We start from the raw sequence: 72089 nt of genomic DNA, 5'->3' as shown, positions 1-72089 counted from the left end.
AGTCATCTGCATGATATCAATCCACCTAAAGACTCGTGAGAATATTCCTTTAAAAGCACATCATTTCACATTAGAATAGTCATTTATGGCTCAAGTTATAAAAAACGTGTCCTAACACCATAATAAAAAAGTAAAAAATAGCAACAACATTATCTCATTAAACAATCAAATAAAAGCCATAATGGAACAAATTAATTTTCTAAGAGTTAGTGCAATGAAGTTCTTGCTCTGTTTAGTTGCATAATATACATAAAAAGTAATCTAAACACAAATTATTTATATATACAGATTAGGATACCTTAGATTCAAAGGTCTTCAACAAAGTAATGAAGATACACAATTTAGTTTAATAAAAGATATTCTCAACAAAATAATATATACAGATTTGGCAACAATTCACAAATTACCAACACAGTCCAATTTCTAGTACAAAAATAATATTCACAATCCAAGCATTTAGTTGCCCAAGAAAATAAAAACGTACCAAATATGGGGATAATCGCAAATCAATTTGTCAAGAAACTAAGAAAAGCTAAACACAAAAAATCTAAGCAAATCACAGAGAAAAAATGGGAATGTTTCCTAATAACACACTATGCATGACCACAGAGAAATACCCAAATCACAAACCAAAATACCAAAATCACAAATTAGTTATACGGAAATACCCAAATCGCGATTTTCAAGTTCAGTTTGTGGAGGAAATGTGCAACTTTTTGGACGACGATTCACTGGCAAGGCAACCTTGTGATAGACTAGTCCTTGCAAATCCTAACAAAAGTTCAATCACTTGATGAAGAGGAAATGGGAGAAAATAGAAAGAGAAGAGGGAGAGGAAATCTAAGCAGAGATGAGGGAGAGAGGAGCGAGGAAGAGAAATTACCTTTTGGGCTGGAAGACGACGGCTACGTGGACTCATGCAGAGAGAAGGCGTCTTGCGGTTGAAGAAAACGCAGGTCTCTTCAATGCTTGCGGTTGAAGAAGATGAAGGACTCAAGACGGAGATATGGGGTTTGTTTGCACGTTTCGGGATGAAGAAAGGAAAAATGAGAGAAATGTGATGAAGAAACAGAAAAGAACGAGGGAAAGTAGGTGAAATAATAAAATATAGGTTTCAATGGTGAACAATAACTCACTATGTTTGGAGAGGAGTCCAGATTTACTGTAACTCAAGTCTTAAGCTTTGAACTTTTAACTAGTCCAATGTAGATGTTTTCTTTTACATATAGCCAAATTATGGACTTGCATTGGTATTTGGCTAGGCCATTGCCAATGCTCTAAGGACTCAACAGATTTTTTTTATACCTTCCATACGTGCATTACATCGCCATACCCAAAGAAACCAACTTAAAATCACCAGAATTACCCCCAATAAGTTGACCAGCTTGAGATGTATTAGAGGCTCTTCTCATATATAATTCCATTATTTCTCTCCACGATCGACTTGAGGCAAAAGGAATTCCAAGGTACATAAAGGCACAATACCATACTTCATTTGCTAAAGGTCCATGTGCACACACATGATCCTGATCTTCTATACTGCCATCTACACAACATTCACACTTTAGGCTTATATTGACGAAAGGGGCCATGGACTACATCATAGCTTGTTTTGTAAATTCCATTTTATAGTTTGTTTTACTGGTTTTTTGGACTTTTAATTGTACTCCGTAAAGGGCTTGAGCATAAGAGTAGTCTTTATGTGAGTATCTCATTATGATGTTATTAGTACGGGACCATATATGGATAGCTTTGGGAATACTTTATACTATATGTACTTGAGCCAAGAGCTTAGGAGGATTATTCTGGAATGATATAGAAATCTCTTTTGTCTCTTTTTCTCTTTCTCTCATTTTTCCTCTCAATTTGTTGGAGGAGCTCCCCTCGAAGAGAGCAAAATCAATGTTATCTTCTGTTAATCCTTGGGGTGTGTTACAATTGGTATCAAAATCTATGAAATAAATTTTTTTCATCGTTACTCAAAATCAAGGAGTTGGTAGAACAAAATCAGCAAGGCTACAAAATCCTTTAGCAACATATGAATGATTTTCGGAACGATTATAATGAAATGCACCAAATATTTTGACAGCGGGTAGACGAAATTGCGAGCAACTTTGAAGAAACTCTTGATGAATTGGAGGATCAAATCAATGAAATACGGAAGGGGCATATAGCTACAATGGAAGAAACAAATAAAATTCCAGAAAATTCAAGTTCCCATAAGGAAGAATGAGCTCAGAACACTCAATTCGTTGCCTCACACCTCCGGCAACACCTCCTTTTCCACCATGAGAAGCACAACACTTACTTTCAACAACCGAGATGGGAGTTTGACCCCGGCGTTGGTGTTGACTCTCTGTCCTCACCACAAACTCAGCTAAACAATATTCCCACCTGTAGATCTCTCTCATTTCCAAAATACAAGCGATGGCTCTAAGTCTAGCTTGAGCATTGTACTTCACTCCACTCCATCACCCTATGGTTATTTCCAAGCCTTTCCACCCCCACCATTACAACCGACTGAAACCCCACAATAGCTCTCAACCCCTCACACTCCAGTCCCAATAGCTCACAGTTGACGACAACCACAACTAGTGGGAGCCCTACGTATTCGATCTCCATAGGGCAAACCTCTCGCCAGAAGCCTCATAGTAAATATCGACATCTTAAGTCAAGCTCGTGAGGAAGAAATTAGGGCGTTGCTCAGCACCAACGGGTGGGAAAAATCCACGTTGTTAGATAAGTTGGCCAATAGGATTGCGAAAGGAATTCTTGAAATTAAAGTAGATCTGAATGGGGCTTATGTGAGAATTGGGATGGTTGCTATGGAGGTCCTGCTGAGAGAAATTGGTTGTGAGAGAGTCTTGTACCTGGGAGCTTCAGTCAGGCCCTTCTTGAGCAGCATGGAGATCCAAATCAGGATCGAGGGGAAGGTCATAGTAACCACAAAACACAACAACGAGAAGTCGGCAGTGAAGCGGCGCACGAGTTCGGCGCAGGATGTGCTGTTCAGAGTTGTGATGCCATTGAGGTAGATCGGGAAGGTCATCGGCAAGGAAGGCTGTTGAATCCAAAAGATTCGAAAAGATACCCAGGCTGCTATAAAAATCGTAGATTCCATCGCTCAACATGAAGAATGTGTAATTATTATAAGTTCTACAGACGGTGACAATACAGTGTCTGACACAAAGAATGCACTCCAGCAAATCGCAAGTCTAATACTAAAGGAAGATGATAGTAGTACGGAGACGATAGTAGCTACATGGCATGTGACTGCCAATACAATTAGGCTTTTGATTGATGGATCCCAAGCAGGTTCTTTGATTGGGATGTCTGGTCAAAACATTGAGCAATTGAGCAATTCCTTGGAGCCACAATTACAATTCTTGCTCCAAATCAGTTGCTTTTGTATGCTTCTACTCACAATTTTATCTTAAGTGAAAGCAACAACAAATCGAGAGGTCCATTGATTATTCTAGAAGGCTTGGATCATAGTGGGAAGACATCATAGTCTAGTAGCCTACACAAATACTTGGAAGGATTGGGACATTCAACTGAATTATGAAAGTTTCCTGACAGAAGTACAGATGTTGGGCAAACGATGTCATCATATCATTTGTTGTACCTTGACATGCAACTAGAGAAAGCTGCAAAGAGAGCGGGATATGTAATAAGTATGGATTGTGTCATGATATGTCCAGAAACAACTCATTTGAGAGGTAAGAAGTTTTTCACTCCCTTTATGTTTGATGAATTGCCGCTGAAGTTTTTTCCTTCCAAGGGAGTTAATGTTAACTCACAATGCGATGTTGGTACTCCTCTTATTTGGACTACTGGTCAAGGAAGAAAAGTGGCAACCGGGTCATTGGCAAACTTAGAGTTGTCAATACAGGAAGGTGCTAAAATGGGTTTTGGCATTGGTGGAGCAAACCCTTTGCAAATTGTTGTCAATAATGGGTCTTGCCTCCTTGAGAAGATCTTTTGGGATTGAAATCAGAGAACTTAGCTCTTTCAAGTATCAATTTATTGGCCTTTTGATAGAGAAAAAGGACTTGAGAGAAATCATTTGGGGAACAAAATTTGGGATAATATTTTTCATCTCTTTGGCTTTGATTTTTATCTTAAAAGGGTTCTTCATGAGAATGAAGATGAGACCATTTATCTCCCAAATCCAATGACTGAAATTGGTGCACCTGTTGAACCATGCCAAACAATTTGTGGAATACGCTCAGAGGCTGCTATTGGGCATTACTTGTTGAACTCTAGAAATGCCCTGTGTTTACTTGAATTTGCTGGAAGAACAGCCATCCCTGTTGTTGAGGGATCTCATGTCACCATTACTAAAGGTACTAAACTTCGAGTCTCAAGTTTTGTCCATGGTCTTGATGGACTGGGCTCCCAAAAATTTTCTCCACCAAACCTTTATTCTAGAAAAGTGACAATGGTGGCACCAGGCCCACTTACAAATATTACATTAGTGCTCCAATAAGATCCTGCACTTTCTAAGAACATTGGGCAAATTGATATTCGTGGCGGTGCTTTTGGGGTAACCGGGCTTATGAATTCAGCAACAGAAACCAATGTTCTTCTTGGTGATCCCTACTACAACAGGTCCTACGAGGTATTATCTAAGAACCTCAAGTTCGATATCCATCAGGATTCTCAAAACAAAACAAGGCTTGCTAAGCTGCTCCACTACCACTCCACCAAGAGTGGTGATGAGAAGACCAAATTGAAAGATTATATGACCAGGATGAAGGAAGGCCAGAGCGACATTTATTACATTATTGGAGAAAGTAAAAAGACCATGGTGAACTCCTCATTCTTGAAAGCTTATGAGGTTCTCTCTATGGTAGGTGTCATTGATGAGGATGATGTTGGTCAGCTCAGGGAAATTGAACGTAAGAACCTAGTGTCTGCTACAAAGGGAGGACTGAAGCATTACTGCACCTTGTGGGCAAGGTGCTTTGAAAGGGGAAGGTTTGTCACACTTCGGGCTTATATTGATGGAAGGGCCCTGGACCACATCATAGCTTGTTTCGTGAATTCCATTTTATAGTTTGTTTTACTATTTTTGTTGGACTTCTAATTGTAATCTATAATGGGCTTGAGCATAAAAGTAGTCTTTATGTGAGTTTCTCATTATTATGTTTTTTTTTTTTTTTTGAAGGCAAGATAGTTATATAATATTAAACTAAACAAAGAGGATTCTTGGTAGACAAAGCTACCTTAGTTACAGACATATAACAGGTGGATCTTTTCCACTATGAAAATCCAAAAGACATAGGGGTATACTAATAATAGGTATGCTTCCAAATAGACATTTTGAAGCGGCCCATTGCGCTATATTATGTGCACATTGATTATGATCTCGATGAAGTTTTTTAATACACCAACTCTCAAAAGATCGCAGGAGTATTCTTGTGTCTCTAACTATAGGTTCGATGATCCAATCAGTAGCTTTCTCAGGATTTTCAATCAAGTTAATAACAACTTCTGAATCACCACCGATATCTAATTTCTTTATCCGGTGTGCTCTAGCTTCTTCAATTCCTATGAACAGAGCTGTTGCTTCTCCTTGGTTGGCATTCTTGGAATTGATAAATCTGGTTTTAACAAAAACCACCGAATCATCTGGTGTTTTGCACACTACAGCTGTAGTACTGCCAGATTCCCGAACTGCTACATCAAATGTTAAAAAATAAAATCCTGCAGGTATAGCCTTTTCATATACAGGGTTACAAAGATGTTCATTGCCCTATGCATTACAATGATCCCTGAAATTCTTGATGGTTCCTGTCACAAAAGTCTCAATTTTAGGAGTACAGGTTTCATGAACAACTTTGTTTTTAAGAAACCAGATATTATCCATTAAAATGATGGCAAACAATTGGAAGCTATGTTTATCCAGATTTGGAATACCAATGTTTTGGGGGGAATTTACAAAGCAATCAATCCAGTTAACAATGCCTCTGCTTGCAAAGAAGGAAATATCAAGGGGCCAAGGTGCTTGTCTCCATAATATTCTAGAAAATGGGCATCTCAGAAATAAGTGGTCAAGTGTTTCTTCCTTTGATTCACATATAGGACAGCAAGATTAATCATCTGTTAAGGGAATGAATTTTTTTAGCAAGGCTCTTGTTGGAAGGATATTGTTCAAGATTTTCCAGGTGAACATCTTAAGTCTATCATGGATCTTGATTTTCCACACGTTCTTCCAGGTTTTTGAATTGATATGAGACTGATTGCTTTCTGTGGGTATGTTAAGGGCAGCATGAGCAGATTTCACAGAGAAATTTCCTGAGGTGTGATTGATCCAGATTAATCTATCCTCCTTAGAGTGGAAATCAAACTGAGCTAAAGGGATCTTGATGATCTCATTAACAATGTTTTGATTGAAAAAGGTATGAATAAGCAATTCATTCCACCTTCTAGGTTCCTCTAGTGTGAGTTCAAAGACTTTAAGAGTATGATCTTTGAAGATAGTCTCATTTTGAGGGGTGGGAGTGAAGGAGTTAAGATTGGGGATCCACAGGTCAATCCACACTTTAGTGTTGGTACCATTATTAATCTGATGGCAAACCCTTCTCCTAAGAAAATCTCTTTGTTTTAAAATCCCTTTCCACAACCAAGAATCTGTCACTTTTAGGGAGATGTCAAGGAAAGAATTGTTTCTGAGATACCTATTCACAAGAAGAGTTTTCCAATTTGAAGTGCTACTATTAATCATTTGCCAGCTTAACTTGTAAATGAGAGCTTTGTTGAAGTTGGTTGTTAATCTAAGGCCCAGACCTCCCATAGACTTGGGTTGACAAATAGTCTTCCAAGATTTTGGTGTGAGATTATGAGTTTTATTTGACTTGAAGCCCTACCAGAAATTTTTGAAAGACCTATCAATGCTTTTTGAGATGTTTTGAGGAATCCACATGGTAGACATTAAATATGATGGAATGGTACTAGTAACAGCTTTAATCAAGGTAGTTCTACCTGCTTGTGACAACAATTTTGCCTTCCACCCAACAAGTTTTTGACTAATTTTTTCTTGGACCTCTTGAAAAAATAGTTTTTTGGATCTAGGAATGGTTAAAGGAATACCAAGGTATTTAATCCTGGAATTTGCAGTTTTGAAACCCAACAAATCTTTTATATCTCTTCTGTCATGTAGAGTAGTGTTTTGGCTAAATTGAATAAAAGACTTTCCTGTATACACCCTTTGTCCAGACCAGGTTGAGTATTTCTCAATACAATTTTGGAAGGTTTGGGCATTTTGGACAATGGCATTATTATGTTATTAGTACGGGCGCATATATGGGATAGCTTTGAGAGTACTTCATATTATATATACTTGAGCCAAGAACCTAGGAGGATTATTTTGGAATGATATAGAAATCTCTCTTTTACTTTCTTTCATTTTCCCTCTCATTTTCTTGGAGGAGCTCCCCTCAAAGGGAGCAAAATTAGTGTTATCTTCTGTTAATCCTTCGGGTGTGTTACAATCAGTCTCTCTCTCTCTCTCTCTCCCCTTCATTCCTTCATCTCTGTCTTCTCTCTCTCCGTCCGTGTCTCTCTCTCTATAACTCTCACTTGGTCCTAGTCTCTCTCTCCCTCCGTTATTAGGCTTCCCCAACGTGGTTCTACCGCATCCCATGGTATTTACTATCCTACCACCTCCTCCGCCCAGTCTCCATTTCAGTAAGCTCTCTCCTTTCTTTGGCCATCGATTTTGAGGTGTTTCTATAATAACTTAATAAATTTCATTTCGAGATTTGCTCGTTGAGAATTTTGACTACTAGGGTTACACGTTTCTTTTACCTTTTGTTTTGGTTTTTTTAGGAATTTGTAACTTTCTCAGTGCGTTTGATTGTGCTTGGTAGGACTTTAGTTTTTTTTCCCCGAATATTTCAGAATTTTAGGTTTAATTAAAATGGTCTTTAGGCTTATGATTTTGAGGTTTTGTGTTGTGAGGATTTTGTGAAATATTCAGGTAGTAGTTAACTGGGTGTGGTTAGATGGGTTTTAGTTTTCTTGGGTTCCTCAAAATACTGAAAGATTCTGCGGTTCAGGAAGAGAATGTATAGGATCCTGAGGAGAGCTTGCAAGCTAGATTTTGCACACTAGGCTTGTGATTTTGTGGTTTTATGTTGTGTATGCTTGTTGAAAATTTAAGGGTAGTAGCAACTTTGGTTTAAAACAATTTAAAACTTGCTATAAAGATGCTGATTAGTTTGATTTGATCAGTTGAACTTTATTTTTATTTTTTTTCCACTTCCGACTGATGCCAATCGTGTAACAATAGGTTGCTTGGGTTTTTATTTCTAGAAATTGAATTATGTGCACTCTTCCGGTGCTGTGAGAACAAAGGAAAAAGGATATTGAATCTCAGCTTCGTATCTGATGCTTATCTGTTTGGTTTTGACAATGAAAAACTCATCTTTGCAAAGATGTCTTATAGATTTGTATTTAATTCATAAATGTTTGGGGTTAATTAATCCAAGAGACCCCAACTTCACTTTTCAAAGGAACATAGCAGTTGCCAATATCTTTTTAGAAACTTTTATAGTTGGATTGTTTTCTTTGACTTTTGATATTTTCTTTTTGCTTGTGCTGAGCAAACTGTACAGAAGTGCCATAATACCACAGTTCTAGGGATTTTGTATCTTCAAAATCTTATGAAGGAACAAAAGTGACTTCTTTCCGTAGTTAGGTTAGATCTTATATACATTTTATTTGCTTTTTTTTTTTTATAAGTAATAAGAAATTTTATTCCCAGAATAGGCATAAGCCCAAGTACCCAGAACGTATACGAAGGAGATACCTACTACTTTCTAAAAACAAAAGGAAATCTAAAACAAATTCTGGAAATTATCATCCATTACAAAAGTTTTAGCCAACAAACTTAAAGTACTAAAGAAAAAATCTCTAAGGTCTCCCAATGAACGTTCTTTATCTTCGAAGCATCTCTCATTCCTTTCAAGCCATAGACACCACATGAGACAAGAAAGAATCATCTTCCAAATATCAATAGCATTCTTGCTACCCTTCAATCTCTTCTATGCTACCAATAAACCCACCACTTCCTTTGGCATTACCCAAAGCAGACCAATCCGATTCAAAACCTCATTCTACAAGAATCTAGCCACTTCAAAATGAAGAAAGAGATGATTAACAGATTCTCCATCCTTTTTGCACGTGACACACCAATCAGCAATGTACATACATCTCCTTCTAAGATTTTCAGTTGTCAACACTTTGCCCAGGGATACCACCCAACAGAAAAAAGCAACCTTGGAAGGGACTTTCACTTTCCATATGTTTTTCCAGAGGAATTCACAGCTCCTGTGACTGGTTAATATGCTGTAAAAAGAGGTAACTGAGAACTTAGAATTTCTTGCAGGACCATAGCATGTTGTCCTCCCTACCTAGCATCAACTTTGAATGGTAAGGTCTTTCCAGAAAAACCTTAACATCATCCACTTCCCAGTCATACACATCCCTTAAAAAATTAACATTCCATTGAATATTATTGTCAATGCAAAATAAAGAATATCCCACTGCTACATTTTGATACCTTGCAATTCTAAAAAGAGAGGGAAAATCCAACTTAAGTGTAAAATCTCCAAACCACAAGTCATGCCTGAAAAGTATCATCTTCCCATCTCCCACCTTTAATCTAATATGATTAGAAAATTCCCTCCATCCTTTTCTAATAACTTCCACAAACACACCCCATATGCACCTATGGTATCTTTTGAGCACCAACCTCCTCACAAACTACCATATTTTACATCAATAACATTTTTCCATAAGGCATTTCTTTCCAAGTGGTATCTCCAAAGTCATTCCCCAATCTCAAGTTTTTTATCCCCTACCCACTACAATCAATCGGTTGACAAACCTTCTTCCAACTAACCACATGGAACTTTTTTTCTTCTCCTTTACCACCCCATAAAAAATTTTGAAATAAACTCTCAATTCTTCTTTCTACCCTTGCTGGCAACGGAAAAATAAATAAGAAATAAGTGAAAAGATTAGACAAAGTACTTTTTATTAGAGTTAATCTTCCCCCTTTAGACATGTAGATCATTTTCCAACCAGCTAACCTCCTTTCAATTTTCTCAATCACCCAATCTCAATCACCCTTTTGATAGATTATTTGCTTTTGTAATTCATTCAAAAGAAAGATGATTTCTTTTGAGCATGATACATTGATACCTTTCCATTAAGTGTCGCTCATAAAAAAAAAAAAAAAAATCATCCAGTAGTGTATTGCTCACGTCACTTTTCAAAACAGTTTACACAATAATGTTTTAAAATAAGAAGTATTTTTGTAAAATACCTTATAAAAGTAACATCATTTTACAAAAATGCTCCTATTTTACAACATGTGTTGTGAAATGTATTGTGTGGGTATCATTACTCATTAGTAGTTTGCGAAGAAGCAGGCACCAAATTATAATATTTTTTAAAAGGTAGTAGCCAGGATGAAACCTCCACAACTCTGACTGAAGAATCAAAGAGAACAGTACTCGGAGAAGAGCTCCGGTGGCGACAGGCTTATCATGAAGTGGCAATAACAGCCATAGGCAAGTCGAGGAGGGCTAAGGAGCTGGGCTGTAGTAGTAGTAGTAGTAGTAGTAGTAGTAGTATTCCAATTTTCAAAGAAATTGAGAGACGAAAGTACTACTGGAGCTTCAGACTAGAAGACCCAATTACAACTCTGATGTTCATGGGATCTTGGAGTCGCACTTGAAATTTTTTAGTTGTGTGTGTGTGTGTGTGTGTGTGTAGAACTATACATGATGTACTATTAATAATCAGCAAAAAAAAAGATGTTGGTCTTGAATGTCTTGAATTGGTAAATTGAAGGAAATAGATTAGTGTGTTTGCATGTGTATGTGAGTGTCTGGCTACGGATGTTTGAGGAATTAATTCTATATGCATGCAGTAATTTGTCCATTTTAGAAGGTTTTAATTTCTATTTTAACATGTATTCATGTTTTCAGTGGCATGCATTGAAACTTAATTGATAGCTTAGTCGTTGATATGCCAAAAATGATAGCAGAAGGCCAAGGGAGAGCATTTATTTTTCAGTTTGAAATTTTCAGTCCCAATATTAATTGGACATGGAATCTACCAAGTAAATAATTGTTCTTGAAATTTACTTACAAAAAAAATAAAAAATGTTCTTGAAATACATGAATATGTACATTTTTAAATTCTTTTTTGTGATTCTTGAAAAGAAATCTCTAGTTGATTGGGTGTATTTGATATATTTTCGTCTCGAACCAATTAGACCCTAGTAATAAATTTGTTGATAATTATGAAAATCAGGTTTTTTTAATATACTTAATAATCAAATCAATTTTTTTATTTGATCTATATATGATAAGAGAGACACAACTAAGCATAATAAAATACAAAACTGCTACAGGTACCCAGGGTTGGGTACCTTTGGGGAATTGGCTGACGTGGTCAGCCGATATATTAAAAAAAATAAAAAAAAAAATCAATCAGACGGATCCCAGCCAAATCTACAACCAAGAAGAAAAGCATTTAGGGTCTCTGATCAAGAAACCCAGCCGAAGAAAATTCTTTCCTGAGAGAGAGAGTGCTGTCGCTCATGGGTTATATTAGTTGGATTCAACTTGTTTCTAGGATTTTCTGGGATTTGATCTAGGAGTCTCCAAATCAGTGAAAACCTCTCATATTATATTAGATTAATTCAATTAGTATGAATCTGCAATGGTATTTTACCAATAAAATACCATTCTTTGAGCTTAATTAGTTTTTTTTTCCCACTAAATGAGTAAATGTTCTTTCACTCTTCATAGGGGAGCAAATTGTGAGTACTAAACAAGTGATAGAATCTATAGTAGATCAGTTTACAGCTTGTAGATTAACCATCCCTTTGTACTAAGAAAGATTTTTAGAAAGGAAAATGTAGTCAAAGAAGCTATTAATAATTTTTAAGATAAATTTTACAGACAAGAGCTTGACTTCAAATTTATGCGAACTAGACTTCCATTTCTTTCTTGATATATGTTTACATATTAATCTACTACTTATTGGATGTTAAGAGATGTGTCTTAGTGGTCAGTGTGTACTTTTCAGACAATGAGAAGACAATATTAGAAAGCAGAAGACCAACGTCTGACTTCACCATAGAACGAGGAAGGAGGAAGTGGCTATGGCTTTGTGGCTTTGTTGGGTTCGTGGATAAGACAAAGGGGTTAGGAGCTTGCTCACATGGTAGAAGAAGATGCGAAGACAACGTTGCAAAGACGAAGGACTCTGTTTGGAAATGCGAAAAATATGAGAAGAACCTGAGAAGAAGTTGCAAACCCTAAGTTACAAAGACAAAGGACTCTGTTTGGGAGGGAGGCTTCGAAGGACTTTGTATTACTCTGTGGGTAGACAAAGGGAAGGGAGGGAGAAAGCAAAAATGCACTCATTTGGTGTATATGAAACACACCGTTTCATTTGTACACGTGGAGGAATGAGTACGCGGGGGTTTCCTTGTCGTGTATGAGTAGAGTTTTTGAATAAAATATCATTATTTTTAACATTTCGTACACTATTAGCATTACTTTACATCTACAAATTTAAATTAAATAAAATTAATATTTTATTATGAAGTTGTAAAATAGCTCCAAGTTCTCTTTCATTTGGACAATGCTAGTATGGTTCTTAAATATGTCTACCAAATATTGTCCCTCCCTAGTGTAATTGTATTTTTTTATTTTAAATATTTCTTAAACATCTTTAAATATTTTAAAAAATGAAAAATATATAAATTTACTAATAGTAAGTTTTTTAACTACTAAAAAAATAAAATAGAAGAGGGTCATATTTAGTGTGCACATTGGGAATTCATTTAAGCATTTTCCTTTTATTATTATTATTATTATTATTTCATCATCATCTTCTAATTAATGTGCTATTAAATTACTAAAAAATTAATAATTACCGTTAATTCGTTTAATATATGAATAGAAGAAGAATAAATATTCTCATAAATCATTATTCACTACCTCACGCTCTATATCTTATGTGGCTAATCGGGTTTACTAATAAGTGAACTAATTCTTGCTCCAATCTCTCTATCTCAATCATGCTTGAAGGAAGCATGATGAGAGAGAGATTGAGGTGAAATAGGTAAAAGAGAGAGGTCGACGAAAGTTTGAGGAGAGAGAGCTTGGTGAGATCGAAGAGAGAGAGAGCTTGAGGAGAGAGAGATAGGTTTAAGGCGATGGATCTGACATTAAAAAAAAATGGCAGGTGTGGCGGTTAATATTAGCTTGTGTATTGCAAAATTCATAAAGAATAATGAGGAAGAGAGTTTTAAATAAAACTTTTCTTTGGTTTGGTCATTTTAGTAAAAGTTGACTCGGCTTATTTTAATTACTTTTATATTAAAAAACTATTAAAAAAATTGTTCAGCTGGCAGAGTTGTAGGAGTCGGCAGAGTAAAAGACACTGCACCAAATCCTTCTCCCACACCCACCTCTCTCACTCCCACCCACCTAATCTCTTCCACAAAATGGCATGTCCATCGGATCACAAGGCCACCATAATTGACGGTAAAGCCGTCGCCCAAACCATCCGCAATGAGATCGCCGCCGAAGTCCACCATCTCTCTCAGAAATACGGCAAGGTACGAGCCAAACCCATTATTTTTGTTGATTAAATTTGGTCAGTAAGGGCTTGCTTGCTTGCTTGTCCGCCATTTAGAATTGGAAAATTTTGATTATATTCTTTAATCTTCAAACGGATGTGTGAAATGCTTTTTTTCCTACTGCAAGTTATGAGGCGTAAGGTATTTCTTCTATGCTTTGGACAGTTTTGAGGACAACGGTATAAATTTGTCTTGGGGAGAGCTGAGAGAGTGTACTCCTAATGTTTGTACTAGGACGAGGTTCTGTTCTGTTCTGTTGTTGTGGTGTAATGATTCTGCGTTTTATCGGAGATTGTAAACTGGGATTTATAATACTTTTTCTTACTTGGTCCGCGCAGGTCCCGGGGCTGGCTGTAGTGATTGTGGGCAGCAGGAAGGATTCTCAAAGCTATGTGAGTATGAAGAGAAAGGCATGTGCCGAAGTTGGGATCAAGTCCTTTGACATAGACCTTCCTGAAGAAGTATCTGAAGCTGAGGTCGTCTGCAAGGTTCATGAATTAAATGCAAATCCTGATGTACATGGTTGGTCAGTTTTATTTTATTTATAGAAACATATCCAAATTTGATGCTACATCATCTTTTACATTTTGAACTTGTATTAATTGGTACTGAGTTGGTTCAAGTTATATATACTTTCCATAAATCAGAGTAGAACGCATTTGGCTGGAAGATGTAGACTTATTGAATCTTAGGTATTGATAACATATACGGATCCACAGCCCAAGTAGATTTACCAGAACTTGTTAAGTTTCAAATCATTCTTGTATGAATATGTTGGATGTGGATGCACACAAGTCTTGCATGCTATTCTTAAGCCCTGGCTTTGTACATTGACAGGTATATTGGTTCAGCTCCCATTGCCGAAGCATATAAACGAAGAGAGAGTTCTGACTGAAATCAGCATTGAGAAGGATGTAGATGGATTTCATCCACTTAACATTGGCAAGCTCGCAATGAAAGGCAGAGAACCCTTGTTCCTTCCTTGCACTCCCAAGGCAATACATTTAATTTGAAAAGTTAAATATATGTTTACAACTAACAATATTTTTCTATATGCTCTAAGAAGAAAGCAACTCTTGTCTTTCAGTTATTATACGCATAAATGTGTGCTCAGAAGACCCTCTATTTTGCACATACAAACTCCCCAAGGTTCTAAGTGGCAGTTTTATGTTTCGAACAGGGGTGCATTGAACTTCTATCTCGGAGTGGTGTAGCTATAAAGGGTAAGAAAGCAGTCGTGGTAGGCCGAAGTAACATTGTTGGACTGCCAGTTTCCCTGCTGCTGCTGAAAGCAGATGCAACAGTTACCATTGTCCATTCACATTCTCATGATCCTGAAAGTACCATCCGTGAAGCAGACATCATTATTGCAGCAGCAGGACAGGCAATGATGGTAACTGGATATAGTTTATATATTTTATTTCTTTGTTTACAATAGCTCCATCCTGTTTATGTGCTTACTTCAGGTTGGTTCTTGCTAAAATATATCTTAGAGCAAGGAAGTTGGCCGTAAGACTCATAAATCTCATAGATTCATATACACACTCAAGCTTGTTCTTGTATTCTTAACAATCATAAAATAATAAAATTCTAGACATCAATGGAAACAAGATGGAATGTGAACTACAATCTACAGATCAGAGGATGACAAAATGAATTACTCGTGATTACCTTTAAAACCCCTTTTTTGGTGAGTAAGATAAATATGTTATTAATGTTGAAAAAGTGTTTTACCACAGTACACAAGAAATATACAGGAGTTCCATCTAACGGTCAAGAGGAGACTTTAGGACATCTTTTTGATATGTAAAATGTGACAAATAGAATTAAGAATTCCTCCATGGAGACTAATTGCATTTTCTAAGATCTCATATAATTACTTCGTTGTCTTAATATCAGTTTGCCCATGGAAAAAAAAGTAGAGTTTTTATGTAACCGTTACTTGTTTGGAAGACTAATGCTTTGTTACTTGTATATGAATTCAATGAAGTAAAGTTATGAATTTAATTACCTTATATTCAGATCAAGGGCAGTTGGATCAAGCCCGGTGCGGCAGTTATTGATGTTGGCACAAACGCTGTTGACGACAAAAGTAAGAAGTCCGGTTATAGGCTGGTTGGAGATGTCGATTTCCATGAAGCATGCAAGGTAGCTGGATGTATAACTCCTGTTCCTGGCGGTGTGGGCCCAATGACTGTTGCCATGCTACTCAAGAATACTTTGGATGGTGCTAAGCGTACGCTTGAATCTTAGAGCCAGCCAATGACTTTGATTCCCTTCACTGTGGGATTTTGGGTATGAGATGCAGTTGCTAAAGACATTTTATGCATTATCCAATGGATATATGGTCTCCTCGTTACAACCATAATGTTATATTTAGCTTTTGTTTTTATGAAGTTCAACAACAATGGCAATGTGATGGTTTGGTTTTGACTGATTATAATGAAGGCATCACATTCTTTATAGCTATCGTAACCCAAAATGTAATCTATTACTTGGTGTATTCGACGTGCATTTCCTCTAGATCCCCCAGAGGAACAGATATGCAAGACCACCCTGCCCATTGTATCTTTCACTCTCCTCGCTAAACAACCAATTCCTCTGGAAAAGCAATTTGATTTGCCCTTATCCTTTTTTCCTCTTTTCATAAGCATTCGGATGAGGCTGCAATGGATACATCTTACTTAAGCAAAGCGCAATATATCTCAAACCAGAGCATTTTCTTTGAAATGCGATCTTGAACCTTTTTGAAAGTCTGATAGAAACTATAGTTGTGAGCATGATGAGTTGGAGAGTGGATTAGAATGATTGAGAAAAGTGAGCTTTTTATTCTTGAATGATCCCAATTGGGTTTCTTCCCCTCAGCAATATGCAATTATATTTGATGTTGAGATCCTCAACATTATACTGTTTCTAGAAGGTCGGGTTCGGAGAAAGGGAAAGTAGGAACTTGTGGATATGTATTTTTACTTGTTCTTCATTTGAAATGAACAGTAGGGAAACTTTGTGATGACCAGAAACTTCAAAGACTCTAGTGATGCAACATTTTTTTTTTTTTTTTTTTAATATGTGGGGGAACCTCTCCAAGGTAGAGCCCTTCATACTCATCCCTGTAGAGTAAATTTCGGTCCAGTGCACCGCACCCTCATAAGTTTCTCTACACGGAACTAATTAAATAGCTGATTTTTCACCAGGAGGTATAGTCTAAAGGATTGTTTGCACCTATAAGGTGTTAAACCTTAGACTTTACCGGGAGTGATATTTCAAGATCAAGACCTTTACCACTTGGGCCAAGCGTTAAACATCACATATAATTTGATTCAATTCTAAACCCATATAACGTGCCCACATCACACGAATCAGATAATGGAAAGAGGGCCGAGCATTAGTAAGTGATAGAACAGCCAAAAATAAGTTACGAAGACGGTAAGGAATTGACAATATACAGTTCATGACATTTTATTTTATAATATTTTTTGATTATTTAATGTTGATTGATAAATTTACTCGGACAAACTATAAATGTTGTTTAATCGGTCCTTTTAAAGGGTCTCCAATGCCAATATTGCATTATAAATTTCAAACAGAAAACTCTAGAAAAGTAGGAATAGATGTTGGTTTTGTGTTGACAGCGTGGTCCAACCCAACAGTCATGTTCATATTCCCCATATTCATTCAACAGACCACAACACTCTTCATTGTCCACATGTTCGGATTCTCGAGAAATCTGCCTATGGGAGTGAGCTTATTTTTCCCACAGTATATTGAATAAAAAATATGATCCACAAGTGTTGGTTACGGAGAACAGCTCGCTGCTTGAACCTTGTAGGAATATTCTCATCGAACAGCACTCATTAGCTAGTAGCCGCCACATATTTTGGATCGTGGCTTCTAATTATTTGGGTTACATTCTATTCCATCCCTAATGTTGATGTCAATTTCGGTATATCTACCATCTCCGCGTTACCTGCAAACAAAATGAACTTCGGTGGCCCAAGAGGCGCATTCGATGCCTAAATCAATTGATATCTTTTTTATAGATGCATGTGTTTCTTCGAAAGAAATGATGACTCTTTAGGCTTTCCTCTCCCTTACTATATATTGCCCAAGTTGTTGGCGGAGCCTTCTCTTCTTTGGGTAGTCTGACACCATCATGCCCTTTGAGGAGGCACATCACTACATTAAATGCGACAACCTCTCTTGGGCCTCTGACCATCACAGCCTAACATGTGCATGTCCTTTGAGAGGGTACTTCGATGCATTTAATGCTATAAACCTTCTTGAGTATGGGGTAGCCATTTCGATCTGACTTAATGATTAACCAAGTCAACAACGATGCATTGACCCATCTCGACAATGTTGGTTCCAATGGACCGCACCCTATTGGGCCATTAGCAGCTAGCCACATCGACACATAGGGTTCTCTTTGATGGATTGTTCTTAGAATAAATATAGATAGAAGTTACTATTGGGAGCATCTATTTTGCACACATGATGTGACATCATTTAGACCACACATCTCTCCAAGTGAGTGTTGGGAACAATCAACTAGAAGCAGCCATGCAGTGAGTGCAAAGTGTGCACTGCTACAATGGCTTCTCTCTAGCATTACTCTTGTTCTTAACCATAGGAGAAAAGGGCCTCCCAGCCAGCTAGCTATTGCCTACTTGTGCGTAGTTTCCCTAACAGTTATCGAGTAGTTAAGGCACCAGACCACATTGCACCAATCATGGGATGGTGGGACACTCGACTAGAAATTGTTGACATGACCAGCGTTGAACCAAAATGACATGGAGGAACAGGAGGTTAAGGCACTTTGCGGTGAAACACAAGCCCCTACCCAGACAACCGACCAGGGAGCTACTTAAAAAGGTGCCGAGAAGTGGCATGAACAAAAACTTGAGTAGGAAAAAGGCACATAGAAGAGGATGCTCTCCCCACCATAGTCCTAACAAGTTGAATCTGCCACTCAGCGAAATCATGACCATAATAGGGGGGATTCACCAGAGGTGGCACAACAAAGCCAACCAGAAAGGCTTACGCCAAGAGGGTACAATATGAAGAGGTGTTAATTGTCCATCTCCTCCCCCGCCTGGTCAAGAATGTCAGCTAAACGTCCTAAGTATGCTAACGAGACAAACTATTGGGTACGATGCAGGAGGATAGAGTGAGAACGCAAGTGCACGGAACACCCCGTCGGGCTGGAAGGGTCACAATGAACCCACGCTCTGCCTTAGATCAAAGAGGAGCCTCAAGGAACAACACTCCCCACGAGCGGCCTCTTCCCCTTTGGGCCCGGCACAACAGTGGCAGGCCTTTTTCATCCTCAGATGGAACACGAGCCCTTCGACGATCACCAAGAATCAGTCGATGTTCTCCCTGGTGAGGATCGTCTCAGAATCCAAGACCATATGATTACCACAAACCCATTTGTAGACTAGATCCACATGCTTTTGCTCCCTGGTGGTAAGGGACACTATGAAGGCTCAACCTTCGGGAACAAGACTCCAAGAAGCTTTTACGGGAAACTCCTGACAATCAACCTCTTAGGAAAGAAACTCCCACCCAGTCCTGGAGAAGAACTTTCGATCCCAATTTTTCACATGGGAGAAGCACGGCTCCAGCTAGGCAACCCTAATGTCCATCCGCTAGCGAAAGCTGCACTGGCTTCCATTGTGCCTCCTAACGTCGTGTATAAAAAAGAACTAGTAGGGGGCAAGATATGGATCCTCATCCCTAGCGGCTTCCAGGACCTGCCTCAAAACGATGGAGCAGGGCAACATGATTCTCTAGGAGTTGGGCAACAATTGAGCTAAAACGCAATCAGGAACATGCCAACGTATAGTCCAACCCACTCGATGGCCCCTTGGAGTTAACAACCCAATTATACGAGTTGGGTAGTAACAACTCCATGGATTCAAGGGTACCGTAGTGATCCCTCACAAAATCCAACTTCACCAAAGTGGTAGGGGTGTCATATCATGTTAACGGGTCATGTTTGTGTTGTGTCAAGGCATGTACATTATACTTAATGGGTCAACATGAACACGACATGTTAAGGATTTCGTGTCAAAATTCAAAACCCTAACATGACACGATAAGATAACGGGTTGACACGACACGACCCATTATTGAATACAAAATAAATTGACATGATACGACACGACATGACCCGTTTGACCTGATTGATTTTATATAAATATTTAAATATAAATAATATCTATAAAAAAATAAAAAATTGACTACAACTCTAAAATTACAATCCAAACAAATAAGATCCACACACATTGTAATAATATATTAAAATTACATCCCAAATATAATAAACAAAACACACATTGTAAATATATTAATGTTACAATCCCAAATAAAATAAAAACACAGATCTAAAACAATTTAGAACCTGAAGAAGGAAGTGGAGCGTCCTCCTTGCCCTTGTTGTTCTCCAACTCCATTAGATTTTCTGTTAACTCGTCCAATTTAACTTCTTCTTGTGTTTCTATTAAAAAAACATCAATAAAGTTTTATATCAAATAATATTATTGTATTGAAAAATTATAGTCATTTATTCAATAAAATAAAAATAATATTACCTTGCTCCTTGCCATATAACCAATCTCTAGTGTAGACTAATACTTCAACAATATCTGCTTTTAGTGCACTCTCAAATTGATCAATGATACACCCACCTACACTAAAAGTATATTCAGATGCAACTGTAGAAGCTGGAACACTCAAAATGTCACGAGTCATACAAGCAAGATCAGGATAACGAAATTCATTCCTTTCCAAAAGGAAAGAATGTCAATCTTTGCATTTCTATATGTCTTAGGTTAATCCAAGTAAAGATCCAATTTATTTTTTTGTATATGGGCAGAAAGATCATCATGTCTAAATGAATCAGATTCCTATACACAAAAAATAAATAAAAATATTTCAAATCAATATGTGATATGAAACAACAATATAATATAAATCATTAAACAAAAAATATTATTTGATATTTTGAAATAAATTATTATTATATGAAGACTGACTTTTCGCTATCATAAGTCTTGGTAGAACATGTTATTGTGGGAGCACTAGAAGAACTATATTCCATGAAAAAGAGATGTCATTTTACTCTAAACATTCATATACTCTATGGAACAATTTCTATAAAACTTTGTATAAGAAAAATTAACAAAATGAAGCTTATATCGAGGATCCAATATAATTGCAACAACACATTAAACTCGGACCAATATTTCTCAAACTTAGCAAACATTGTACAAGACATTTTCTTCATGTAGTCATCTTCACCCTCAGAGTGCCGCTTTAATGTAAAATAAATAAAAAAAACATTGCTGGAAAGTACAAATTGGCTGTAGGGTATTTGGTTCCAGAAAAATCACAAGTGGCTATATAAAAAAACTCCCAATAAACTGTTAATCTTTTGTACTTTTTTCCACTCAAATGTTGATAGACAATGCTTAAAACTGGAATCAGTCAACTCCAAATGACAAAAGGCACGACGATAGAAAAGAACACTCTCAAGCATAAGAAAAGTAGAATTCCATCCAGTGGGGATATCCTGTCTCAACCTTTTCTTGCTATACAAAGACATTTGATTTGTTGAATCTAAAAATTTTACTCTTTCCTTGTTTGTGATCTTTTGACATACTTGATACTTTCACGAACTTCTTGGATAGCAAAATCAATCTCTTTTAACCCATCTCGTACTATCAAATTCAGAATATAAGTACAACAACAAAGATGAAAGAACTCACCATCACAAACAAGAGCTTTCTTAATGTTCAATCGAGTTCTTAACAACTCTACTAAAACATCATTGGAAGAAGTATTGTCTAAAGTCAATGCAAAAATCTTGTGTTGAATTCCCCACTCACATAGTAAATTATAAATTTTTGCAGACAAAGATATGTCATCATGTGGTGGTGGCATAAAAGAAAAGTTCAAAACCCTTTTCAGCAGAACCCATTTCTTATCCAGAAAATGTGTTGTAATGCACATATAACCATCAATGGTTATAGAAATCTACAAGTCACATGTTAGACTAATTCTACCAAGAGAATCATTTAACATGCATTTAATCCTTTTTTTTTCCTCGATGATACATCTTAATCAAATCAGCCTTGGCAGTATTCTTAGAAATAATTGGAACATCTGGACGCAAATATTGTAATAAAGATCTAACCCCCTAAATATTCAACAAACCGAAAAGGCAGTTCATACTTCACAATAGCAGCTACCAAAATTTCTCTATATTTTTCAGTATCAAATTTAGGTGCGCTTATCGAAATATTCACTATTTTATGACAACATCATCTGACCAATATCTCTTGAACTTCTTCTAGGGCATGTGTTAATGTGACGTTTTGTATTTCCAATTCCATATTTGCTCACTGCCATGTAAGTAATTCCACATATCTTACACTTGGCTCTAGGCTTGCCATCATTGTTCTCAGAATCAGGAACCATTTCAAAAAAAGTCCACACATTTGACCATTTCCTTTGTTTTGCTTTAGATTCTTAATTTTGAAAACTTTCTGAGTCAAACGAGTCCAAATCAATCAAATCGTCATTTTCAAAAGACAAGAAGAAGAAGCTCCCTTAAAGGTATGGATTAATTAGGGAGTTAATGGGACAGTTAACAGAAGAACTACAGTCAATCCCTTGTTAGAAAAGTAATAAAGTGCACCTACTCACTGTGGAATTGAGAGTAGCATTCATGAGGTTTCTTCCGTCACTTATATCTTAATGATCAAGTACTAGTCTATTCTTAATATCATGATCACAGGTCAAAGAAAAACAAATTATATCTTGTAAATTAATTCATCTCTCCCATTAGAAAGCATCTACTAATTACAAGAACACCATCACAAATGATCAGCATATTTATCTTACCATATAGCCCAAGTAGTAATCAGTCGCAAACCTAACTCTGATTGGGAGGTTTCTTCTCCCATTTTGTTCCCATCCCCGCCCAGAGTACACGTCTCCACCTACCATTTGATTTCATGAGATCCTCATCAGCACATTCTAATTGAGTTCAGGCATCATGAAATCAAAAGGATCAAGCTAATCTCGGCTGTTCCAGCTTTATTAATGGAGTTTCTGTTTTGTTCCAGCTTTATGTTATGGTAAAGGTAGAGTAGAAATCTCGGCTGGATTGACTTACAATGGGCGATGTGGCGTGGGCAACGGGGCACTGGCGGCTGGTGGTGTGAGTCTGTGGCTTTGAGTCTACGTGGACGACGGGGCACTGGTGGCAGGCAGTGTGAATCAGTGGCTCTAATTCTGCATGGGTGACTCGGCATCACCATGAAGAGAACTGGAGGGGGCGACGTGGGTTTGCGACTCAGACTTAGGAGGAAAGAAAGTGAAATTTCTGAAAAGTGAAACTAGAGGGGGGCAGCGTGGACTAGAAGTGTTAGAGTTAGGGTTTTTTGAGTTTTAGGTCTTAAGAGTATAAAGGTAAATTTTATTCAGTTAACGGGTCATAACTGGTTGACCCGTTAGTGACCCGTAAAGCAATCGTGTCTTAACAGGTCAACCCGTTTTGACTCAAACTCGTTGACACTAAACCCTAATCCACTTTTATCATGTCGTGTTCGTATCGGATTAACGAATGGTGTTAGAGGAGTGACTGCAGCTTTCGAAAACCTTCGGCCGCAAAGAACTGCCATCAAATCCTCAGAGGATGGACTACTCACTTGAGAAGGACTAAGAGAGTTTTTGGGAGCCATTCGAGTGGAAACGTAAGTTTGTGAGTAGAAAGAACTAGGACAGGGTTGGAGCAAAAGCATTGAGGGAACAAGAGAAAGAAGAAACTCGCACAAGCAGATAGAACCAGATCTCCTAGTAATTACTAATATTATAATATTATTATACTACTTTAATAATATAGTATAATTATTAATACTATAATATCATATAATGATATGATATTAGTATAACTACTAATACCATAGTGATTTATATAGTTATTTATGTACAGTGGATTACTAATAGTGTTACTATTTTGTGTGTGTGTGTGTGTGTGTGTAATAGTATCATTTAGTGATATTTGATTATGTATGTTAGTGATAATATGATTGGTTACATATATGTTATTGATAATATTATGGTTATATTAATTTTATGTTACAAAATTAAAATTTTTAATGATAATGCTATATCAAATGTTATCTATTAATTATTAAGATTTATAAGATTAATTTTATGTTATATCAAATTTTATATTAATTAGAAATTTAGAATATATTATATATAATTATATATAAAAATTATGGGTGGTGCTAGCGAGCTGCCCAACACTTACCGCTAAGCGTACCACAAATGTGTAATTTTTTTTACCATTTTTGTGAATATTTTTTTAACATCTTTAACCATTAAAAGAAATTTAAAAAAATATAATTTCACGAATAATCACTTCATTAATCACTAAGTAAAATAAAAAATTAAAATATTCGAACGATAACATTGAGGGGGCTAAGTAGCATTTTTCAAAAATTATATAAATTATCTATAAAAATCATAGATAATATAAAAAATATTTTATATAATATAAAAAATAAAAATATATATCTATATATGAACTGGTCCGGTCCAGTATTAGAAAAAGGAAAATTGAAATTGGAAAAATTTCTACTGGTTTTGAGAAAAGTGAAACCGATACCAGACCAAACTGGTTTTGAACCATACCGAACCCATCCGTTCAGTCCGGATCACCGGTTGTTTTTCACCCTTAGCAAGTCCTGCTTCCCACGCTAACACGAAACAACGTGTGGGCAGATTCAGTGCAATGCAATTAACCATTGTCAAAAGAAAGGACGTACCAATTGCCAACGTCATAAGGAGAAGCCCAAGAATAAAAGGGGAAGCCAAGGCGACAAGGAGGAAAACAGAATAAATTCCTGTCGACTCACTTGTGACAAAAATTTGCGGGGTAACTATTATGGAAAATACCCACAAAGAGGCAATAGCTGGCAGGCCCAGAGGCCTTTTCCTCTCGTGGTTAAGAGTAGCGTATCAAAGAGAACCCTACGAGCTGACATGGCTAGCCGGCCATGCCCCAGCAAGGTACGGTCCATGGGAACCAACACCGTCGAGATGGGCCAATGCATCCCTGATGACTTGGTTAATTATTAAGTCATATTGAAACGGCCACCCCATATCCAGGAAGGTTACCACATTAAATGCACCAAAGTGCCCTCTCAAGGGACATGCCCAGTTCAGGCTCTTATGGTTAGAGGCCTAGGAGAGGTTATTGTATTCAATGAGGTGATGTGCCTCCTCAAAGAGTGTGTTGGTCTCAGGCTACCAAAAGAAGGGAAGGTTACGCCAACACCCTGGGCGGTAGATAGGAAGGGGGAGGAAACCCTAAAGAGGTATACTTTTCTTTCGAAAACACATGCACACGCATATACCAAAAAGATATCAACTAACTTAGGCATCGGAGGCACTCTCCTTTTGGCCACCGAAGTTCATTCTATCTACAAGTAATGCGGAGGTGGCAAGTGAACCGAAATTGACATCAACACCTACAATATAAGTATACGATCCAAAAAGCTAATGACCCATATCATTCAATACAATGGTATCAAGATTTTATCAAAGGGAACCCATGGAAATACTCATCTCTCACCAAAAAATATACATTTGCCATTTGGAGAACATGATAGGGTACACGAAACTGAAATGGCTCATAGGAAGATGATCAAGGATGCTTGCAATTTTGAGGGACATGCTTCTTCTTATATTGTCCCTCTTCTATCACCCAGCTTGCAAACATTTTTATTCTTTCTTAAACTTATTTGTAGGAAAATTTCATTAAATTAGAAGTGAAGGAGGGGTGGGGAGACTCATCAAAAGCTCTATTATTAAAACAAAAAGAAGAAAAAAGTGGGTAGTGGAGCCAAATTAATAATCCGATCTCATGTTTTCTTGACTAATCAAGTACTAGAAAAGGGTTTGCATTAAAGCGGTTGATGCACCATCCAAGATGTTATGGAATGTGTTGTTTTAACCACTGCAAAGACAAACATAATAGCAAAAGACCCATTGTTGCATATTGCAGGGAGAATCTCTTGAAAGCTTTGTTTTCAACATCATTGGACCTAGGAGTACGTAAACTACGAGTTTTAGGGACAACGTACAAGAAATTAAAGGGTGGAGCAAATCAAATGGAGCGTGTTTCATGTGGTTCGCAAAGTGGTGCACAATTAGATTGATAGTGCGTGAGGCTGACACGCAGCTTACAAGCGAGAAAAAATCATTAGATGTGATAGATTCAATGGCAAAAATTACATTGGCAGGGTGCATAGCTTGGTGAAGGCTCGAAAGTAGTGTATTAGCCTCCTCTATCCAAAATGGAAAAATAATATTTTAACACATCTAGGCTTTGTGAGGAGGAAAGGAAGAGAGGGTAAGGAGGGAGAAAGAGCTTCCTCAATTTAGATTGGTTGTGGAGATCAAGGAGAGGATTCAACTTTCCTAAATCATGGAGGCACTTTAATTAAGTGTATATACCATAAAAAAATTATATTTCTTGTCTTTTTTTTTTTCTTGACCTTATAACACGGTTTTGTATCATATTTGCGATTAAAAATTCAATCAAGATACGGCAATGAAATGATCAAAAGGATTTGTCGGGGTTTATCAAACCCCTCCGATACTCAAGTTAGTAATAACCAAGAGAGAAACCCCAATAAAATGAATATTTCCATTAGACCCTTTGATTATTTTTCATCTAATAGAGTCATCACTGAAGCCTGTAAATTGTGAGAGTTCATATGCACTCCACCCTCAATTTTTTGGTCAAAGCTAAAATGGCATGTGTAATACCCTTGTCAACCATTTTCTTTTTCTTTTTCTTTTTTTTTTAAATTGTATTCTTGTGTTTGATTATTGACCTATATTGTTATAAGTAAGAAAATCAATTTTTATTAAAATAATTTTTATTCATTAATCAACTAAATTATTGCCTCTAGCTTCTGCATTAATAGATCCTCCATTTAACCGTACATAACTGTCCATTGATCATTGTTCCTAGATTATATAAGCATCTTGAGTCTGGTGATTTAGAGGCATTTTGCGTATTATTCTCCCAAGCTAACCCTAATCCACAAATAAAATAGAAAGGGAATATGAATAGATTGAAACTTTTTAGTCCAAATGTTCAATTGCATGGAATCTTGGTGACAATGTCCGATTCTATTGTTTCAATTGGGGCGATGGTGCACTAGTCTGATTGAGAATAATGGATCAGGATTTCTTATAATTTTCTGACTCAAAACATTTCAACAGTTCAAGAAATATAGATACAAATATATGATTTTGCAATCGGCTTTGCTACCCAGCCGCCTACACCACACATCACACTTGTTTTAATTTTTTTTTTTTTTATTCTATTCTTACTAAACTAATTGAGTTATTCTACCCATCATCCTTATACCACATACTTACTAAGCGAAAACAATATAAAAATCAAAATAGATGTGTAGTGTAAAAATGATGAGCACAATTTTTATTTAGCAATATATATGTAATTGATGGAGTCCAACTACCTACTAGCGGCATTAATTCAATGTCAAATAGGGTCTACAGATTGTGTTTTTCTCTCTACTTAGATTGTGCTTGATTGTATTTTTTTATCCTATTGCCACCGTGTTTTGCATTGTTGTTCTTTCGCCCTAGCAATTATGTTATAATTGTAACTTGTGAATTGACAAGTAAAGCTATATAGAGATTTTACAAAAATAAATATATATAAATTGATATGATTTAATGTGATACGTTAGATTGTAAAACTATTTTTATTATAAAATAAATCTAACGCATCATATAAAACCATATGAGTTTGTGAGTTTACTTTTGTGTGATCGCTTTGTAGATGTAGTTATATTGTAGCCTTTAAAGTTTCTCTCTCATTGTTCTTCTTTCCTTTTCCGTTTCAATTTTGATCGTATTCCAAACTCTGTTAGAGCAAGAAATGAAAGCCATAAATTGATCTTTACATTTAAAATATGCATTTATGACTTGAATTTGATCACAAAATCCCATTTAAAATTTCCAAAAAATCAAAACTATTAAGTATAAATAAACCAAATTGATTCAGCCAGAATGCCCTCACATACTGTGGTCATTGTAGTAGAGGCTCTTGGCAGTTCTCTCTCTAAATGTTTCTATTCAAACAACCTTTTAAGGTGACCCCTCTCTTGGTCCTTGTAACAGTATATCGACTATTCTGTATTTTAGTCTTGATATTAATTCTAGAATGACGGTAGGGAGTCCCAACCTCTTACCTTTAATATCCTGAAATTAATGTATAGATAATTATTACTACTTGCCTAGAAATTATAAATAAATTCAAAACAAGTTTCTAGTTGCCACCCGTTCTTGTCCCAAGTATTATATATAGATACACATGCACACACAGCAGTAGAGAAGGATATATAGTTAGGCAGAGAAGGCAAACAACATTCAGCAACAATAACAAGACAACAATGGCCAAGTCTTCCTATGTTCTTCTGATCACCTTTTCCTTCTCCATCACAACTATCATCATCTCAGCCTCCACCTCCACCTTTGCGGACATCACAAGCATTGATAACCTCTTGAGCTGGGTGCCGGAGCTCAGCTGCCAAGGTTCCATCGCCGAGTGCATGGCTGCAGACGATGAACTCAACATGGATACAGAGATCAACAGGCGCATCTTGGCCACCACCCAGACCATAAGCTATGGGGCTCTGCAAAGGAACACTGTGCCATGCTCTCAAAGGGGTGCATCCTACTACAACTGCCTGTCAGGTGCCGAGGCTAACCCCTACAGCCGTGGTTGCAGTGCCATCACCCGTTGCCGCAGCCAAAAGCTATTTTGTCTACTTTTTTCTTTTCTAGAAATGTTGCTCATCTCTTAAATTTCGTCATCTATATATAGTTGACACTCAGAATGTATACGAATATTACCGATAAAATTTAAAATGCATGAAAACATTGCTGTTTTTGGCCTTGTGTTGGGTGCTAGTTTGATTTCAAACAATGTGTAACTACTAAGAAGCATTGGGATTTAGTTGTAGGATCCGGTGATCTCTCTATTGCGTTTGGTGTTGTCTTTTCTTTTTTATTATTTGTAATTGAATGGTGATTACATCTTCTTCTATTGGTTGCTGTTCTCTTCTTTTCGTCGATGATCTCAAACTTTGACCTCCTTGGAAAGTGTAATCGTCAGTTCTTTCAAACTCAGTTCCCAACTTCCCATCACGTAAAGAGTTTTTCTTTGTGTTTTTCATTTTTGCCCCTGGATGGGACAAATGATTCGAGTAAAATTATAGAAGTTTTAAATTTTCCATCTGATTGCAAAGAAATCTGGAAAATCAAATACCAACTTGAAATCTTTCAGGAAACCGACAGGCTTATGATCCTAAGTTCCAAGTTTCTTTGCATATAATTCTCAGATATATATAAATTGTTCTGGGGAACTTCGACCGAGTAGGAGGTGAAGATACATCTATTAGACATTATGACACTTTTCATGGAGAATCCCTAATTTGTTAAGCAGGAAGATTAAGCTGAACATGCAGAATTGCACTGCAACAACAGTTTCAATCATAGAGGCTCAAGATTACTTACAAATTTGTCAAAACAAAGTTGTGTTTGGAGGATGTCAAAATTGTGATTCTCAGGGTCTAGTACCTGGACGTGCTCACAATTCACAAGTAAAACAGAATCAATTGTCAAAATCTTTGCAGACACTGAAAATGGCATATATATATATCAAATTTCAATGGAATGAAATTCTTAAATTTTTCCGATCCAAATACCTTTTACAATTCTAAGAGAGATAGACACAGCATGTGAACCCTACAGTATTACACGTTGCCCGTGGACAATGTGAACCCTAACATATAATGCCGTGGGATTCACATGCTGTGTCTACTTCTCCAAATTGTAGAAAGTTCTTGGTTAGAAAATTATAAGAAATCTTGTTCCAAATTGAATCTAAAACAATGCCAAGTTGGGGCCAGGGTGAGGAACAAGGCCACTTGCATAGTCCACAAAAATAGATTCTAATATCAATGACTTTCCTCGTAGTATTACACAATCAAATTCAAAGGGGTAAAAAATAGCCAATGCCAGCACTGGAACAAGGGAAGGAAAACAACACGATAATTACAATAGCAAACGTGGGGTATTCATTCCATATTACTGCAGTTTCTTCATTTCTCAAAACTAATTGCAGACAAAGAAAGTGGCATTAACTCGTCACTCAAATTTAAAACATGCACTTTTTTAACTCTACCCAGAACCTTCCTCTTTATTCACTTCATCTGGCTTTGGCTTGGATGGGGTCACAGGAGATGGAGAGCCCTCCACTCCCATCTCAGCTCTTAGGTCATTGATGCTTTGCTCCAACTCATTTATCCGGCTTCCCATATCATCAAGTGAGTAGCAGTTAAGGAAACATAAACCTCTTCCACTTTTACCAATTATGCAGAAAAAACAAATACATCTTCTCTGAGGATAATGATATGCCAAACAAAACAAGATTCCCAACATATTTAAATCTAATTCTGTTAAAAACACGGTAGCCAAAACCAGGAACAGGAGACAGTTTCTAATTCATTCTCCTAGTAAAGATTCCCGCTTGGTCTGTGCATAGAAGTGAATAACCAATTAAACTAATCACTACCAATTACTCTCAGCATCCGATCTGTTCAAATAAAATCTCAAGAATATGGATGGCCAAATATTAGAGACAAAACTACGTTCTAGAAGGACCACCTATTCTAAACATACAGCAGACTTACATTCAACTTAATTCATTCATTAGTGTTCCTGTCCTAGAGAAGTTAATTTCCATCAAAGTAACAAATGTTCAAAGGATATTCTTCGTAACAATTGACTCGGACATTTGTTGAAACCTTGATTGCTGCATACAAAACACTCGTTAGTTACAGCAGGTTATTTGCAGAAGATAAGCTCTATGTTGTAACGTACCATCTGTTGAAGAAGATTTTGCACCTGAAAATTTATGAAAAAAATATATCAATAAAGGTTTTACAAGAAACCCCCCCAAAAACTATATTACCAACAGTGACAATAGGAAATTCCTACATTCTCACACAAGCAACTCAAATATATATCTATGCCTGAATTATGATCTATCTTCGAGGAATGATAAGAGTGAAGAAAGTATTGAAGGAATGTTGTGAAACTTACAAAAGCGGTCATATCTGCAGTGTTTTGCTTCGGATCTTCTGCATCATGTCCATCCTGCCAAAAAGATTATAAATTCAGAGCACAATGTAACTATAACACGATGCAAAATAAATAAATAAAAATATATAGAAGGAAGAAAACATTTGCTACCGCAATGAAAACTTGGATGACCAAACATGAAAATCATTTTTTTTTTTTTATAGGCTTTGCAACCAAACATGAAAATCATAAAAATTGACAAAAGAAAATCGATTCAATTCCGAATGCAACTGATCAGCTGTAAAGATTATCAAAATGGAAAAGGCAAAGCAGCAGATTCAAAATTTCCCGGTATCACCGAATATTTAGAATGGTTATTAAACACGCACATACTAGTTTCCACTCATCCAAGCTTTAACTCAATTGATTTGGTATAACTCAACTGATTTGGTCCATTGCAGCCCTAATTTCTCAATCAGCAACAACCATACCTCTACCCATAAATAAACAGACGTGCATACATCCATTACAAAACCCTACATTATATCTAAGCAAAAAACGTAAATCAATAGGTTCAAGAAGAATGGATCTACGCGGCTCGAAAAGCACATTTCGCAACACATCGGGCTTGAAATTCTTGAAACCCCGACAGCTCCAATATGAACAGAATATGATGCAAACAATGCTCCAGCATACATACGCTTACGGAGTGGAGATTCAACAGACAGGAAAAAAAAAATTTACCATTTCTCTTCTCTCTCCGATTGTTCGTACAATGGCTAAAATTCGAAATCCAAAATCGAGACAGTGAGCCAAGAGAAAATGGTCGGCTGCCTGCTTAAATCCCTTGCGTGGGCAGTTTTGTCTTTTCAGTTTTTTTTTTTTTTTTTTTCATTACAATTGCACGAAAAAATTTAATTTATTTACAAGCCGATACAGAACTAAAAAATGATTACATGATATATATATATATATATATATATATATATTTTTTTTTTTTGGGAAGCATTACATGATATAATTTTAACAATAATATTAAAAAAATAATTTTTTTATGTGGATCTCAGATTTATCTATTTTTCTAAAAATGATGTACATTCTAAAACTCTAAATATCATTTCTCTAATTTTAATTAGAAAAATAAAATTTAAATCTTACAAATCAAGTCTTACTATGTAAAAATATAAATGATATATTTTACACACCAACTCACAAAAACTAATACACATGTGATTCATAATTTATGTTATTATGATATAAATGACTGCTAAATCTTAAGTGCTGATGTTAGTTTTTTTAAAAAAATTATTTATAAATTTTCTTATTATTTATAAATATGTTTTTCTAGTTATTATTAATTACTACCAAAAGTGAAGCAAGAATAAAAAAAATTGATATATTAATTAATAATATATTTTTTTGGATATGATGTTTGAAGAAGTATTAGGGTCTATGAGTAATGTTAAATACATTTATGAAGTGTGCAAGCTCTACGCAATTCTTTTGAAAATGAGTGGTTCATTATTAAAAAATTAGTTTTTTTTTCATGTTGGTCTCGTATTTAGTCACTTTTTTCAAAAGTATTATACGGTATTTACGTACTCTATGATTACAAATATCATCTATATATATATATATATGTTCATTTTAGGAAATATTTTCATAGGTGTCACCCAAAACATTAGCATGATATTCATAAACAGTTCACGGACACAATTCATGTGAGTGTCTTTCGCTGTTTACCGATAATGTTTATATAAGCGTTTTTTCATGAACATATCTTTCACCCTAACACACGAGAAATACTTTATGCACAAAATAATTACATAAAAATAAATTTATATAGTAATGTAGCTTGATATAATATATTATATTGTAAAATTATTTTTATTATAAAATAAATCTAACGAATCACATGAACTCATCTCACTTGTAAATTTATTTTTATATAATCTATTTATGTATGTAACACTTCTTAACAAATAATATCCTTCTCAATGGAAAGAAAAAAAAAATACAATTCCCAATTATTAGCAATAACAAACTCACCTCAGAGGAAGAGGCCAGCTCAGCTTCTGCAGTAAATAAACAAATACCTCACAAGCCATAGAATGATCTAGAATAAGTTTTATACGTGTACCATTCTGTTATAAAGAATATTCCTTATCATTTGTGTATAAATAGACTCTGTGTAAAGCATATAATGCAAGGGAAAATCTTCCATTTCAGGCTCATACTTTCTTCCTATTATCTGTTTTCCATTATGGTATCAAGAGCCGTGTAAGGACTTGTGTTCGAAACCAGCCATGGCGGAATCACAAAAATTTTCCCTATCTTCTCCCTCCCACTTTATTACTGTCAAGCTAAACCATGACAATTATCTTTTGTGGAAGGCACAACTTATGTCTTACCTCAATAGCCAAAATGTCTATGGACACATTGATGGGACTATCGTTGCGCCTAAAACGCTAGATGAAAGTCTCACAAAACCAAATCCTGCTTATCTGGCCTGGAAATGGCAAGATCAAGCCATCATGACCATTCTCATCTCCTCCCTCTCCCAAAATATTATAGCTCATGTTATCGATGCATCCACTTCGCGTGAAATTTGGATCTGTCTGGAGGAACTCTTTGCGTCTCAATCTCAAGTCCGTATCATGCAACTTCAGTATCAACTCACCACACTTCAAAAAGGTTCGGATTCTGTTGCCGACTATTATCAGAAAGCAAAACTTATTTGTGACACTCTTGTTGTTGCTAGTAAAGTTCTAACCTCATCTGATTTTATTACGTATGTGTTGGCTGGTTTGGGCACCGATTTTGATTCAGTTGTCTCCTCCGTTACTACTCGAGTTGATCCCCTCACCCCCTCCCAAGTCTATAGCCATCTTCTTATTCATAAATCCAGACTCTCTCACCAATAGACAACTCTCACTGCTTCTCCTGAATTTTCGGGTAACTCTACTTCCACAAACATCACAAGTTTCGGTAACAGAGGAAGATGACCATCTCAAGGCAGAGGAGGTCACAGGGGCCGTGGTCGTGCCCGTAATGGTGGTCAGTTTTCTCCTTCCCATTTTTTCTCAAATCGTCCCTCATGTCAAGTCTATTATAGACAAGGTTATACTGACATCCAATGTTACTACAGGTTTGATCATAGTTATCAATCTCCCCCTCCTCCATCCTTATTAGCCAAGTTCACCTCTGCACCATCCTCTACTAATGACACTGCTTCTTTGGTTGATAACAACTGGTATCCAGACTCTTTTGCTTTCACTCATAATTTTTTTCTACGACACTTTCATTCTTAAATGAATTTTGAAATTTGAAGTCGTGTAATTTATCAGGGAGTCCAAACATTAGTTGATATCTTTGTAATTTCAATGGTTTTCATCGAATGCGCTGCAAGGAACACCATGGTCTTCATTACATATGTACACCCAATCTGTTAGTCGCAATATTCTCAAGAATATACTTGTAAGTACGTTTATTAACGCAGAAAATACATTTTTATATAAAAACCAATTGGCAATTACTATAAAAATTAGATTAATTAATAGGAAAATACTATTTATACTTATAATTTTACTTACGTAACTATATATGTTATGTACGACTCCCCTCAAGAAAACTACAATAACAAACCGCTCGAACTTTCAGCTGGCATATCAACTATTGAAATGGTGAAGATTTTAAAATTTTAAATTCAAAATTAAAATTAAAATTAAAATTGAAAAAACTAAAAAAATGAGATGGATATATACTCAATATATATAATATCGTGCGTAAAATTATACGTACATGTACTGCTACTCTAATTAAGTCAAAGTACTTCATAATTAATAATTAATGTATCGAGCAATTAATCGTGAGGTGATAATCAAGCTTGAGTTCAGGCAATCATAAGGACCATCTCTGCAACGATCCCACCATTTCTTCACCAGCAGCTTTAAAATGTCATCTCTATCTATCCACAGTAACAAATAAGATCTACTGTTGTAATTAATGGAAAAAGAACAGACGTATAGAGCAAACAACATAGAAGACTTTTCTGGCATTATGTTTTTCTTTTTTTCTCCTTCATTGATCCCATCATTCTCTTTCTTGAAGAATGAAACAATGAAATAATTAATGATTAATGAAAACTATCTTTTACGAGTTGATAAGTGTAAAAGGTGTACGGTATTCTGTATAGCTGTAGTAGCCACCTTATTTCTTAAGAATTGTCAAGGAACGGACCATTAGGATCTAAGAGGAGCGGAACCGACTGGAAAAACCGACCAGACCGAATGGTTCGGTTCGGTCCGGTCCACCGGACCAATAGTTTTACTGGTCGGTCTTGAGATGTGGTTCTTTTGGACTTGACCGAACCGAGACAAAATATATATATATTTAAATATTATATATAATATATTATTTTATATAATAATTGTATAAGTTAATTATGTAATTTTCATTCAAGAGATCATTATTGATCATATATACAATAAAATTATTTAATATTCATTAACCATATATAAAATGTTAAAGAGATCACTTAATTTTATTAACCATATATATACAATGAAAAAAATAAATGTTCATGGGCCGAATCGACCAATAGGTAACGGTCCAATCCGGCAAAAATGATGAACCGAAATCTTCATCCCATGACTCCCTCAAGACCGGACCGGACCGATTACACCCCTAGGGACCATAGAAAAAAAACAGACCATAAATGCTACAAGGTTCTGCCACTTCGATTTCAACTACCATTTCCAAACACAATTGAAGCAGAAAAGCAGGTAGTAACGCAACATCAGTTCCAGTAAAAACATGCCATGCATCTAAAAGGCTTATAGGAGTGCACTACAAAACAGAAGCAATATCAAACACACTTGCAAAGGGACCATACTACAAGCAGGAATAATGATGGGATTCTTTACTTAGTGCTTGCAATCTCGTGCAAAAGCGGTGGGGCTATACATAACAATCATTTTTTCAGCAACAGCCGAAAGCTAGAAGATAATAATGACACATTCACACAAGGTGCTAATGAAATGTTCTAGGTGTGGTGTTTGTTATAATTCATGCAGAGTCTGCACCCTGCTTATGAGCGTGCGAGTGTTGGAAGAGAGAACACAGTATTCACATCATATCCAACTGAATAATATAGTTACCAAATAATAATATTATCAAATACCCTCGTGGTTCCATCTCATTTTCAATACAATTTATCATGCAATGCAAAATGTATCTGACAAAAACAGGTTCTGAAGCAAATAAGATGAGTATTATTCGGCAAAGTGATAAAGACAATAAGCAGATTACGCTTAATCTATACCAACTTTGTGATGCTTCAGCATAATTGAACGAAAAGAACGAAAACATGCAACGCAGCTAGTAGATGGAGTAATTCTCACTTGCCCCTGGCCAGATGATCTTGTAGATAGCCCTGACGATCGGAAGAATGCCCACAAGTGCAAGCTGGAGTTGATCTGAACTACTCGTTCTAACAGTAATCTGTCCACTGAGCTTGTTGTTCAGTCCTGCACGAACAGCTACCTTGTAACTCCTTCCAATTGAAATCTGTGACTGAAAATTGGCCCCCAGTGCCGTATCACCTTTCCACTTGACTAGAGATAGACCCAATGAGGATTGGTCCTGGCCAATTGGATAATCTGCTTCTCTGAAACGCACTTCTAAATTGGCTCCATATGCTGAATCACCCTGAGATCGGACTGTACCAGTGCTGCCTACCAATACCAGGCGCTTTCCAAGTGCAATCTGGTCCTCAATTTTAACTCCAGTGGACACATTCTCGCCTAAAAATGTCAAAGATACGCCTGCAGTTGTCTTGTTCTTTTTCAAGTTTTTGAATTTTGTCTCTCCTCTCACAATATAAGCAAGTTGCTTTCCAATAGTTTGGATATCAAAACCTGCCATGCTTGACCCATTCTCCCCATGCTTAGCAGAAACAGCAGAATCCACATGGAGATTGAACTCCTTCTTATCCTTTGTTATTTGGACAGTAACAGCAGCTGGAAACCGACTAGCAATGGCCAGACTTTGCTCGAGATTGACACCATCATATCCACAATCATGGTCCCAACCATGGGTATCCAATACCGGTCGTGTCACAAATTGAGAAATTGGCTCCAAGAATCGGTATCTGTAAGAGGGATTATCACCATCAAAAGAAGGTGGCAAAGCCGTGTCAGGTAACACAACTGGAACAGCAGCTGGACTTCCATTTTCACCATCATCTTCCCCATCAAAACCATAATCTTCTGCATTAACTTTCCCTTTTTTCTTCATCTCTCTCAGCCTCTTCAACTCCTCCCTCCACTGCTTCTTCTGGAGGAGTTTCACGCGATATTCATACTCCTCAAAATATGCCTTTTTCTGCTCTTTGCTAAGCTTAGCAATTTGATATTTCCTAAGAGGCTTAAAGGGCGGTAGCTGGTCATACTCATCCTCCTCTTCCGCTTGTTCAGAATCGGACAAGTCATCCAAGTCAATATCAGAATCACCATTGTCACCACCTTGATCAGCAGACAGTTTTGGATGCGTACGAGACTGCAACAGCCAAGACAACAGGTATGGAAGTGGAGGTGACCGGGTGCGAAAGCCAAAGAGCTTTCGGTGATCAAACAGTTCTTGAGGTTTTGAAAGATTATTCACTTCAGATAGGATCTTCATGGAGTAACATAGGAGCAGTAATTGGGGCCTCCAACTTAAACCATTAGGGAGTATCTTCTGACCTTCTCTATTCTTTCGACAGGAGGGATGATTCTCAACAAGAGATACAGGAGTCATCATCAAACTCGGATTCATAAGACGCAGATCACCAACAGCTTGTCCAATGGTCTGCTGAACAACATGAGATCGCTGAGCAACATATGCATCATAACGCAGGGGGGTGCCAGATGGTCCATCTGGAGGAGCAGAGGCAGCATGAGTTAGAGTGATTATGGTAGTTCGCCAGATTGAAGAGCCAAGAGAACTAGCGATTGATCTTAATAGTGGCAGATCATTAAGATCCCTGGTTTGAGCATCCAACCGATCTACGTAGAGGACAATATCGGGTGGGCATTTTTTTGTTAACTTCTTCACCGAAGATAATATTCTGCGGTTGATACCTTGTTCCAACGCAGAAGAATTCAGACCTGGTGTATCAAAAACCCTAATTTTAACTCCATCCACTGTCCCAACAATTTCTTTCACATCAGTTGTGGCAGGTCCAAATGCATTGATCAGGGTCTTATCTTCACCAAAAATAGAATTTATGGTAGCACTCTTGCCCACACCAGACTTTCCAAGAACCAGTATGTTCAAGGAAAAGCTCAAATCATCTTTCCCCTCAGCCTCAAGCAGGAGAGATGTCCTTTTTGCCGCTTCAAGGCTAAACAGGTGACCAGATTGCCTCCCTGCAATAAGTGCCATTCGGTATAGGACCTGTGCTGCGATTGACTCTTCTGGAGAAACACCTAATCTCTGTACAAGCCTCAAGAATTTCACCCTTATCTGCTGCAAGTTCTCCAGCTTCTTTTTATCCTCTTCACTCAAGTTGTTCTCAGAGTTATCCCCCACTGTGAGGTCAGGAGTAAAAAGGTTAGACCGATTTTGTCGAGGAGCAGGTTTTACAGACCGGAGAGAAGATCCCAAACCGGCAGGACGCTCAACAGAAAACAGCCTGGACCCATCTTGAGAAGTTATTGTGATACTGCCATCATCTGAGCCAGCACCTGTTGCAGCTTTCAAGAGAGCTGCTAATGCAGCAGAATCAAATAACTCCTTCCCATCCCCCTCCTCATCGGTGTCCACTTCTTCATCAGAATCTGTAACAATTTGACCATCAAGTCTCTGAGAGTGATCACGTGAACTCTCAGCACCTGAACCTCGTTCCAACTCCTCCAAGAACTGTTTAGCAGCTTCCGAACTTCCAAAGATCATACCATCATTCTCCCCATCTGTAAAAGAACCTTCAACCTGGTCCTCCATATCTGAGTGCTGGTTTTCCTCATCTTGAGATTCTAGCTTTATTTCTCGGCTCAAAATGGAACTTAATTCCACAGATTGAATTGAATCAGTTTCACCAGAAACCCTGGCTTCATCCACTTGGGCATCTGCACCAATAACACCATTATCTAATGGTCCTTCCACTTCATCTGAATCAGGCAGAGTGACCTTGGGGACAAGTTTTATCTCCCGAGTTTCAACTCCTTCCCCTCCATCTAGTTTGTCCATGGACAGAGTTTCAGCTCCAGCGGTAGCTATCTCCATTGCAAGTTCTTTCTGTTTGTCTTCTGAGTCAGCTTGTGGCTCATTTTCTCCTTCTGGCTTCTTCTCAGCATTAACGAGACTCACAGTTCCTCCCTCCTCAACATAAGTCGTTATGTCATCCTGCTTATCCTCCTCCACTATAGCAGTATTGATGTCGAAGTTCTCAACTTTCTCCACTTCTGCAACACTAGTTCTCTCTCCATAAATCCCCACTCCTGCAGCATCAATGCCAAATTTGTTTATCGGCTCAACAATTTGATCAGACTCAGTACCCACTACCAAGGACTTCAAATCAACCCGTTCTTTTGCATCACCACTAATTTGATCAAACCCATTATCCAAGGTTATGCCTCCACGAACTGGGACCTCCAACCCTCTAATATCAGCGTCCTCAATTTCCTCCACGTCCCCAACAACAATTGCTCCTGCCTTTGACAAATTGACATTCAAATCTTCCACGACTGAGTCTCCTCCAGTGGTAAATTTCACACCATCTAGTTCCAACAGCTTATCATCTACTGGTTTTATGTTTACGGACTCTGGTTGATCAGGCCCTACACCAAGAGTTGTACTTTCTTTGGTTGCTACAGCAGCCTCCTCAGTTTCCGTTACAACCACGGACTCTTCTCCATCCAAGCCCTCACTTTTCAGCTCTTCCACAGCCTCTTCACCCTTCAATTCACCTACGGAGCCCAAATCTTCAATCCATTTTGCATTTTCAAACACCTTATCCTCTACACCACCCACCAAAAACTCAGAACTGCCCTTATGAGCATCAGCTATACCACTTCCAATTCCCAACTCACCCAAACTCCCATTCTCACTCAGACCCTTTTGCTCCAAAACCGCACCCCCAATTCCCCAATTGCCCACAGAACCCTCAACCCCAACTATCTCCGAAGCCACACCTCTTTCATCTTCCTCAACCTCCAAATCCCCAAGGTTTCCACCTTGTACAACATAATTTTCATCTTCATCATCATCGTCGTCATCCGCCGATACCTTCGCAACCGGCCGTACGCTTACACTTTTCTGCCTCGAAAATACCGAAGAACCAAACGAAGGGGCATCGGTATAATCCCCTCCACTGGCTTCCTCTAGATTTTCGAGCCCATCATCACCATTCCCAAACCCCTCATTACCATACCCACCACCGCCACCATTATCCTTGTCATTATCAACCTCTAAAGCATAGTTTTTCATTGAATTGTCAAGACCATCAGAATCAAGAGAATAGGAAGTAGGGAAAGAGAAACGAGAACCTGAAGAGTTAGAGAGAAGGGACGTCCCTTCCGGAGCAGAGGCGTTGGGGTCCATGGTGGTTGAGTGTGCTTCTCTAGCTATAAGAAAACGCAAAGAGATAAAGAGAATTCAAAAGGGTATAAAGCAGAGATAAAGAGAGAGTTTCAGGGTTTTGCTTTGATTGGTCTTGCGTAAAGATGGGGTTTTGGATAGAGTTTCAGAGATGTGGTTGTCCTTTGTGCTTGTGGGAGGAACACGGAGGGCGAGAGACTCCAGAGAGCGGCTTGGGAGATTGTGTTTGTGTCCAGTGTGAGAGATAAGGTTTAAAGAGGGAGAGAGAACGAGAACTCTCGCCCGCCCGCACGTGTGGTACGTGTGTGCGCTTCGACCTTACGGAGGAAGTCCGAAATCCTCCAATCTCCATATTGTCTTGAGTTTTAACTTTTGCTACATATAGCACACCTTACGTGTGTATTTTTTATTTTTAATACAAAACCGACGCATTTCAGAAATGGATTCCCCCTTTCTCCTACCGGATTCCCTCTCTCAGCACACCTAACATCGACGTGCGCCACCTGCAGTCACCAGCCACCACTATCAGCTCCCCCTCATGCCGGCCACCTTCAAGGCCCCATGCGTAACCCCCTCTCTCAACTCGAAATGGGTTCTCCTACATAGTTTCTCCCTCTCGCCACTGCTACCGCCGTCGTCGTCAGCTTCCAGTCCCACCGTCAGTACTGATGGAATCAGTCACATCGTGTACTTCTCCCTCACTGCATCGCGTATTCTTCCCTCGCCAAGGACCCGGCATCATGTACTCCTCCCTGGACAAGCAAATGCATCGCATCCAGCCTCTGTCTGCCACCCAGCAACTCCACCGACCACCTCACCGACTCCCCCTCACACCAACAACCCTCCAGCCACCTTCGAGCCTCCACGACAGCCCCCACGCATAGCCCCCACGCATAGCCCCCTCTCCTCTCTCGAAATGGGTCTCACACACGGATTTAGTCACCATGCTGCCACCACAAGTTAGCCCAACCACCACCACCAAACCCCATTGACCTCCCAGCAACCCTCATCGTCGAACCCAAGTCACGGAAACTCCCTCCACCCTCTCCATCGCAACTCATAACCCGAAATGGGTCTTCCCCTCTCTCGCCACCATGCCGCCACCATACGCAAGCCCAGTCACCACCGTCAAGCCCCATGACCTCCTAGCAACCCTCACTATCGAACCCAAGTCACGACAACTCTCTCCCTCTCCATCATAGCTCACATAGCCCTAGTAGTTTGCCTTCCTTTGTTGGATTTTGAATTCCTAGGGGGAGGGAGGGAGTTAGGGACAAGTTTGTCAATTTGCTTAGGGAGAAATTGGTCAATCTGCTTAACCACGTAACGTGTGTTTTGGCTAATGCCAATACTTTTTCTATTGTCTTTCATATGCTTATATGGTATATTTTTCTTTCTCAGACGATATTGCCAAATTAAATTTGGTTAAAAGTTGAGATTTTGGTTAAAGTTAAAATTATTGGATAATCTACATTAGACTATCTATCTAAAAATTAAAATAATAATATAATATTAAATATTTTAATAATAATTTTTTTTATATATTTTGCAAATACACTCCATATATTAATTAATAATTTAATTTTTACTTAAAATTATTATTTCTCAACTATTTTTTTATCAACCTAATTATCTAATAGCAGCCATTGGGAATATTTTTAGAGTAAAATATTATTTTAGAGATAATAGTGACTAGCCAAATTTAGAAAAATAGAAGGATTTATTGTAGCTCAAAAGTAGAGTTTTGAAGTTTTGACTACTTCAATATAGACCACTTTTGAACTACTTAGCCAAAATTTGGCTAGGCATTTCTAGTGCTCTCATATATATATATATATATATATATGAAAATTATTCTTTCAAAACCATTATTCTTTAATTATTTTTAATTAGTTTCTAGGTATCATGGGAATTATTTATTTTATAGAAATATTTATTTTAATATATATAAGTGGTTGATATTAGATTTTTTTTGTTTTATAATAAGCCTTCTTCTTATTATAAAACAAGTAATTAAAGTTTTTGTCTAAAATACTTTTCCTCCCTTCTCTCTAGAAAATCAAGAAACTCCCAATTTTCATCTGCACAGGGATAGGGATCCCTCCCTCCTTTTCTCTCCTCCTCCAAACTTTTTCCCTTATTTTTCCTCTTTTTTCTCCAATAGATTGAAGAATATGAAATGCATCAATGACTATATGACCCACGCCAGAGTATTTCCTTAGACAGCACTTCAACACCGATCAATTCTTTGGGTTTATAGTTTTAAAATGTGTCACAACCTACACCATTCCCATCGACTGACTGCTCCAGTACTCGTTGGTGTTCATTGGGTACTTTATCCTGCTATGTTCTTCCTCGAATGAGAGCATGAAGTTGTTCTTTCAGGCCATACCAACCACATATGTTCACATTCTCTTAAGGGCTGAATATGGGCTAAACTTATTTTTTATTTTATCATCTCTTCCTCCATGTATTAAAGTCACTATAACTGAGTTTTTGTTAAAGTCAATCTACCCTTCTTCTTATTATATCTAACTTCATTTTAATGTATCATTAATTACTAAAAATGCATAATAAATGGAGTATAAGTTAGTGATGCGGGTGCGGATACTTGACCCCCATATTATATTATGAATAATACTATATACAGTTATGGAATGTCTGTGTAATCGTTTTAAAAAAGATTAAAAAATTATTATTTTTTCGTATAGATCTCGTATTTATTTACTTTTTTTCAAAATGATGATATGACGCTTACGTACTCACGACTGCAACTATCATTTTTCTTATATTATATAAGAAATTTTTTTTAATGAAATCACATCATTTTATCTTAGATTAAATTTTAAAATAAACCTCTCATTACACCGCGTACCTCTTTCCTCCCTATGTTTTGCCTCATCCTCTCTACACCGTCACCGCTCAGTCCCTCAGACTCTCTCCCTCACCTTCACCCCATGTCTCTCTCCTTGCCATGCGATACCAGACGGTGAACGGACGACTCGTAGGCCAATCAGCCTGTATAGCATCCAAGCAGGACTGCCGAAGAATCTACTCAAGCGGGACGAGGTCGGGGCACGATGGCCTAGGTGGCTGGCTACCAGCCTGCTTGGGGCGGGTAGCAAGCCTAGTACAGCGGGCTGGTAGCCAGCCTAGTAGGCTAGTATAAGGTTGGGTGTAACACCTATTTGCCACTTGAGTTATATACTTTCTTAGAAAAAAAAAAAAAAAAATCATGGGTTGTAAAAAGTATATTTAAGGTATTGGTTTTGCTTTTGTTAATGTTCCAGCATTAATATTGAGTCTGAAAGTCTTAACGGCACACCACCAGAGATCCAACATGAGTCAACGTATCTAATTTATATCACACCAAACAATATAATAAACTCAAATCTATATGCTTTTAATAAAAAAATATACAAATATTTGTAAAGAATAATTCTACATCCAACTATAAAGTATATAAATATAGCTTAATCGTTTTAAAAAAAAGTATGATCTACTATTAAAAAATTAATTTTTTTATGTAAGTCTCATATTTATTTATTTTTTTTTCAAAACGATTACGCATCAATTACACAATTCACGATTGTAAATATCTTTTATCATTTATAAATACACAAATAATGATGGACTTAAAAATAGAATACTTTCTCAAAAAATCTCTCGAATTTTAAGAAAAAAAACTGATATTATTTTAATTTTCTTATCATCAAAGGGGATTGTCGGATTGACTAATATCCACTCTCACATCCTTTCAACCACAAATTTTATTTTAGAAGAATATTACTATGCCCACTCTTTTTGACACCTCCATTTAATTCTTGGTCAATTTTTTTTTTAACTTAGTAATTAAGGAAGTGATTTTAAATATATTAGTATATTTTTTTTTATTTTTTATATGTATTTAAATATGTTAAAAAAATATATAAAAAAAAAAAAAAAAAAACTTTTTTGCATTAGATGGTATACCCAACGGTCAAGATGGGGTGGCATAATAGCCGCACCCTTTATTTTATACATCTAAAAAAAACGATTGAAAGGTTAGTGACAATTGTTGGGTGTTGTTTGGTTTTTGTCACATTGTTCGGAGTGTTTGATTGTTTTGTTGCATTTTTGGAAGATAACGTTTTTAGTTTTTGTCATTTTATAGCACGTGTCACTGTTTACTCTCTCTTATTCCTCATCTCGAATGCAAGGCTAATATTTCTTGCACCTAATCTTCAATCTCCATGATTCCGCACTTCTCTCTTCTGAGATATTAAAAAATGCCTTTGTAGCATAAAGGAAATAATATTTACGATCTTAAAATATGCAATTCTCGCATAATCTCTTTAATAAAAATAAATAAATTTAAAATTTACATAAAAAAATATATTTTAATTTGGCCCCCACTTTTTTTTTAAAGTATGCGAGAACTGTACACTCTATAATTATATATAATATTACTAGTTGTGTAAAGATATTTAAATATAATTATTTGGAAATAATATTTACGATCTTAAAATATGCAATTCTCGCATAATCTCTTTAACAAAAATAGATAAATTTAAAATTTACATAAAAAAATATATTTTAATTTGGCCCCCACTTTTTTTTTAAAGTATGCGAGAACTGTATACTCTATAATTATATATAATATTACTAATTGTGTAAAGATATTTAAATATAATTATTTTTTAAAATTTTATTTTTGAAAAAAAAAAAAAGAATTCCTAACTTGAGTTCATTTAAAATTAGATTTTTAAATTTTATGAATTCTGGAAAAAAAATATTGAAACCATTTTATGCTACAAGTACATGAATATATGGATAAATTATTAAATATATTAAATTATCATGTATTTATTCAATATGTGAAAACAGTTTTATTAAAAAAGAATATGTAATGTTTCATAAACTTTCAAATAAAATGTAACAATATGATGAATTTTCCTAGGGGAAATTAATTCACAAAATATCATCTCAGAGCGTGGGCTGCAGGTTCCAGCCCACTAATTGTCTTTGAACCAATTGAAACTCTTGACATGGCTCAGGCACCTATCCACTCTCGAGAGCCCACTTGGCAAATCAGACTGTTTTGCACTTGTCAGTAAGGATGGATGTGAACGAGTAATCTTATATATTAGTTGCAGTCGTGATGTATGTAAATATTATGTAATTATTTTAAAAAAATATAAAATTTATTATTAAAAAATTAGTTTTTTCGTATAAATCTTGTATTTCTTCTTATTTTTTAAATAATTATATGATATTTACACATTCTACGATTGTAAATATTATTTCACAATACAAAATATGTAGATAAAAAGAAATAGAGATTTACATTGTTTGGTACCAAGAGTAAACCTACATTTATGACTTTTTTAAGGTGAAATTGATGATTTTATAAGCTCTCGTGTCTGTCTTTGCTCCCAAGTATCGTGGTGAAATCAAACGAGAATAGAGGTTGAAAATGATCCGGTCAGATGGAAGCGTAGAAGTTGTCCCATTTTTCTCGGTCATTCCCCTTTTAGCCGATGCCTCCTTTCTTTATGTCTTGCGTAGTGTCAATCTTAGCCCATTTTTCCTCTTTTCTAGTTATCTCACTGCTAACTTTGTCATTTCATCAATTTTATGTCCTCTCAAACTCTCTAAAGTCTAAACAAAGGCCTAACAACTTCATTATATTATATTATTTTATACAGAATAGTGAAATAGTTTAAATTAAGACATTTTATAGGATTTTGAGAAATAAGAGGAAAAAAATTGAATAAAAATATTATAAAATTAAAGTATTATTATAATATAATTTTTTACTATTATTTTTATTTTGAAACTTGAAAATTTTGATTTTTTTTTTATTTTGTTTGAAGGTTTAGAAAAGTTGTAATGATTAGATAAAAAAGTTAAAAATTTGTAATTGTAAAGTGTTTGTGTTTGTGGTGTTTGGATATTAATATGAGGTGGAATGAGATGAGAGGATCTTTTAATCCAAACGGGGCTTTAGGCTCAGATGATCTTGTAATCCAATAGTATCTCAAATAATCTGTGAATAGTAGTGAAATAATTTGTGAATAATAATAAATAATTTGTAAATAGTAATGAAATAGTCTGAAAATATCTAAGAACAATTGTGTTCTCAAACATACCCTTAAGTTTGATATCGATAAAATTAAAAAAAAAAAGGTGCAACATACCTATTATTGATGTATCTCTTTCATGCTGGTTTGTGTTAAGGACGTGTTATACCACCAATTGCACGGATGATCTGCAATAGATGAGATGGTGACACGAGGTGCCTGGTGGAACTCTGATGCCTAAGTTAGAAAGAAGTGTTCTCAATATAAGTATATGAATAAATGAATAACAAATATGTTACATTTTAGGTGTTATTTATAGGAGTATGAAGGTGTTGATAATGACTAGCTTCAGGCTTCGTTTGGAAGTCAAACTCATCTCAACTCATTATTACAACTTTTTCAAATTCTAACACAAAATACAATAAGCAATTCAACTTTTTTAAATTTCAAAATAATAATAATATTAAAAAATAATATTATAACAATATTTTATCATCTAAACTCAACTCAACTAAACTCAATTCAACATTCAAACATAGCCTCAGAGTTGATTTTAGATAACCCTCGAATAAATTAGTAGGATAGTTTTCCTAATCTATCGAAAACGCTATCTATTCTCTATATTATTAGCACGTGGTCATAGGTTCAATCTTGAGCTTGCAAATTTGACTTGATTCTTGAGGTCTAGACTTGGACCCTCCAAGACATGAGCTTATTTCTCCGGATACCTACGTATCCCTTCCAATTTGAATCAACTTTTCACAGGTGGTCGAAGTCAAAACCCTGCCAAAATTGAAAATTCTTTATTCTTTGGCCTGAAAAAACTATCGAGTGTTATTACGTTTGTGAATTGTCGTTGAGTTATAGTTTTGCGAGACATGTATGGAAGGGTCTGTTTACACTTTATAAATAAATAAAAAAATCAAAGCATTAACGTAGAAGATAAATTATATTTGTAATTTTAAGATGTGCAGATTAACGTAGAAGATAAATTATATTTGTAATTTTAAGATGTGTAGATTATGCGCACTCATTTAAAAAAAGTAAGTAAATCTTATATCCACGTGTAAATTTAGTTTTTAATAATGAGTTTTATTTTTATTTTTTAAATGAGTGTGCGAGACTTACAACCATGTGAAATATAACATTATTCTCTAATCTTGATTATGAGAATTTACAGATTTTCATTAATGATAAGCTTGGATAGATGGATCTGGATTAAAGGATTTGGATTTGAATGAAATCCAAGCAGGATTTTAATAGCTTACAAATTTGGATTTCAAATTCAATCAGATGAAAAGGAATTTCAAATCATTATAATAAATAGGTTAAAATGAATCTCAAATCCTAGTATTTTTAAAATTCATCCAAACATAGAAATTAAGACATTTGAAATTAAGACGTTTGATGTCTTTTGATTTAAAATCCAAAACTCAGATTTGCTTATCTAAACACAACTTAAGAATTTTAGAAAATCTTCACTTCTAAGACATTACAAGATAGATTTGCAGATAAATAGACTTTGTCTTAGAAATAAAGAATAATTCTATTTGAATATTTTTATATCATACATTATCTACGTGATATAATTTGATTAATTTTAAGATTTAAATTTTATAAATTAAATTATATTATGTAAATGTAAAGATTTTTAAATAATAATTCTTAAAAATAAAATTAGAAAAAAAAGGAAGAATAAGAAGAAGGAGACGAAGGGCAGCTTGGTCAAAAGATTGGTGTAGTGTAATTAGACCCACAGGAAAGCTGATATGCAGGTAAACATGCCAATGATTAAAATTCCAATAAAAAACCCATACATAATAAAGTCCACCTGATTGCCTCCCCACTTTCTGAAGTGCACGTGACCCCTTAATCCGCAATGTTTTCGGTTGGTAATTGACAGCTGATATTTTGAAAATTCTATATATCATACTATTATTTTATTTTTATCTTATTAAGTATGATGTGATATAATTATCACTATTAAATAATTATTTATTATATATTTTTTTTTATTTAATAGTAATAAATATGTCACATTCTATTTAATATAATTAAAATAAGATAAAAGTGTAGTCTATAATATTACAGTACTTTATAGATTATTGCAAGTTGCAAGGGAGAGAAAATTTATTTATAAATTTATAATAAAATTTTAACACACAAAATGCCTAAGACACGGCTCTTAATCTTGGCTAACCCACTCGGGACTTATTTATTTTTATAATTCTTCTTAATTTATTTCATTTAATCATTATAACTTTCTCAAATTTTTATATAAAACAAAATAAATAATTTAATTTCTTTTAAATTTTATAATAAAAATAATATTAAAAAATATATTTTAATAATATTTTATTTAATTTTTAATTTTAATCTCAACAACCACAATCACCCGTAATACGGGAGAGCTTCTCCCAAAACCACTCATTCAATGCTTGGTAAACCATAAAAAAAAAAAAAATCAAAACTTCCTAACGACGAGGATCTACAATCCCTCGGGAGCAGCTTTCAACTTTTGCAGGTCCGCAGTTGTTTTAGGCCCATTTGATTAGGAAATCTCTCTTCCATCTCATCTTTATAATTTTTCTTAATTTTTATATAAATGATAATAAAAATTTTAATTTTTTTAAACCTCAATTCAAATTTTTCAAATTACAAAACAATAATAACATTAAAAAATATTATATTTTTTTATCTTTCATCTAAAATAATCTTATCTCATTTTTAAATCCAAATAAGCTCTATATATTTTTTTCATAAGAAAACGGTTGGGTGATGGAGAATGGTGTTCCAAAGTGACCAATTCTGTTTTATTTTCTTCATGGTTGAAGAAGTGATTTTTAATGAATTTGTGAATTTATTTTTTAAAATGTTTAAAGTGTTTAAAAAATATTTGAAAAAAAAGTGCAAATGCATTTATATGACGCATTTCTTGATCTCCTAGCATTTGCCTTTTTTAGGTCTAGTTTGGATAGAAAATTACTTTTATCTCATCTTATCATATCTCATTTCAATATTCAAATACCATAAATACAAACATAATAAACATTACAATAGCGAGTGGGATGAGTTTTTTCAAACCTATCCTATAAACTTTGTGTATTATTGAGTTTTTCAAATATGTATTTTTAAGACTTATGTTAATTATTATTGAGTTTTTTGTGCATATAATTTTTGAAAATTTGTATTAATGTTATTTTGAAATATACTTTTCTCTCTGTATATTAAATTCATATAACGACTATTCTAAAATAGTATATAAAAACATACTAATACCGAAATATTTTATTCTAATATCTCAATTGGAATAATCACCGGAATGAAATTGAAAACTTTGAAGTGAAAACTTTTGAAAGGAGATTTGAAGAACATCCCCGTTATTCTTCCTTGCTCGAATTTGTCTTCTTCCTCTCTTGCTATAACTACGCACTAAATGGGTTCAGAGTTTGTATTAAAACACCATTTTATAGCTGATTTCATCTTTACACCCGTAAGCATAAGTCTGTTTGGGACTTCTGGTGAAACACAATTTTGAAAGCATCTCGTTCGACCAAATACTCTTAGGCTATGTTTAATGCGGTGATTTAAGATGATCTATGAATAATAATAAAAAAGTAATAAATAGTAATAAAAAAACTACTCCAATGCATTCCACTTTAGTAAAAGTTAGACAAAATTTGACAAAGCACCAATGCTAGTGCTCTTAGTTGTGTTTGGTACTACTATAATACTATTCACAAACAATTTATCACTATTTACAAATTATTTACTATTTTTTTATTACTATTTATTACTTTTTTACTATTATTCATAGATCATCTTAAATCACCGCATCAAACGTCCAATGCTCCACTTTTGAGTTACAGTAAAGTCAAACTATTCTCTAAGTTTAGAGTTCTACTGTTCATCTCCAAAACAATTTTTTAGTCTAAAAATATTCTCCAAGTTCTATTGTTCTACAATTCTACTATTCAGTTCCCCTTTTCCTTTCTTTTCTTTTCTTTTTTTTTTCTCTTCCTTTAGTTGGAGTGTATTTGTTGGATAATTAGGTTGAGGAAAAAAAATAGTTAGGAAACAATAATTTTAAGTAAAAAATAAATTATTAATTAATATATGGAGTGTATTTGTAAAATATAAAAAAATAAAAAAACTATTATTAAAATATATAATATTATATTATTATTTTGACTTTAGAATAGATAGTCTAATATAGATTAATGTCTCCAATGACTTTATCTTTAGCTAAAACCTCAATTTTTAGTCAAATTTTGAACTTGACAATAACTAGAACATTACATCAAGACCTCGTTTGTTTTCATAACCATTCTTATCTTATTTCATTTCATCTTATCTAATCATTATAACTTTTTTAAATTCTTATACAAAATAAAATAAATAATTTAATCTTTTAAAATTCTAAAATAAAAATAATATTAAAAAATATATTCTAACAATATTTTATTTAATTTTTACATTTTATCTTAATTTCCAAACGAAATGTGAAACACAAAATGATACCATCCCTTCTCTTCTTTTCTCATCTCTATTTATTGAGAAGACCTATCACTGACAGAACAGTATCCTTGTCCCAATGCATTCTCTACTTTTCTCATCTCATATTTCTCTCTTCGTAGACGGATGATGTAGCAAGAAGGATATGGGGAGGAGAACAGAGAGAAGGACCAAATCCCACACCCTCCCTTCCTCACCATCCCACTCATTTTCCTCCGCTTCCTCTCGGACTTCAAGTTTAACATTTATGTATCCCGTTGCAAATCCTTCACCAATCTCTTCCTAGTCAATGAGGTCTTCTACAAGGCCAGCTCTTGCCCTTTCACCTCTCTCCTCGCCTCTTTGGGGTTTGCGGGTAATGATACCTTTACTACCGATTACTACTTCGTTACTACTTATGCACACACGTGGCTTTATTTATTTATTTTTCTCCTCCTCTACCTTCTGCCTTGTCTCTGCCTTCTGCATTTCCTCTGCCCAAGACCCAAAAACTACAAGAAGCTTTTGGGAGAAATCTCCCATTCGCTCGCCCAAAATCCATATTTCCTTTTTGGAAGCTTAGCTCGACCAAACTGCCCTTTCCTCCAACAAAAGCCCTCCCCTCAGACCAAAAGCCACCCAAACAGAGTCGGAAAGGGTACCGGTCTACTCTCTCTCTCTCAGAAACCCCCATTGTGGCTCACCTCCTGCAGTGGCTAGCCACCATTCAATGGCAACTACCCAAGATAGAGAGGTCGAAGTGGGAAAATTGGTGGCACGATAAAATTATGAACTCTAAACTAACTTGAGATTGTGTGTATTTGATTCTGATGGTGCTGCTGAAAATTGCAAAAAACATTCATGGGAGTTTGGGTTTTTTTTTCCCTTCCTTATGTTGCCATTCAGTTTTTTGTTAACATTGCGACAAACCTGTTTGGATCTGTTGGTTCAACTTCAATTCCATGTCAGTTGTATCTGGCCAAATTTCTGAAGATGGAAATGAGTTTAGGATTCTCCATGAGAACAAAGTGATGGACACTTCTGAGTTGTTGCAGACATTTAGAAAGAAAAGCTTAGATCATGAAGTTAAAGAAACTCAGGGTGATGAAGCTGTTCCATTTTCAACAACCAATGAGAACTCTTGTCAGTTTAGGGGGGAGAGAGAGAGAGAGAGAGTATGTGCCTTTTCTGTCTTAGGCTAAATGGACCCAAAGGAGACGGATACTTCTACCATAATTTTATGACAATCTTTGAATTTCGGGCAGCAAAAATGCAGTAGGTAGAGGAGGAGAAAAAAAATATATAAAGTCACGTATGCGCATAAGTAGTAAGGGGTAGTAGTCAGTATAAGGTATCATTATCCTTGGTTTGTAGTAAGGTATCATTATCCTTGGTTTGCACTATCCCAAAAGATTCCTTCTATGGACAGTTGGTGTGTGCAACCATGGTGTAATTGGCTGATGTGGCATTGTCAGCTGATTTAATTAAAAAAAAATAAAAATAGAAAAGAAGTCCCGAAATACACAGAGGTAGAGCTTCTTTTCTTGGAGCTTCTCTTCATTTTCGTGGGTGGAGCTTCTCGTGCGTAACCGATCGAGCGGTGGGTTCTCTTCGTGGGTTGGAGGTTCTCGTCGTCTTCGTTGAGCTTGTTTGCGTGCGTAACTGAGCTACTCTTCGTGGGTTGGAGCTTCGGTGAGTCTTTGTGGGTTCTCTTCGTCTGTTCATCGTGGGTTGGAGTTTCATCGTCTTCGTGGAGCTTGTCTGCGTGTGTAACCAAGCTTCTCTTCGTGGGTTGGAGGTTCTTCTAAATATGTTTGAGAAACACTATCTCACGAGTTGAGATAGAGAGTATGTTTTCATTCATATAAATAGTAGCATGTACAACTAATATCTATCTATGAAAAGTGTACAAGAAATGGAAAGAATATTAACCAAATATACACGGCTAAACAGAAGTTATATATTGCTAACACAAGAGATTTACTTCCTAAGAATATACACTAGTTGACTTAAGAAGATTGTTGAGATATCTTGGGAGGATGGCTGTGATCATGGGCTGATGTCCTTGATTTATGCACAGTTGAGTGATTCTTGATTTCATCCCATTTATTCCCTCTCAAACTTGGCTGTGGAAGAAAGCAGAGGCCAAGTTTGTTTAATTAGCTGCTTAAATGGAGATTTAAGCAGGGATTTTGTGAATAGATCTACAAGCTGATCGAGGGATGTAACAGATTCTGTTTCCAATGAGCCAAGTGTCACTCTTTCCCTCACATAGTGGTAATCAAGTTCTATGTGCTTTGTTCAAGTATGTAGAACTGGATTTACTATCATAAATAAGGCACTCATGTTGTCACAATGAAGAATAGGTATTTTAAGAAGTGTCACCACAAGGTCTCGAAGTAGAGTTGAAATCCATGTTAATTCAGCTGTTGTTGAAGCCATTGCTTTATACTCTGCCTCTACACTTGACCTTGCAACTGTTGGTTGCTTCTTTGCACTCCAAGAGATACAATTACTACTAAGAAAAGTATAATAGCTTGAGGTTGATCTCCTTGTAGTTGGACAGCTTGCCCAATCTGCATTGGAAAACCCATATAAATCAAGTGTGCTTCTTGAGATGATGAGTATGCCTAGGTCAGCTGTTCCTTGCAAGTACCTAAGGATCATTTTGACAAGTTGGAAATGAGTCAAAGTAGGTGCTTGTAGGAATCGACAGACATAATTCACACTGAATGACAAATCTGGTCTGGTAAAAGTGAGGTACTGCAGACCACTAACAAGGCTTTTATAGAGTGTTGGATTATGAAACTATTGCTCAGAGACAGATTGATGCTGTCCTTTGGTAGGCATAGGTGTGGATAAAGACTTGCATTCATGCATGTTGGCTCAAGTCAATAAGTCCATTATGTACCTATGCTAGGATAAGAAGAGGTCAGAACCAACCTTATGAACTTCTATCCCCAAAAAATGGTGTAGGAAACCCAGATCCTTGATAGAGAACTGAGTACTCAGTTAGGAGATCAACCATTGAATTCTCTATGGATTTTCACTTGTGACAACTATGTCATCTACATAAAGCAAAAGAATGAGAACTTCATGGTTTGAGTGGAAAATAAACAAACTTGGATCTGCTGAGCTTGAGTAGAAGCCAAGCTGTAAAAAGAAGTCACTTAACCTATCAAACCAAGCTCGAGGAGCTTGTTTGAGGCCATACAAGGCACGATTTAGGTTGCACACATGGTAAGGATGATGTGGATCTACATAGCCAGGTGGCTGCTGCATGTAAACATGAGTGTTAAGAAAACCATGTAAAAAAACAGTCTTAACATTTAGTTGATGAAGTTCCCAATGTTTAACAGTGGCAAGAGTAAGAACAATTCTAATGCTTGCAGGTTTCACAACTAGTGAAAAGGTTTCTGAAAAATCCACCACATCAACTTGACTAAAACCTTTAGAAACCAATCTTGCTTTAAGTCTTTCAAGAGTACTATCTGCCCTTAGTTTAGCTTTATACACTCACTTAAAGCCAACTATATTCATATCATCAGTTTGTGGAACCAATTCCGAAGTATTATTTTTTGCAAGTGCATCAATTTCCTCTTCCATTGCAGTAGACCAACCAGGATGTTTCAATACAGTTTTAACTGACTTTGGTTTAGCAAGGATGAGAACTATGTGATGTAAATTTACATATCGAGGGTTTGGTTTGTGAATACCACACCTAAACCTGGTTTGCATAGGATATGGAGGTGGAGTTGACTGGACAGTACGTTGAACAGAAGCAGTTTGTGATGGATGAGGCAGACAATCTGTTTCTAGAAGGGAAATTGATGATGGACAATCTGTTTGTGAGGAGGAATTGATCTCAGTTGGATTTGATGATGAGGGATGCAGAGCATAAGCAGAAGGCAATGGCTGCTTTACAGGCTCTTTAGATAGAGCTTTGTGCCATTTAGTGAATGTTGAGATTTCCCCATCAACAGTAGGAGAGTCATAGAGCATGGTGGGTTTAGAATAAGGTAGGACAGATTCATCAAACACCACATGCCTTGAGATAAAAACACGACCATTGGGTGAATAAAGGCATTTGTAGCCTTTGTGTTTGTTGCTATAACTAATAAAGACACATGGCAAGGACTTGGGTTCAAGCTTATTTGACCTATACTCTCCAAGGTATGGGAAACATCTGGACCCAAGGGTTTTGAGTATGCTATAGTCAGGATGTTTTGGATAAAGTCTAAAGAAGGGTAAGTCCATGTTAAGCACAGGAGTTGGTAATTTGTTTAACTGAAAAACTGCAGTAGAAAAGCAATCTAACCATAATCTAGGTGGCAGTTTTGCATGAAACATCATGGTTTGCCCAAGATTTGTGATACTCTTATGTTTCCTTTCTGTTTTACCATTTTGTTCAGGAGTTTTGGGACAGACAACTTGATGAATAATACCATGGTTCTGAAGGTATGCAAGTAGTTTTGCATCATTAAACTCTCCTCCTTAATCAGTTTGAAAAATACGAATTTTTGTATCAAATTAACACTTGACAAGCATGTGAAATTTAACAAAGGCTGAGTGAAGATCAGATTTGTGCTTAAATGGAATCAACCATGAAAAGTTTGTTGCTTCATCAACAAAATTGCATAGAACTTATATTTTTCGCTTGAAAGAGTAGGAACTGGTCCCCATAGATCATAATATATTTTATCAAAATGAATAGTAGCAATGTGATCTCTAGAAAGAAAGGGCAACTTGCATGCTTTTCCCATTTGACAGCTTGTACAAACTTTTAAAGAAATTTGTTTTGACTCAAGATTAATGAAATTTTTGGTACAAAGAAAGTCTAAAATTCTTGAGTTTGGATGACCAAGCTTTTGGTGCCATTCTTATTTATTTGTAGATCGAAATCTGGAAGAGTAGAAGCTCTCTTTGTTTTGAAAAGTTGAAATAGGATCAAAAGTGTATAGGCACTTCTGATTCTTGCATGTTGCCACTGTCTTCCAAGTTTCCCTGTCCTTTAGCACAAAACCACATCCATTAAACTCAAATTGTAGAAAGTAATCAGTAGTTAACTTGCTAACAAACAATAAATTCTTCTTGATTTCAGGAACTACTAGCACATCATTTAACAAAATCTAAGAATTAGAAGAGCCAACCATTGCCTGACCAATATGAGTGATAGGTAATACTTTGTCATTTCCTACCATTATACCATCATGGCCTGTGTATGGAGTTAATGAGTGAAGAATACCTTCATTTGCAGTCATGTGGTCAATGGCTCCAGTGTCAAGATGCTAGGAAGAATTCTTAGTATTGTTCTCTATTTTGAGGGTTGCAAACCTTTGAAGATGATTGTCATAGGTAAAAGAATGGTTAAACCTATTAAAGTACCTTAAAGCAATGTGGTTTTTTTTGTTACAAATTTGGCATATGACTTCCTCTTTGGTTGCAAATTTGAAATTTGATGGAGGATCATGAGAGTGGCTGTTGGAATTTTGTGCTTGATGGGGAGCACTTTGTTTTGAACCATTAGATGACCTTTGCACAAAATCACACCCTTTGGATGAAAAAGATCTAGATTGTGCATTGGACTTCTTTTGCTTGTAGTTCTTCTGTCTATAAAAAACCATAGGAGAAGGGTTAACATTAGATGACCTTATTAATCCTTGAAGATCATAACTTTCCAAGATGTTTAACATTTGAGTTTTTCAGAGCAGAAAGTTGCTGGAATTTATTTTAGTTAAAACATAATTGGACACATTTTGTGATACAGGATAGGGATAAGAGTTTAAGAAATTTGAGAAGTTGGAAGTTGTAGATGAATCCATGATAGAAAAAGAGAAAAGGAAAAAAATAATACACACAACTTTATATCAACCTGTAGTGGCTCTTGATACCATAAAGATATTTGAGAAACACTATCTCACGAGTTGAGATAGAGAGTGTGTCTTCATTCATATAAATAGTAGCATGTACAACTGATATCTATCTATGGAAAGTGTACAAGAAATGGAAAGAATATTAACCAAATATACACGACTAAATAGAAGCTATATACAGCTAATATAAGAGATTTACTTCTTAAGAATATACACTAGTTGAGAGATTTACTTCCTAAGAATATACAGATGTGGTCATGGGCTGATGTCCTTGATTTATACATAGTTGGGTGATTCTTGATTTCATCCCTTTTATCTTCCACGTTTAGGCATATGGGCTTCATCTAAGCAGGGTTGAAAGTTTTGGAGCAGATCTGCCTCACTTCCTCTCTCGGTTGGCAAAGCCATAGTTTCAGGTTGCTTCATTGCTGTGAATATAATCGATCTGAGTTTTGTTAAATGTATACATGTATAATCATACTTTTGTATAATTCGAAAAATAATTGTATACCTTTATGTGTTTGCCTAAATGTAATTCAAAAATTCGAACAACTTGATTGTGCAGACTAAATAATTATCAAGTAGGAAGTAAGGAGAGACTTTTCGATGCAGACTAAGATCAATTTTTGTTTTTTTTTATTTTTGTTTTCTTTTAAAAAAATTCTAGAGCACAAGAACAACACTTTCTGACCAGGTTTGAGGAGATTGGATATAAGAAATTCATTTTCTTTAATCATTGCATTTGTCTTTCTATGTTTTTCCTCGAGATCAAAGTAATGCATATTCCATTTCTTTGAGCTTTTTCTGAAGTTGCAAATGCTAAAGATAAGTGAGTTCTTGCATGAGACAAGAGAAGGACAGAAAGTTGACCTGAAAAAAAAATAAGGTATGTACTTGACATCCAATAGTAATTAAATTACATCATAGTCAAAAGTTACTCCCTTAGTTTTATAATGGAAAATGATACACATACAATTTGTTAGCAACCCTATTTTAAATCAGACTATTTCTAGTTATTTTGTAGTTATATACATGCTAAAATACGTGTTGCAACTTATATGCATGCGGTTTATATGCAATTTACTGAAACTTGTGTTATTTTTATCAAATGTAAAATATATTGGATAACTCATTCAGTTGGTTGTTATTTAGATTGGTTAATTCACCTAATTTTTTTTTTCTAGATTGGTTAATTCCCAAGATTCTCGTGCTTATATAGATTCCTTCACTTTGTCACAAAAAACTTTGAACCAAAATCCGATTGATGGCCTTGGCCTCTCATGAACAATAAATCTATGCTGGCCTTGGCCTCTCATGAGTTTCCAACAATCTACATGAAATACGAATCATTGCCCATATCCTAATCATCTGAGATGCAAATTTGACACATCCAATTAGTACACATAAGGATACATAACATGAGCTACGTGTGTTTTTTCAAGAGTTCAAACTAACGGATACATGATGAACTTGAAGTAGATCCATCATCACAACACAAGAGTTCAGACTAACACAACAAAAGTTCTGACTAACTCAAACTACACATTCAGACTAACCTGTAACATCACCAAGATATATCAAATAACTTAGATACTATCAAATAACTTCTGACACTAGTCCGAAATCATTTAGATACTACCTAGTAACATGAAACAACAATGACAAAAGTCCAATACACCAAAAGTAGTGTGTGTGAACGTCTTATTTCAGCTTGTTGCTCAAGAAGTACCAACTCCTTTTTCACAACCTCCTCATTTCTATTGGATAGCACAATCTCTCTCTTCTTGATCTCATCCACTCTCTTTCAGAGCTCAATCTCCCTTTTTCAATATCGTTGAGTATCTTCTCAAGCTTTTCGTCCTTCCTTAAAGTTCATTTTTGCTTTCTTGAAGTTCTTGATCTATGTATTGATTACTATCTGCCCACTTGAAATACTTACAGTATGGTAATCCATGATCATTTTATACATATTTAAAAAATGTTAGATATACATAATATTAAGCGTGGGACTATGAATGCATATATTAAACGTTTTACGTTAGAAATGATGTAGTTACCTCTACGTTGTACTTTGGACACTCTAAGAATAGTCATCCTGGATTTCTTGCAGTATTTGAGTATCTCAATGTGGCTTCAACCTCATAGAAACAAAATGGTTGACTCAAACTACGTTTAGCAAATGATGAAGAAAACATTGATGATGATGACATTCTAATATGAACTAGATTCACAATGCAGCTAAAAATCAAACAACAGAAAAACGTAATCTAATTGGAACAGATTCAACATAGCAAATATAACAGATAGCATGATAGCATATCAAAACACCACAATATATAATCAAAGAATCTAAACATATTAAAAATAAAAAGATCTTTTTACAAACTATCTAATACACCCATACAACTATATAGATTGCAATACTAATTTATGATCAGAACCATTTTTGTTTATTGTGAACAACAAGCCACGTGAAATGTTCTTTTGAGATATATCTTTATGAAGTTTACACTTTTTAAACTAAAAAGAAGCAATAAGCTCCCATAATGTCTCAAATAATGTATGGAAACTAAATAAAAGGTATGAAATATATCATTATGAAGTTAACACTTTTTAAACTAAAAAGAAGCAATAAGCTCACAGAATGTATAGAAACTAAACAGAATTAAATCTATGATCACATGCCAAGACCAAGACCATTGAAGGGAAAAAAGTGGGAAACTTATTAAGTTTATTAAAGTGCTATGATTTTTAATAAGGGAAAAATACAACAAAACCACTGAAGGTATTTTGGAGGATACATAAAACGTTAAAAAGGACAACACCACTAAAACAAGAAAGTAAATGAGAGCTAGCTAGGAAAAAAATAATGGGTATGATATATAGTACAGTTCTTTGACCCATCCAAACAAACCTTTGAGACTTATATTAATTGTCCGATGCAGGCTAGCTTTAGCACAAGTCAGAGAGACAAATATTCACATTGTATTTTACACTTATATTGGGAGGACCCTAAGCTACATTGTCAGGGAAAATGTGAAAAAGAGAGATGAATCCAATGCTCAATTTTTATATGAACTGAGAAAGAAATGGTTCATATTCACTAGGAAATTATGCCCTGGACACATGGTTCTTCAGTAACATTGTCATTGATATGTGTAATACACTGGAAACTCATTACAGACTTATACAGTGTAAGCACCCAATCAATGAGAGCATATATGGCAATCCAACTAATCGTTCTTTAATAACATTATCATTGATCCAACTATCCAATCATCTAAACAGAACAATCCAACTATGCAAAAAATTCTCATGCAATCACAACATGCAAAAAATGGATGCAACCGAAATCATTCATTAACCTAGGAAGAAATGACATTAACAAACCAAAAAGAACAAAAATTTCTCAACTTCTTATGTGCACTCACAATTGCATTCCTTCTCAATTCTGAATACTCAAACCTACAGATGAAACAATGGAAGAATCATATGTGACACACAAAAAAGAAATCTTTCCAATATCATGAGGGAGCTTACTAAGCTTGCACATATCTCTAGCCATTTGCCCAGTGCCCAAAGATCATGTCCAATAGAAGTAGCTAGAATGGGCTAGGTTAGGGATAGGGTTAGGGTTTCGGGATGAAGGGGAAGGGGCTAGGTTAGGGTTAGTGTTTTGGGATGGGCGTTGGCGAGAAGGAGAAGATTCTGAGAAGGGGGAAAAGGAAGGCTTCGTGGATTGAAGAAGGGTGACGGAAACAAAAAAGTGGGAAACAGATCTTGCGAGGAGGAAGGGTGAGAAGGACAAGATCAGAGGAGGAAGGAAGCTTGGGAGATGGGGAAATGAAACGAAAGATGGAAGAGGAAGGGGAATGGCAAAGTGGAGGGGAGAAGGAGAAATGAACCGTTTCAGAAGGGGAAAGGAGCTTGTCTTTGTGGGATCTATTCACTGTATTAAATGAGCTGTTTCATTAACCATGTAGGACACAGTTGCGTGATGCTTCCTCCATCCAATTGCAAGAAGAGTTTTTTGTATCCCAAAAACACCATTTACAACAGCAGCAATAGTAGAAAATGGGAGGAGTTATGACTATGAGGCTTGCTACCACTGTATCATTCTCAGAGAAAGTAGAGGGATCTACGAAACACATGAAAATATCATGCAATGGCGGTGGAGTTTCTCACTCGTTCTCGAGAAATTTGAGGTACCCACAAAGGAAAAGCCGTGCTTCAAGTTGTCCATCGACGATGCAGTCCTCGCCGAGTCACTCGGGTGTGCTTAGTCGAACCAGGTATATGGGAATGGGTAAGAGTGGAGGGATGAACCACGCCGACATGTCGTCGAGTGAGGAGTTGCAAAGCACTATTCAAGGAGCAATTGCCCATTGCAATAATTCCATGCTTTCAAAACAAGTCTACATGATCATAATGAGATTTGAAATTGGAGAATGAAAAAATAAATTTGGAAATTTTCCATTTTAATATGTTTGGGGATCTTTTTATTGATAATTACTAATAGAAAATATATTCATAAATATTAATCAATCAGACTCATCACTCTTTCAAATTCTCATAAAAAGTTAAAACCATCTTATTTCACTTTTACATCTAAATATATCTCAAAATGGGACCTACACATTTTACAAAATACCTCAAATATTTTAACTTAAATCATTTCACTATTATTAATAGAATTTATAGAATTTCTCATCTCATTTGACTTCCTAAGCATTAGAGTTGAATCACATTATATATATATATATATTATATAAATATAATTTTCATTCATTTATTTTAGCAAACCAGAAATCTATTGCGGCACATCACAAAGCATGGATCAATTGACAAAATATAAAAGAATTCATTAATAGAAAATATACCAAATGAACCAGTGTAATTAAGGATAACAAAATTTATGATGAAATGCAATACTGCTCATGTAATAAACAAATATGGGAAGTTTGCACACAATTTGGAGCATATTATATATGGATTTTATTATACATCATTTACTATTCACTCTCACAGTCCACACCTGATATATATATATTTTTTTTATAAAATATAGAATAGTGAATAATAACTGATAGAAGATTAACTCATTATATATTGAGTTTATATCTCTCAATCCCAAGTACAACTTGATCACCATTTTCCCTGTTCACTCGGCAAATTGTATTGATTATGGTAGATGACAATTCACATGTAGACGAAGTTGGGAACTGTCTCCTTTTCCTGTTTCCGTATCAACTTGGGCAATTTCTGTTCAAGACTAGAGCTACTAGCCAAGTTAGAAAATTCTTTCATGTGCATTTATGTGGTGGGCATTTGTTCAAGCTGAATGGCTATAACTGCTATGAGATGTCATTGACTCAGTTGAAGTGACAATAGTTTCACATGTGACCCAATATACTGTAACTACAAAATCCTATTATTAAGTTATCATTCCATTTGACCGTTCAGTAAAATTATTTATTTTTTAACTTAAAGATAAAAAAAATAATTTTAAGTGTATTGATGTATTCTTTTTATTTTTTAAAAATATTTAAATATATTAAAAATGTGAATAGAAAAATTAAAAAAAATTATAAAAGTAACTATCGATAATATTGAGCAGTGCTACTCAAGCAGTAGAGTAGTACTGCTCTTTTAATTTTCATCATTCTATTATTTATTATTATTTTTAATTATCTTTCATTCATTTGATATCACATCATAAAATCGTGAAATAATAAAATAATAATAATTAAAAGGACGATGAATAATAATTTTGATTATAAGATCCCGACGAAGCTAGTTAGACATAAAACTTGCAAACTAAGTTAGTATATTCATACAAATCAAGCAAATGACACTTTTGTTTTGACATGTTGGTATTTTATTCGCGTGTCCAACAATTAGTACTATACATGCACCCTAAGTTGAACCTAAGATTATGCCACCCTTTTTGGCTTTAAAGCAACTTGGCATTGATGTACTTTGGACATTTATGCCTTTTTATTTTTTTGACTAGCAAAACTGATTAGGCCAGCTTGTTTGAATAATGAGCTGATTTTAATTTATTTTTTTTAATTATTATAATTTTTTTAAATTTTTAAACAAAATATAATAAGTAATTTAACCTTTTCAAATTATAAAATAAAAATAATATAAAAAAAATAATATTTTAATAATATTTTATTAAATTTTTAACTTTTATCTCATCTCGTCTCAACTCACTGTCCAAAAAACATATTTTCTCAATAGAAAATGACTAAAGTTTCGTGCGACCTCCTTGGAACGGTTCATGTATGAATAGAGATATACAAAGAATACTAATCTCCTCCAATTTAGTTTAGTTAGATGATTCCATTAGAGGAAAATGAGCATAGTATTAAATATTCCCGTGAGATTCTTGCTTTCAAAAAATCTTAAATAGAAGGTATTAAAATGTTATAAAAATGAGCAAGTTTGCCATGCATGGTCAGCATCAAAAATATGTAATGGGCAATGACTCAAATTCCATGCAAATTACTCAAAAGGGTTCATCTACGAATTGATATACAAATCCCAATTTATATTTGATTAGATGATTCAATACAGAAAAAAGATAAATAGTATTAAATATTTAAATATTATAGAACTTATATCTCACTATATTAAAAAATTCTACAGCAATATTAAGTGTTGTAGAAGTTACAACTTAATTATCTCTTTAAATTGAATTATTCAAATTTAATTGAAAATGGTAACAATATGTACGCAAAACCCATTTTTAATTTTGAGAGAGGGGTGGGCCGGAGAGTTTGAACTCGATTCTCCCATTTGAAAACCAGATTTTAAGCAATCTAATTCAGGCTACTTTAGATTTAAAAAGTATTTCATTTTATCTCATTTTATTGTTATAATTTTTTTAAATTTTTTTACAAAATATTATAAATAATTCAACACTTTTAAATCTTAAAATAATAATAATATTAAAAAATAATATTTTAACAATATTTTTTTTAACTTTTATCTTTTATCTAAAATTATTTTATCTCATCCCAGAATCCAAGCTAGCCGTTAAAAGGTCTTGAGACACAAAAGCCATTTGATTGTTGATATAGGAAGAGATATAGATGAATGGATGTCTTCACATAAATTATCCTTTAAACTTGAGTGCTTTGTTGTGGTTTTGACATGTACTGTGGTTTTCTTTTATTTTGGGACCACTAATATCATATTATATATATATATATATATATATATATATTATAAAAAAGTTGCATCTTTTTTTTTTTATAAAGAAAAGTTGGAATTGATAAATGAGCAGATAGTCAATGAATGGATTGGCCAACAAACAAATTCAGTAGGAAAAATTGAGTTCCTAGTAAATATTTATATCAAAGACAATATTCACGTGAAAATTTTATCACATAAGTTCGATTATAAAATATTTATATCTTGGCTTCATATATTTACACTTAATTTAAGAAAATAAAATAATATATTTACACATCATTTTATAAATGACAGTTTTAAAGTGTTATTCTTTTTTGAAAAATGCTACTTGAACTGATAAAAGTTATCGATAAAAGTGACCAATTGAATTTTTTATTTTTGTTATTTAAGGATTAAGAAAATGACTATTAATGAATTGATATATATTTTTTAAATGTTTAAAGATATATAAAAAATGATTGAAATAAAAGGAGAAAAAAAGTGCATTTTGCACTTATCAGTCAAATTTTATTGGTTCATCGTCGGTCTCAATAACATTACCCTTCTTTTTTTTTTTTTTTTTTTAGACCAAACATTTCAGTTTTCTTTTTTGAAAACATGATATTGACTGCTTAGAAGAAATTAAAGAAAAAAAAGAAGAAGAGATAGATTGGTGAGAAAGCGGCTAAAAAATTTGCATTTTTTTTCCCAAATAATTTACTTGAATTCACTTTCCTTATTTTCAGATTTTTTATTATTTTTTCTCCCTATTTTGCACAATAAAATCTAAGCTTTTTAAAGTGCAATAAATGGTTTTTGGAAATCTCAGATTTTCATTAATGAGTTTGTTCTTTTTAGCATGAAACAGTTGAATCTATCAAAATGAAGATGGCAGAGGAGATGAATCTAAAACTGTAACTTTTTATTCACTAACCTGGTCCAATTGCCTCTAGATTGCAGGCATGGAGAAGCAGGATCAACTAAAAATGGTGGTTTTGGGACTGTCCCAAAGATGATATTATGTAATTTCCACAAGTTTGAGTTGCTGCAATAGGGAGGATGACAGTGAGTAGGTTGAGGCTGTGTAAAGGGATCTCCACAATGTTTAGTGGTAGGATTGTCTTTTTAAATGATACCAATTAATACTAGTTACAGTCGTAAAGTGTGTAAGTGCCGTATAATTTTTTTTTAAAAAGTTAGATTTATTATTAAAAAATTATTATTTTTTCATGTAAGTTTTGTATTTATTAATATATTCTACGATTGTAAATATCATTTCTCATTTTTACGTATGTGTTTATGTGTGTATATGTTATAATTTGTAAGGTCACATTTCTAATTTTAAAAAAATGGTAAATTCAAATCCCTTGGCACCTTGGACACTCAACAAACCTCATAAAAATAGGAAATCACAATTATAATACTTTTCAAAACAAAAAAATATAAAAAACTAAGAACTGTATTTGGTAACCCCAATTTCCAAACAAACCAAACAGTCCTTTCCTAGTTCCTACCTCCAAAGTCCCACCGCTTCATATAACGTCTCTATGTAAAAATAAGAGATGAAGAAAGCTATAAAAGCCAACAGAACACAAGAAAAACCCTCCGACTGATCTTATTCAATCATTGACACCCACACCTCTCTCTCTCTCTCTCTCTCTCTCTCTCCGGCCAAGACTTTGTTTGGAATCTTGGATCAGAGAGCATCCGCCCCAGCAACGCCATGGTTGAAACCAGACGCAGCTCTTCTTCTTCCAAACGCGCCCTCTCCTCCCCTCCTCCCACCACCACCAAACGATCCAAGGCACCCTCTTTATACCGTTCTCCTTCTACAGTTATATTATATATATATATATGTGTGTGTGTGTGTGTGTGTGTGCATACGGGTGTATGAGATTTCTGGGTTTTGTATGTGTTCGAGTTTTATTCTACGTATGCAATCTTTGTCAAGATTTGTAGCTGGCTTTGATGGGGGGGGGGGGTGGATTTTTGTTTTGTTTTGTTTGGAATGATCGTGCTCTGAAACTGTAGGTGTCCGAGGCGTCCTCGTCAACCAATGATGTTGGGAGTGCTCCGTTGGCGGAGGATTTGGGCCCGGTAAAGGAATCCGGGTTTGAACCTGGAGAGCCGGAGCTACAATCCCCTGATCTGCTGAACACCGGCTCGCCGAAGCCCGCTGGCGCATGCGACGCGGATGAATGTGCGGATTTCGATGTCCAAGGTGAGGTCTTGGTGTCGCCGCTTTCTTTAGGTGAATAATTTCGAAGCTTTAGCTTTTGCATGTGCTTTTGGGTGTGTTTGATATCTGGGTTTTGTTTAATTGCGCATTTGGGTTTTGGATTTGATTGTTTTCTTTTTTGTTCTGGGGTTGGTGGCGGATTCAGGTGGAGCTTCCGTGGATGCCGAGAACTCGAAGGCGGCCGGTATGGCGCTACGGGCAAAGAAGCGCCTGACAAAACTGACAAAATCGAGTTCGGAAATTGCGTGGGGAAAGCTTATATCCCAGTGCTCTCAGGTGGGTTTTACTTCTTTCTCAGTGGTTCTAGTGATATCTGCTCCCAGTTTCTTAAAGATCTTTTGCATGAAAACACACGTGTCATTTCTTCTTATCTGTATTTTTGAATGATTTCTCTTTCCAAGAATTGTATTTATTCCATTTTATTTTTCTATCAAGAATTTCTTATCTTTTCTACTGATTTTTTTTCTTATTTTCTGTGGAATCCGGTAATGATCTGATTAATCTTTGCAACACCTTTATTCTTTTACGAGGTAACCTCCCTCTAATATATATATATATATATATATATATATATATATGTAGTCTCTTCAATGTTCCAATTTTTGGGTTGTCCGACTGTGTGGATAATAATTGGGGGTGAAGAGATGAATTAGTTCGTGAAACTCGAGATATTACAAACAGATTCCTTACATCAGAGAATTTTTATTTCACCCTATATCTAATAAAGGTTTGAGAAGTTACCAACTTTTGTAGTACAGGCAATACATTCTTAGATACCAATTGGCTAAAGCATGAAGAGGTGCCATTTTAATCCTAGTAGCTTGGATTTCTGTAGCTTAATACTCCCTTTTGTGGCATAAACGCAAGGTTCAGATTTCAATTGGAGAAGATGAGGGGGTTCATGTGGTATCTAAGATTGAAATAGAAGGTAATAAACAGCAGAATAGTTTACTGATAAAAAAAACGGCAGAATAGTATTGAAGTGTGAAAATTGAAGGTTCATTAGGAGAATAGATAAGAAATTGAAGGGTCTTTGGGCAGAGTAGCGTTAAGGGCTCAAAATGGATAAATAATAAAATGCTTGGAAATTTTTGGACTACTAGACTTTTGAAATATTTAAATGATAAAATTTATTAAGGTAATGGGATGATGTGGCTTATATAAGCAAAGTAGATGCTTTGATAAGTGTATATATATATATATATATATATATATATATACTTATCAAATAAAATTATATATATAGTAGTTTCTCTCTTCCCATGCCCTCTTTATGCTAGATTTTTTTTCTTGCCTCAAGATACATGGATTCTGTTTTTGATTCCAAAATGACCCCTGGAGTCAAAATCTACTAAATTAGTTTCAATTCTTGTATTTATTTTGGTGTGATATTTCTTTCCAGTTTGCTAGGAAATTGAGGGGTTGATTTTTTGTTCGTCTCTTCTCATGAGAGGTTGGATTCTAAACTTGATATTGATGTTATATTGTTTTTGAACTAATCTGCTGTTTGGTTTTCCAGAACCCTCACCGGGAAATGCGTGATGCTACCTTCACTGTTGGTCAAGGCAGTCGATGCAATTTGTTGCTTGAAGATCCATCCATTAGTGATAATTTGTGTAGATTGAGGCATATAGAGGTTAGTTCTCTTAACAGTGCAAGGAACTTGCTTTTAATTCGTTTCATGATGGCTCATTATAGTACTGATGTTCGTCTTAATTTTGGATAGCGTGAAGGTTCATCTGTTACATTACTGGAAATCACAGGGCGCAAAGGTGCTGTGCAAGTAAATGGCAAGATTTATAGAAAAAATTCTAGTGTCATTCTAAGTGGAGGTGATGAGGTCGTCTTCACTCCTTCTGGAAAACATGCCTATGTATCCTTTATTTTTCCTCCAAATATTTATGGAGCAGCCCATTGTGAGTAATGTAGTTCAGTTTGTAGTTATTTTAAACACCTACAATATAAAGAAGAAATCCTCATGTTGTTTTTGATGTGGTTGCTCTGTACGATTGTGTGATGCAATCATGTAATATTTTTATTCCCCCTACAGACGTTCTACATATTCCTTAACATGAAATCAGATCTTTCAACAGCTCACCAGTGATAATTTAACTACTCCTGTAAGCATATTAGAAGCGCATAGTGCTTCAATGAAGGGGATTCATATTGAGGCAAGATCTGGGGACCCCTCAGCTGTTGCGGGAGCATCAATTTTAGCATCTTTGTCAAATCTTCCAAAAGAGTTATCCTTACTTCAGGCACCTGCAAAAACTGGTGAGAATGTGGAGCAGAACACTGAGATGTCCATACTACCTTCTGGCTGTGGAGGATCAGATGGTCATACCCCAGATATTGACATGAAGGATAGTGCTAATGACAATGGTCTTGCTGGTATTTCGTCTAGAAAGAAAACTGTTGTCCCATCCCCTGATGCTGCCAATGAAAATCCCAATCTTACTAGTCTTGGATTGGATCCTTTTATGGACGCAATCATTGGAAAGGCCCCTGCAGCGAATTATGAATTGAGGCCTCTCTTGCGGATGCTTGCTGGTTCATCTTCTTCAGATTTTGATTTGAGTGGCAGCATCTCTAAAAGACTTGATGAGCGAAGGGAAATGAGAGAACTCCTTAAGGATTTTGATTCTCCATCAATTTTGATGTCGACTAGGAGGCAAGCATATAAAGATAGATTACAACTAGGAATTCTCAATCCTGACAAGATTGAAGTTTCGTTTGATAGTTTCCCATATTACTTGAGGTACAAAACTGTGCTTTGAACTTTTAATTACGTTTGATCTCTTTGGAAAATTACTTGATTCTTTGGTTTATTTGGCAGTGTTTTGTGCATTCCATGTGTAGGAAACTACACAAAAAGAAAAAAAGGCCCGACTCCTATATTTCCTTGTTTGATCCACACTGATATTTCCCATACACGATACACATTCTTATGGATGTTGAAGACTTATCTTGTTTGGATTTGTTGATATTACAGTGACACAACGAAGGATGTTTTGATTGCTTCAGCATATGTTCATTTGAAGTGTAAGAAATTTGTTAAATACGCCTCAGACCTACCTACTGTGTCCGCACGCATATTATTATCTGGTCCTGCAGGTAGTGCTGCAATTTCTATGTTGATATGCTTCTGTTTTTTGGGCGTTTTGTTGTTTTTTCCTTCCTGATCCTGGATGAGAAAATTTTAATTGAATTTTTATAGGTTCGGAGATATATCAAGAAACTCTGGCAAAGGCACTTGCCAAACATTTTGGTGCTAGACTATTAATTGTTGATTCTCTTCTATTGCCTGGCGTAAGCTTCCTTTTAATGTCTTTAAAGAATTTTTTATTTCATCAGAGACATTTATCTACTTTGTTTTTTAGGATTTTTATTACTGTGTGTAAGCCACAAATTCTCCCAACTACAGCTTTTTTGACATTTTGGACAATGAATTATATTCTCTAGGTTGAACTCCAATTTTGTAGTTATATAGGTATCTTACCTTTTTTCCTCCCTTTTTTGTATCATTGCAAATAAATTTAGGGACCAACCAAAGATTCTGACTCTGTGAAAGAAGCTTTTAGGACTGAACGAGCATCATTTTTTGTTAAACGAGCTGCACAGGCTGCTGGGTTTCAGCATAAGAAACCAGCTTCTAGCGTTGAGGCCAATATTACAGGTGGTTCCACATTAAGCTCTCAGGCTATGCCGAAGCAGGAAGCATCCACTGCATCATCAAAAAGCACTACACTCAAAGCAGGCATGTAATTCCTTCCCCCAGTTTACCGTAACTCTAAGATATGGACCCTTGATTATCATTTTGCTTGCTTGTTATGATTATTTATGGTTCTGTATTGCTTTATTTAGTATACATACTGATACTCTATAGCTGAGTTATGTAAAATTTACAGGTGATAGAGTAAAATTTGTGGGTACATTACCTTCTGGAGTTTCGCCACTGCAAAATGGTCCGTTAAGGTATTGTTTCTGCATGATACAATATATGGTATCAAATACCATTTATTGGCATATAAGGATTGATGTGGGATGAAGGTTTTGTTTCGCCCATTACATACTTATATAAAAAAGGTTCCTTTTTTTTTTTAATCATTAAGGTGTTAGAATTAAATGCTTTTGAGACTTTGTACTCTAAAGATTTTGTTGGATTTTGCACAGAAATGTGCTGATTTGCCTAACAAACTTTTGATATCAAGTAAATCTAGTATATTTCACTGTGTGGAACCAGTTTAGTACTAGAATTCTATTCATATTGGTGCGAAACGGAAAATCATTTTGCAAACATTGTTCGAACGAGGTGATTGGAATTCTGTATCTATTTAACTGAGTTGAATTAAACTCCAGTACTTTGCACAAAAGGTAGTGATATGTTACTAATTCTTGTGTTGAGAGAGTGACTAAGATCTCTTATTATTTAGTTATACCCATAAATTAAGTATGTTTGATGTGAAGTTAGTGGTGTCCTATCTAAAACACCTTAAATTCTTAATTTATTCTCTTCTTCTTTTTCTTCTTTTTTTATTTTTATTTTTTTTTAATGCTTAAGCAGGGGACCAACAACTGGTTCTCGAGGCAAAGTTGTTCTTGCTTTTGAAGAAAATGGTAATTCAAAAATTGGGGTCAGATTTGATAAATCAATTCCGGATGGAAACAATCTTGGTGGCCTCTGTGAAGATGATCATGGCTTCTTTTGTTCTGGTGATTCTTTTATTTTGTATTCTGGCTTTCCATGTGCCTCAGTTTTCTGTTATCTTGTGTGACTTGTGCTGTAATCTGCAGCCAATAGTTTACAACGCTTAGATGGTTTTGGAGGTGATGACATTGACAAGCTTGCTATTAATGAACTCTTCGAGGTACTTCCCACTCTTTACTGGTCCAAGTGGTGGTGGTGTTTTAGAATCCAGGTTTAAGGTGTCTCATGCTTGTAGGTTGCATCAAAAGAAAGTAAAACCAGCCCGTTAATATTGTTCATGAAAGAGATAGAAAAGGCTTTGGTGGGTAGCTCAGATTCATATACAGTCTTAAAGAACAAGCTTGAAAATTTGCTGGAGAATGTTGTGATAATTGGCTCCCATACCCAGATGGACAGTCGTAAGGAGAAGGTAAGAAATTGATTGTTTCATTCTGTTGGTTTGTTTGTAATTGTAGGGCATTAATTATATCGTCCAAGATTTATATATGGCCTACTGCTAAATTACTGTTCCCACTTGATGTTGGAAATTGTGTTTCCAGTCCCATCCTGGTGGACTTCTATTCACAAAGTTTGGAAGCAACCAGACAGCTTTGCTTGATCTTGCCTTTCCGGTATGCTGACCTCTGCCAATTCTTTTGCATTTTTTCCCACTTTGTAGCATGTGGGTGGATGTGTGCTTCAATGTGCATTTGTTTGGGTGTCTTAGGTGTGCTCTCTAGCTTATAAAGCTCGTCACTAACTTATCTATGTATGTATAGATCTTAATTCAAACTCTATTTTTTTATCATTTGTGTTTATTTCAAAAGCATTCTTTTTTAATTAGATTTGATTCTAATGAGTGTTATAAAATTGTTCTCACGCATAATAGTGCATACTTGGCATCTCCTTTTGTTGCATAGTTTTTCAGTGTTGTCATTTTGCATGTATGATCGGGAGATTCGGGTTCTCTCTTTTAAGTGCACATTGACATGGGTGATATGTATGGTTGGGACATTATGGGTGAGTTCTCAACATATCCGTGACTTCATATGTGCATGTTCTTGTTCATGGTACATGTTTAACTATGTGATAC

General features: G+C 35.5%; 5 protein-coding genes across 8 annotated transcripts in view; 3 read left to right on the top strand and 2 right to left on the bottom strand.

Moving 5' to 3' along the window:
• The first annotated feature begins 13442 nt into the window (after positions 1-13442).
• On the top strand, positions 13443-16138 carry LOC121262773 (bifunctional protein FolD 2). 2 transcript variants are annotated; one of them, XM_041165373.1, is made up of 6 exons: positions 13513-13654; positions 13841-13915; positions 14014-14197; positions 14513-14670; positions 14856-15068; positions 15698-16138. In XM_041165373.1, the coding sequence occupies exons 3-6, from the start codon at positions 14074-14076 to the stop codon at positions 15926-15928; spliced, it is 726 nt and encodes a 241-aa protein (XP_041021307.1). In that variant the 5' UTR covers positions 13513-13654; positions 13841-13915; positions 14014-14073; the 3' UTR covers positions 15929-16138. The 2 variants fall into 2 exon arrangements, with proteins under 2 accessions (XP_041021306.1, XP_041021307.1); XM_041165372.1 differs by lacking the exon at positions 13841-13915 and having other exon boundaries at positions 13443-13654.
• Positions 16139-28185: 12047 nt separating this feature from the next.
• Positions 28186-28599, top strand: LOC121262038 (protein RALF-like 33). Its single transcript, XM_041164473.1, has one exon. The coding sequence runs from the start codon at positions 28186-28188 to the stop codon at positions 28597-28599; it is 414 nt and encodes a 137-aa protein (XP_041020407.1).
• Positions 28600-29729: 1130 nt separating this feature from the next.
• LOC121263807 (heat shock factor-binding protein-like) lies at positions 29730-31754 on the bottom strand. Its single transcript, XM_041166886.1, has 5 exons — positions 31625-31754; positions 30902-30955; positions 30680-30703; positions 30569-30611; positions 29730-30123 (listed from the first exon to the last, which is right to left on the bottom strand). The coding sequence occupies exons 1-5, from the start codon at positions 31625-31627 to the stop codon at positions 29978-29980; spliced, it is 270 nt and encodes an 89-aa protein (XP_041022820.1). The 5' UTR covers positions 31628-31754; the 3' UTR covers positions 29730-29977.
• Positions 31755-36017: 4263 nt separating this feature from the next.
• On the bottom strand, positions 36018-40699 carry LOC121263611 (translocase of chloroplast 159, chloroplastic). The gene has a single exon (XM_041166591.1). It carries the CDS (start codon positions 40460-40462, stop codon positions 36260-36262), a length of 4203 nt encoding a protein of 1400 aa, XP_041022525.1. The 5' UTR covers positions 40463-40699; the 3' UTR covers positions 36018-36259.
• A 24953-nt stretch (positions 40700-65652) lies between these two features.
• LOC121262512 overlaps positions 65653-72089 on the top strand; it is a 24672-nt gene continuing 18235 nt past the window's right edge. Inside the window, exons 1-14 of one of the 3 annotated variants that reach the window (XM_041165009.1) lie at positions 65653-65874; positions 66102-66291; positions 66455-66585; positions 67829-67945; positions 68036-68182; positions 68391-69067; positions 69302-69423; positions 69527-69618; positions 69850-70066; positions 70218-70284; positions 70871-71022; positions 71104-71177; positions 71253-71426; positions 71557-71628. In XM_041165009.1, the coding sequence (XP_041020943.1) occupies positions 65794-65874; positions 66102-66291; positions 66455-66585; positions 67829-67945; positions 68036-68182; positions 68391-69067; positions 69302-69423; positions 69527-69618; positions 69850-70066; positions 70218-70284; positions 70871-71022; positions 71104-71177; positions 71253-71426; positions 71557-71628 (2313 nt within the window). In that variant the 5' untranslated portion in view covers positions 65653-65793. Of the gene's footprint in view, positions 65875-66101; positions 66322-66454; positions 66586-67828; positions 67946-68035; positions 68183-68390; positions 69068-69301; positions 69424-69526; positions 69619-69849; positions 70067-70217; positions 70285-70870; positions 71023-71103; positions 71178-71252; positions 71427-71556; positions 71629-72089 lie in introns of all 3 variants that reach the window. The other 2 variants (XM_041165008.1, XM_041165007.1) reach the window with 2 other exon arrangements.

The sequence above is a fragment of the Juglans microcarpa x Juglans regia genome, chromosome 4S (genome assembly GCF_004785595.1).
Source record: "Juglans microcarpa x Juglans regia isolate MS1-56 chromosome 4S, Jm3101_v1.0, whole genome shotgun sequence".
NCBI lineage: Eukaryota > Viridiplantae > Streptophyta > Magnoliopsida > Fagales > Juglandaceae > Juglans > Juglans microcarpa x Juglans regia.
The sequence above is the reverse complement of the archived record's forward strand: the minus strand, read 5'-3'. Positions and strand labels throughout refer to the sequence as shown.

Excerpts from the sequence above, each read along its gene's own strand:
- LOC121262773 (XM_041165372.1), top strand. The coding sequence starts at position 13,541 with ATGGCATGTCCATCGGATCACAAGGCCACCATAATTGACGGTAAAGCC. Across the intron at positions 13,655-14,013 it reads TCTCTCAGAAATACGGCAAG|GTCCCGGGGCTGGCTGTAGT; the intron begins GTACGAGCCAAA and ends TGGTCCGCGCAG. Across the intron at positions 14,198-14,512 it reads TGCAAATCCTGATGTACATG|GTATATTGGTTCAGCTCCCA; the intron begins GTTGGTCAGTTT and ends GTACATTGACAG.
- LOC121262038 (XM_041164473.1), top strand. The coding sequence starts at position 28,186 with ATGGCCAAGTCTTCCTATGTTCTTCTGATCACCTTTTCCTTCTCCATC.
- LOC121263807 (XM_041166886.1), bottom strand. Across the intron at positions 30,612-30,679 it reads AAAATCTTCTTCAACAGATG|CAATCAAGGTTTCAACAAAT; the intron begins GTACGTTACAAC and ends TTTTGTATGCAG. Across the intron at positions 30,124-30,568 it reads CGAGTCAATTGTTACGAAGA|TTGATGATATGGGAAGCCGG; the intron begins ATATCCTTTGAA and ends ACTGCTACTCAC.
- LOC121263611 (XM_041166591.1), bottom strand. The coding sequence starts at position 40,462 with ATGGACCCCAACGCCTCTGCTCCGGAAGGGACGTCCCTTCTCTCTAAC.